This window comes from Ictidomys tridecemlineatus, chromosome 16 (assembly GCF_052094955.1).
Source record: "Ictidomys tridecemlineatus isolate mIctTri1 chromosome 16, mIctTri1.hap1, whole genome shotgun sequence".
NCBI classification, from domain to species: Eukaryota; Metazoa; Chordata; class Mammalia; order Rodentia; family Sciuridae; genus Ictidomys; species Ictidomys tridecemlineatus.
The window spans coordinates 19402462-19474550 of NC_135492.1; the positions used below are offsets into that span (position 1 = coordinate 19402462).

General features: G+C 44.4%; 1 protein-coding gene and 1 pseudogene across 1 annotated transcript; one reads left to right on the forward strand and one right to left on the reverse strand.

Annotated features, from left to right (window-relative positions):
• Positions 1–8913: 8913 nt before the first annotated feature.
• On the reverse strand, positions 8914–13619 carry LOC144371234 (nuclear receptor subfamily 1 group D member 2-like; annotated as a pseudogene).
• A 12847-nt stretch (positions 13620–26466) lies between these two features.
• LOC144371489 (ral guanine nucleotide dissociation stimulator-like) lies at positions 26467–37794 on the forward strand. Its single transcript, XM_078033792.1, has 8 exons — positions 26467–26524; positions 26685–26897; positions 28160–28307; positions 32211–32398; positions 34033–34130; positions 34296–34412; positions 35385–35499; positions 37423–37794. The coding sequence occupies exons 5-8, from the start codon at positions 34071–34073 to the stop codon at positions 37626–37628; spliced, it is 498 nt and encodes a 165-aa protein (XP_077889918.1). The 5' UTR covers positions 26467–26524; positions 26685–26897; positions 28160–28307; positions 32211–32398; positions 34033–34070; the 3' UTR covers positions 37629–37794.
• Positions 37795–72089: the final 34295 nt, after the last annotated feature.

Here is a 72089-nt window from a genome sequence, read left to right on the forward strand (position 1 = left end):
GGGTATCTGGAGCTGAAGGTGATTTTGCCTGCTGGCTGGCTGCTCCCTTGCTATACTCCCATCCTAGAGGGCAACTCTGAGTTTCAAGTGTGTCCACCAATCCCTGCATTGGGGCTACCAATGCAGTCACACTTGGTTAACACAGCAGGGGAGAGAATATGCTAGCCATCCTGGCAAGATTCTAGTTAGAAAAATAAGCCGTGTTTAAAGCACACAGACTGTTCAGTTGTTCTCTTTATGCTCTTAAAGTAAACAGAAATACACACTGACTTGCCTAAAAATTATACTGCACTTGCCCGCATGAGCTGGTTGAGTTCTGAGGCTGGGGTGACAAGGATGGGGAATTGATTATTAGCCACACCTGCTAAGTGTGACTATCAACCTGTGGCTGAGCAAGTGAAGTGCCTTTATCACTCTTGGCTCCTGTCTCCAACCTCCTGAGATCCTAAAGATCATATTCTGCCTGGCACAGTGTTGCATGCCAATAATCCCAGCAGTTGGGGAGGCTGAGTCAGATGGATTGCAAGTTCAAAACTTAGCAAGGGCCCTAAGCAACTCAGTGAGACCCTGTCTCAAAATAACAAGTAAAAAGGCTGAGAATGTGGCTCAGTGGGTTCAATCCATGGTACCAAGAAATAATATAAAAAATAAAAATAAATATCCCATTCTCTCAGTGTCTCTAAAGGAAAGCACACAGCCCCAGCTACTTTTGCAAGAATTCCAAGACAGACAAAAACCACTCTGAAAGTTCAGACTTCAGATATCAGGGTCTGAAATGGAAAAGAACCTTGTTCTAAGATGCAACCCACATCCTATATGGAGTTTAAAGTTTTAGTCATATACATTTTTAGGTCCCCTCTATACATGATAGATGAAAATAGTGTGCATCTCAAGGCTTTGCACACATTTACTTATTTTCTTGGTGAAAACAAGGTGTTTGATCTTGGGCAGGCCATGACTGCTGATCAAATGTGTATAGCATGAGTGCACCCTAGCTCTGCGTGGGGCCAGGCACTAGATTAAAACACACCAACACACGTATTCACAGACACAATGATTGACAGGCAAAGAAAGCACTGGCAGCTGCTGATGATCCAGGAATCCCCGGTGGCCAGGAACACTGGGCAACTAGTCCCCAGGAGCTCCTCTGCCAGGGGAGAGGGGCACCCAGCATGTGGATCTCCTTCTGAGAAGTCCTGTTTTTTCTTACCTTATCCCTTTGCTTCCACCTTCAAATACTCTCCCCTTCCACACCTTCTACTCCTACTGATTCCAGGGTGTGGAATCCAAACCGCTGCCCCAAGTCACTTCATGGTGGAACTTAGTGGTCAAAAAAGGTCAGGCGTATGTTTGACTCCTCTATCCAACCTTCACAGCTAACCAGATTCATGTTAAAAATGAAATTACCTTAACTTTTAAGAAGATTTTTTTTTAAAAAAAAAAGGATTGAACCTGGTAGAGAAAACATAAAAATGGGAGAGGTAGCCCATCAAAGGACATGTGGTCAGTGGTTGGTGGCCACATTAAGACGGGGATGCTGCTCCTCACTTCCACGATTACAGTCTCTTTGTGTGTCCTGTGTGTTGACTCAATAAATATTCTCAAGACAAAATCCAGGTCCCCCAGAGCCAGAGGGCTCAGGGGCCATCCAAATTAACTCCATAACCTTATGATGAAGATTAAGAGAGACTTCCTAAACTAAAAATGCACTTTGCTGCTTCAGTGAAAATTGCTATACTTATACTTTAAGAAGTTCCAAAAGAATGTGTGGTTATCTCACAGAACAGGCTCCAAGAAGATAAGACACCATGCCTGTGGATTTTCTTTTTAAGAAAAGTGCTCCATTTTATTATAGGGCCTGAAAAAGTTATTTTGGGGTAGGTCCAAAAAGATGGTTGTGGATATACATTTTGTAGGTTATTCTTGATCTTAAGAATACTGGCCACATCTGATGTGATTTTTGCATGAGGTAAACCCATACGTCTACTTAAAAAAAAAAAAAAAGGAATGGCATATCTGAAACCTCCAAAACAAGGCATGGATCTCAAGCAGCATCCTGAGCAGATGAGTGTCTTGGCCAATGACTAAGGCCTCCTGCAAGCTCTACAGCTGAGGCTTACTGGAGCCCTGAAGGCCTGCAAATGGAGCTGTAGAGACAAGGAGGTCATCAAGTAGGACACACACATTAAGCTGTGGTGTTCTGGCTTCCTTTATGTGTGTTTCTACTTTATTTAAAAAAAAGAAGAAAAGGACTAACAATAACCCTTTTACTTGCAGAAGATTGACTCTGGAGTCTTCCTTAATGAAAAGAGGAGTTTAAACAAAAATAAGCCAGTGAAAAATCCCATGCTTAAATAAAATCTCCACATCTGCATGGCCCTGGGCCCTCTCCTGGATTCTCATGTCACTGCCTGCATCCAGTCTGACAGCATAAGCCCAGACACCTTACCCTGAGACACCCAATTCAGAAAGCATGTGAAAGCAGCTCATCAACATGCAAGTGACTGATCCTGCATGAATCTAAGACTCAAATGTGTAAAATAATTCGTTGCCACATTTGGAAATCTATTAGGTGCATAGAAGGAGGAGAGTAAGGTCAACTTTTTTTTCAGAGAAATACTTAATATCTCAAGATGTACCCCTTTAATGTCTGAATATCAATTTTGCTACTGAAAACTGTCTCAGGGTATTTACTTCCAAGGCCCAAATTAAGGTAAGAAATTAGAAGTAAAAATTGAAATGAATATAGTTTACCTGAAACCTGGGTCTTAAGCCTTCTTTACAAACCCTGTGGGAGGTAGGCAGCCTACAACTGCACACGTGCAGAGATGGCAGTCTCCTTCTCATCCAGGGCAGTGCGCTTGTACTGAGCAGCACACTGAAGAGGGAGAGAGAGAGAGAGAGAGAGAGAGAACGAACCACCCAGACCCAACTCCAGACTGTGCTATCTCGCTTGCTAAGGAATTGTGGAAAATCGACTCCATTCCCAAGCCCCAGTTTTCCCACTGGTAACATAGTGGGTAAGAGGACAGACTCTAGAGCAAGACTGCTTGGGCCCAGATCCCAGCCCTGCCACATACTGCCATGAGATTCAGGCTTTTTACTAAACCTCTTGGAACTGTCGCCTTATAGGTAAAGCAGGGATAAATATACAATTACCAAGGAGTGTTGTTTTGAGGATGAAATGGCTATCTTCATATGTAAACTCCCCATACTTGCTGGCTTCAAGAACATCAAGGGTTAAATGGTCTCTGTACATACAGCCTCTGGACACTCCTGATGTGAGAATGTGGTAGCTACATGGGTCACTGACTGGGCATCTGTTCTAGACAAGCATTATCTGTCTCCTTAACCTTAGCAGTGAGAGTAGAAAAGAAAGGTGAAGGGATGAAGTGACCCACTCCGAGCTTCACAGAGGAAGTGGCAGACCTGGTTTAGAACCTACCAGGGCCTGATTGCACATCCTCACCTCCAATTCAAGTGTTTCCTTTGGTAGGTCACATTTACTGGAGGCACCCCCATTTTCAGAACTTTCTTCTCCTCTATTCTTCACCACAGAAGTCGAGGCTACAGATTGTCTTAATTTGCCTCCTAAAACACTCCTGGGGCCTTGACTCTGGGAATCTCAGGTGTATGCACTGGCCCCCACTATCCACTTGGCCTCTCCCAGAGTCTGGATGTCTGTCTGGTAACTCCACTGGCTGAGCCAGGACCCTGCCTCTGGTTAGAGAGGAAAACTGAAGTTTCTAGGATGTAACAGGCCAACACTGGGGGGGTCATTGTTAATATTAAAAGTAAAACTGGGCTCTTAATTCTTAAGTTGGGCCTCACCTTTTTTTTTGGGATGTTCTTCAACAGCTTTGGAAGGAAATCCTGGAATAAGAAAAAAAGAAAATCATTAAAGATATTCATCAATAAGAAACTGCCAGAATGATGCCAGAGATTGAGTATTCCCAGCTGCTGACAGCTCACCTGACAGTAGAGCAAGACTAGGCAACTTATTAGGTTGTACACTAAATTAATTAATTTTCCAGAGCTTCAATCCAATCATTTAGAGAGATTTGTTTTTTTTTAAACTATGATCAAGTTGAAAAATATAATGCTTGTTATTCAGACCTAACCCCTGACAGTGTATTTGGTATTTACATGCTTTCAAATGTTGCCAGAGTATTGAGCATCCTTCCTTTCTTCTCACCCACTTTCCTCTCAGGAGCTTTCTGAGTTAACCCAGTGAGCAACCTACACTTGTAGAGGCTGGAACTAATTTGCAACTCACCTGCATTGCTCCATGGAAGATAACAACAAAGATCAAATTGATAAACATGTCAATCAAGGGACAAAGATTTCCACAATTCTGAACACACAGTAAAATCCTTTGTCTCCATTCACAACCTCTTCTCATACTACACACAAATCTTCAGTCATTGGTTATCTAAGGTGCCTTTAAAATACAATCTGTTAACCTGAAGGCAAAAATGACTGTCTCTTTTGATTCATTCTTTATGGAAAATTTCACACACAATAAAAAGTAGGCAAAATAGGATAATTAACCCTCATATATATCAACCCAGAGCCAATCCTGCCCCTTCACTTTCTTGCCTCCTGTATTTAGAAGCAAATCCCAATTAGTATATAATTTTATCAATATATGTTCTACTAAATATCTCTAAAAGTTAAGAAATCTTTTAATAGTAAGACCTAAAATTTCAAATATGAATGTTTGTTTATATTTAATTTGTACCTTGTACACTGTAATCCAACTTCTCAGCCCGACTGTTTTTGAATTTGATTCAATCTTAATTGGTGTTGTTATATAAAATACAGAATGCCTACTTAAACTGGGGGCAGAAATATGCAAAAAAATTTATTGTTTATCTGAAATTAAAATTTGGCTTCATTTTTCTGTTCTGTATTTTATTTTCTGTGTGGGCAACCCTAGTGTCCACCTTTCATCCTCTGAGTGCTGAACAGATACATTTTGGATAACTATAAACATGAAACAAAGAATAATATTTAGCTTTCTTGAAAGCTGATGATATTGAACAACAAAGAAGTGTTTAATAAACAGAAAATAATTTTTTAAAAATGGGTCCTTGAAAGACAGGACCCACTATGCATATGGCAAATGAGAGTACCTCCTGACCAAAGTCCTCCCAAAAGTAGTGTCTGCAAGTACCGAGTTCACCCAGGACTCTGACTGTGAGAAAGACAATGGCACAGCTCTCCACACTACAAGACAGAAGGACCCGCAGAGGGAGAAACCTGCAGTCTGTTCTTTTTCTAATCCTGCTCTGAAGTGCAGTCATGGCTCCACTGGCACAGTCAGCCGTCCCATCCACACGAGTTCACAAGTGGTCACAGTCCATTTCTGTTAGAGGCAAGCTCTCCTTATTAAGGTACTAATAAAAGATGTATTCCTTGCAAGCTCTGTTCTCCTCCTAAGACTTTACTTTTCCATTGCTCCTTAACTGAGAATAAACAACATAAAATATTTAAAGTACTGAACATGCCAAAAAAAATAAAACAAATAGGGCATAGGAGAACTCCCCTTTAACTAATGCTGTACAAAGGCACATACCAGAAATATTTGGAGACAAATGCCAAGGGAAACTAGAGCAGGATTTAGGATGCAACAATTTGTTTTGCTCAAAGTCCTAAAAGTCATTTTTTTAATTATTTAAAGAATTATTTTGTAAAACTTCAAATTAAATGTTAATTGACAACAATCTATTAACATATTTCTCTGTAAATTCAATATATTAGAAAATTGCCTTACAGATTGGTTTTTCATTGACTTATTGGCATGATTTTTGGTTCTTTTCTTTTTTCAGTTAGAAATAATATTTATTATCCCCTCCCCCCATGTACATATTACTTCTCAGAAACATGAAGATATTATCCATGTCCTCATCAATTACAGTATGTAGAAAATAAACAACTCATATCCTGTCAACAATATATTTTCTATCTTTTTAAAACAATAGCCATTTTATTTTTATGTTAATTCAAGAATAGTTTCAAGTTTAATTTTTTGGATTAAATCAATACAGTCTTTGTTTACAATTTTCTGACAGAGCCCCTCCCCCCACCCCTAAAAATTTCTATATCCTAAGTGATAAAGTCTTATTGTACATTCAGCAAACTCTATATTGGAAAAGAAAAAGAAAAATTGAGATACGTATTTACTCTCGTGCACAGTAATAAATCTAGCTGAGCTTCTACACATTGCTGTGTGATGATGTTTGCAAAAAATAAATCACCTCATCAAATTACAATGGTAATTTCTTAAAATATACATATGAAAGCAATACACTTAATCCAATGAAATTTTCTTCTGATTTTTAAATCTGTAATTAAACTATCACCATAAGGACAAGCTTCATCCCAAGATGTTTCTCCTTACCCTCAGCTATTTCTCTCTGAATCCTGAAGTTCTCTCTCAGATCCCATAGACATATATTAAATGCACAGGGGAAAAATGTTTTAGCTTGCTGACATAATGCCCACATTTAAACTTTAAAATGTAAAATCAGAGTTAAAGCATCACTTAAATTGTACAGTACATTATTAAGCAACAGACTCAGAAGTTCCCTACATTGGTTGTCCTCTTTGCACTTAATAAGTCTGTAACATGACTCAATCAAAGAATGTGCTTGTGATCGGCTGCTGGTGTAACTTTAGAAATAGCAGTTTTATACCAGGCTATTTTCAAATATGAGAAAGGCTATGAGTGGTATATGAACTGTTAATTTTGTTTCCCATTACCTATAGGAGGAATTTATTCAAATAAAATTTTACAAAACAAAATGAGAATCTCTATGCCTACATGTGGATGCATATATGTATATATTAATCCTAACTAAAGTTTTACAAGCAATACTAGCATAGTTCTGGTTACACATTCCTAATGACTTAATGGTCTTAAAGATACATGTAATAAAGTGGCTTATGTAAAAGGCAAAATTTAAGAATGTGATCTATGAAATTTTCAATATCACTTCAAAAAGCTGTTTCTGTCCCTCATAGAAGAAAACTATGCAACTGTTTATCTTAGGAGAAAATATAAAAAGATAATGCTATTACGTAAGAATTCACAAAACTATAAATGTGTATTCTGTAACCGTCATACTACTTCAGGTAAATCACAGTTGTGGTTCGTGTTGTGTTACAGACATCACCATCACCTTTCCTCTTTTATAATGAGAGGTTTTTTCTTTTTTAAAATTATTTAATGAGTGCCACAGAAGTTCAAATCCCAGTAGCAACAAGTTAAACTATATTTAAAAATAAGGAATTCTGTTCGCATAACAGGAAAGTAACAGGCTTAGTGCAGTAAAGTGAGCTCTTAACATTTTACAATTTTATATAATCCAAATATTATAAAGAAGGCATCTCTACCAAAAAAGTCCAATTAATTTCTATTTTTCAGGGAAAAATAAAAACATGAAATTCTAAAACTTTGGCTATTTCTACCACTGCCATGAACAGAGGCTGATCTGAAGTATTTAATAAAACCATAAGACATGTGGATCAAAGTCTCTGACTACACAATTTCTAAGCCTGTAGGTCATATAGTAAATGATCTCAAATTATAGATTAAATCTAATTGACAAAGTCCCTGTAGTGTTATTTTAGGAGGGGAAAAAACACATAAACTAAGGACACACACATATGCAAACACATACAAGCACACATGCAACACAGTAAACAGTTTCCTTAATTAGTTCTCCAGAAAGAACCAAAATTCTTTATCATGTCATCAAGCTGCAGCATGTGTACGAGGGGCAGCAATGCAACCTTACAGCACAAGGTAAGAATCTGGATGAACTTCTAAAGAACTAGTACCTTGAACCAAAGATTTACCAAAGATGAACTCAAAAATACACATTTTTTAAAAAATTGGACTTGATTGCCTGCTGCACTTTTACATAAAGTGTCACTTAATAAAAATAGAGCATGAATTCAATATTCTACCAACTAAACATTTTAGAGCAATGGTTATGTTATCATCAACAAGTAAAATCAACAAGCATCTAATTCGGGTCTTTTGACACCTCTTAAATTTATTGTATGATAAAGTTCTTCATGGTTTAAAATATTGTAAAGAGATATATTTATGTATAACTATTCATATACATACTTTGTACACATATTATGTATTTGATGTATCTATAAACTCTGAATGTATGTATCAGAAGGATACCCACACATATGCAGGAACCCTAAATTGACTGGTGTGAAGTGTGAAATTTTTTCCCAGAAATGCTCAGAAATAAGAAAAGAATATTATTATGAATAACTGTAATAGAAAACATTTTACCTTTTTTATATAGTACTTGTATTCCAAGAGGTAAATATGCTTTATAGAGATTTCTTAGTATCTCTGTGAGGTTGGGCACTGAGGACACTATCAATTCTCATTTTCCACAACCAAGTACATGCCCAACTTCATATACTTTAAAAGTGGCAAAGTAAAATACAAACATTAAGCTCTCCCAGCCCCCAAAGTATTTGATAACCAGATCTAACAGTCCTGTGGTGATACCAAGATTTCCAATATTCAACACAACTTCTACCACAAAGGATTGATTTTTTACATCCTCCTGTACTTGTGATCGTGCACTATATGTATATCACAGGGAGAATAAAATGGTTTTTGGTTTTGGCAGATGAAAAAGTCTAACATTTAGTGTGATTATAATCCAGTATAACTTCTCCAGTCTAAGTGTGACACAGCTAATTGGTCCACTGGGGAGATGCAGTCAATGTCTAATCATGGCTGAAGAGTTCCTGATCCAAACAGCTACTGTATGATCACAGAGATAACCTACAATCTTGTATTGTCTTTTTTATCTCCTTATAGGGTACACACATATAAATAAGCATTTTAGCACAAAATGTGCAGTTAGCATCAGTTCATGTTCAAATAAACAAAGGCCTTAAGGATGAACTTTGAAGGCCAAGAGCTCCTCAGAGGGCATGTTGTTTAAAGATAGAAGATCTGGAAACTTTAGAAGTAGTTTTGTAAAAATAGAGCCTCGTTTGGATGGTTTTTCATTATTAAGGTCCTTAGTGCATGAATGAGGGTTTCCTGCAAAGCCTCCACATAGTTGACATTTTCTATTCCAGATTGATCTGCAGATACTAGGACAACTGTGGTAAACAAACTCATCTCTTCATCACTAAGCTGCAGGGCATTTAGCTTCTCACTAAATTCAAACAGAGAGTTTAGCAGAACCCCTGCTCCTACTGAGTGTAAATGATCCACACTATTTCTCTTTTCACTTAAGAAGGTGACAGTATGCTCTTTTGCATCAAATAATGATGCAAACTGTATCATTAAAACCTCAAAAGTCCCAGTGTTTAAAAGGTTGACCTGGTCATGCTGAGAGAGATCTCTGAATCCTGGAGTATGCTTTGCAAATTCCAACACTTCTTTCACTGCTGGAGTGAAGTTCTTGGAAAATTCTTCCCAGATTTTATGCCCTGATTTATGTGATCCATAGATGGAGACTTACTCATTGGACAAACCAGAGGCATCCTCCCTCCAGTGTTGCACAGGTAACTATTCTTGTTCTTATTCTGAGAAAATCCATCTATTGGAACTCCATCACATACTCTGAGTATAAGCATTGGAGAAGTTCATACAATGCCCATTTGCAATACAAATGGCATGCCCATTTGGGAAATGTATTATGTTCCTCCCTTTGTACTGTCCATTGAGATGCTGCTGGCTCTCACTACAAGGAGAATGGCTGTTAAGGCCATTGCCATAATGGTCATGGTTTAAATTTTACCGCTCCATGTTCTTGGGAATCCACTCTCCTCTCTGGGGCCACATGCTCTCAGCTGAGTTTTCTTGCTGCTTTTGATTACACAAAAATGTATCCTTGAGGGCTCCTGTCACCTGCCAATCATCTCTTCCTTTGCAAAATCAGAAGAGGGAAGAGGAGAGCTTTTGATGTTTTCTTTCTCCAACTGGGGGATCGGTTGCAGTTGTTCCTGGGCTGGTAAAGATGTCTGTTCATGATGTTCTACTAATTTGTCATTCTGCAAGTGACCACTGAACTGCTGTTCATCATGATCTTCATCACATTTTGCATTTCAATTAGCCTCCTCTGTTTGTTTTTTTTTACATATACATGATGGAATATTACCCAGCCATAAAGAAGAATGAAATTATGGTATTTGCTGGTAAATGGATGGAACTGAAGGTTGTCATTCTAAGTTTAATAAGGCAGTCTCCAAACACAAAAGGCTGAAAACTCTCTCTGATATGCAGATGTTGACTTACAATGGGCAGGAGTGGGGAGAGTAGGTTCACAGGAGTGGACAGGTAGAATTGGAGGAAAGGAAGGGAGGATGGGATTGGAAAAGACACTAGAATGAATGGGACATCACTTTTATATGTTAATATATTAATATACAACCAGTGTAACTCCACTTCATGTAGAACCACAGGGATGGCAAGTTGTACTCCATGTATGTGTGATACATCGAAATATATTCTACTGTCATGTAAAAAAAACTTGATTTGGGGGCTTGCACCTGTAGCTTCAGCACTCAGGAGGCTGTGTCAGGAAAATCACATGCACTCAGAAGTTTGGGCAACAGAGGAAGACCCTATCTAACATACACACATACACACAGAAAACAAAAAGAACACTTTTGAAAATAGCAAAAACTGGATCAGCAGCATCCCAACAAAGAAAATAGTACAGCCTCCTAGGATGGACTTCAAAAAGATGCCAGAAAGGATAGGAATTAGGATTCTGGTCCCCTGGCTAACTCTCTCTCTGCCCCTCTCACAGCCTTCCACTCAGCTGTGCAGCACTGAGCTGACCACATCCTGCGACTTTACCAAAAAGAAGCAGGAATAATTTCATCTTTTCTCTATTTTGACTGTGGAGGGCTGGAAATGCATGCTGGAGATAGATGAACAAAACGTGCAACACCAACATCTTGGAAGACCCTGATAAGCAGCAGAGCTCCAGGTTCCAATGCAAGCAGAGGAACAAGCATTCACCCAGACTACCCTCATTTGGAAAGGCGGCACCCTATTTGGTCATGAGAATCTTGGTCAGAGGACACTTAACACATCTGCAAGAGACTCAAAGCCAGTTCTACAACAAAAGCCAGCTAAGGCCATAGCAGAGTCTGACTCCTCCCTCCTCCATGCACAATGGCCAAGGCTCAAACTGCAGCTCAGAGAGGAAAAAAAGCAAGCCTAAGAAGAATCAGGAAAGGAAGCAAGGATCATGTTCCAATATAAATAAAAATTCATATGAAAGATCCAGGCATTGCTATCAGTGCTAAGAAGGAGCAAAAAGAAAAATTTTGCAACTGTGTAAACTAACATGTCCTGCAAAGAACAGCAAGAAGAACCAGAGGGGCCGCTCCGGGCTCCAGCATCAGCTGGCCCGGGCGAGCAGCCCGACCCAGAGACATACTTCTGCCTGCTCTGGGCTGAGAGGGGGCTGGAGAAAAGGGGAGAATGAGGAGGTGCGCCCTGGCTTTCTGGGCAGCCCAGCTCCAGCCTTGTATAGCAGTCCTCTCTGCAGTCCTGGACCAAGAAGGACAAGCACAAAGCCATCCAGGGCATGAGGCCTGCCGCCTGTGGAAAGAGGGTGTCCCCAACCCACAGCCAGCGTCTTCCCTGTGACATGAAAGTGATAATAACTGACTGCTCCCAGGGCACTGGGCAGGGACTGGGCCAGGAGGCACAGAGCCGAGGAGCTCTACAGTGGGCCCTGCCAGCACAGGTGTGCAGCGGGGTCTGTGTGGAGGGGTGTGTTCCTCAGCTCCTCAAACTACACTGCAGGAAGCCAGCACCTGCCTCCTGGTGAAAGTTCCCAGGCGCCCCAGAGAGGAGGAATGGGGCCGGCACGAGGCGCTTCTCTTAGGACATGGAGTAGCCAGGCCCCTGTCCACCCCAACTCCCACACTCTCCCACCAGGCAGCACTCCTTGCTCAGACAAGGACCTCTGCTGCCCTCAGGACACAGGCTGGTCCTCATCCAGAGTGCCTGAGACCCAGGAGCATGGAGAGGGACTTCCAGTGCTCCGGCTCCTCTGGGAATCTTGGTGTGAAGATGACACAGGCCCAATACCATTCCTTCCCACCCTCTTAGCTGATGACCTCCCCTGTCAGTCTCCCCAGGCCTGGGGGCCAGGGCAGGATGCCCAGGGTGGAGTGCAAAATGCGGGTGAGTCCCTACCCGCAGGTGGATCCCAGGGCAGGCCAAGATCCTCCCACCAGGAGCTGGTCCTGGGCCTTCAGCAGCACCATGAAGACCTCACCCCAGGGCTTGCTGTCCCGTGCCTCCCACTGACATCCATGGCCTGAAGAAGAGCCCAGAGGGAGTGGTCCTGGACAGGGCCTGCCAGCAGAGGCTGAACCGAGCATACTTCTCCAAGAAGCTGCCACACTCTGGTGAGCAGAGGTCATCTCATCCCAAGGCCAGACCCAGACCCCGTCCTCAACCAGCATTTGAAGCTACCATCTCCCATATTCCCAGTGTTCCATGAGGCTCTCAGCCCCACCCCACCTAGGAGGAGCGGCTCGTGTTGACTGAAGTGACCTCCGGTCCTAAATGCCAGGTCAGTGAAGCCACCGACCTTCTGGCCATCACCTTGTTTCCACACACAGTCAACAAACTTGCAAGAGGCCTCTGAGGCCACTGTCCCCAAGCCTCCTTTTGCTTGCTTGAGGCTTTTGCCACCCCCCAGAGCCTGGGCTCCTCAGAGCCCTCCCCAGGCTGGGCTCCCACAGTCTCCATGCCCCTCCCAGAGTCCTCCCAGCTCCCCGAGTTCAGTCCTGCTGGCCCCTGACCACAGGGAGCCTCAGTTCCAGAGCCTCCTACCTGTGCCTTTGCAGAGTTGCTGGGCTCTTAATGGGGTTCTGTATGTGAAATAAAAGTGGACAATGCTGTCTGACAGGCATCAATCATCGAAAACTAAACATGGAAAAACCACCTTTAAAAACAAAAAAAAGTGAAATGTTCTTCCAGTGACTTAGAAAGGTATATATTCTAGGATCTGCTGGGTCACAAGAGACTAATTATCTTTTTTATCAGCAAACATCAAAACAACTATAACCTAGAGAATTCAGCTTAGGAGATTTTTTCTTACAATACGTACTCATATATAAAGTCAGCAGCCTTGAACATGTGTTTCTCCCAACATAAAGACCCCTGACCCGTGCTTACAGCTGGAAGGCATGGTGGGGAAGTTCAGGAGGGCTGCCTGCTTCTTATAGCCAGCCCCCAGAAGACACTACCACCCTCAAGGGATGGGGCCCACTGAGATGCCTACCTTGTGTGGTCAGTACTCAAGGAGCAGGGCTCAGGTCATGTTACACAGGTGTCACGGGTGCTGGAGGGATGCCCACAGGCCTTCTGGTCACCCTGCAGAGCAACCCTACAGGAGCTGGGATGTGATGCTCCCAGAGACAGTAGGAGGTCCCAAGACAAGGGGAGAAGCGTCGGCCACAAAACCTGCTCCAGGTGACTCCAAGCAGGCATAACAGACAGCCATCCTGACCACAGGGGACATGCTATCCACCAGGAGGAATTCTCAACAAGACGTACCTCTGGGCGGCTGAGTCCTCTGGCCTGCCATCCTGATGTGCCACAGAACAAAGTGTGCTTCACACGACTGCAGGCAGCAGGAGGCCCTGCCAGGCCAGGGGTGGACACCCTCCAAACAGCCAGAAATGTTAATGTAACTAATGCCTTTGACGTGATCGTTCATTCCTTAAGGCCAGAATAGAAGAGGCAAAACTTGTTATTCTAAAAGCAATTCATGGAAATATGTGAAGCCACACAAGGCACTTGCTCATTTACCTTATCAGAGGAGGTAGTGGACCAATTTGATCAGCCACTAAAGTGACCCAAAAAACACAGAATGCCCAGCACTGAGCTCCTCGGGGAGGGTATGCCAGACCCCTGACACTGAGCACCTGACAGAAGGGTGGGGAATCCCTCAGCCCCGAGCACCGTGCAGCCAGCTTGTGGTTGTAGGAGTCCTGGAAGTGGGAAGGAGGCAGCGGAGCCAGTCAGATCGAGCCAGGGACCTGGGACAACAGGAACTTGGTATCAGAAAGCCCAGGTGACAGACTGTCCCAAAGCTGCCATGAGTTGTGCACTCTCCAGGGCACATACACATACATATATACTCATTGCACACAGATGCACACAGATGCACACAGCTGCATTACACAAAGATGCTTGTACCTATGCTTGACATACTTCTAAATGCACACACACCAACCTGCACTCACAAAGCAGCTCTGGTGCACAACTGGCCTGTCATGGACTCCGCGACATCTAAACCGGTGGAGCAAGCTGCCCTCCTGTGGGCTTCAGTCCCAGGAGCCTCTTGTTTGCAGGAGACCAGTGAGGACAAGTTAGGGGGCTCTGGCCTGTATGGGCACCCACCAGGAGGAGGAGGGTCTGTGGAGTCCATACAGGCAGTGGTGAGGCTCGGAGGCCCAGAGGTTGGTGGTTCAGGAGTCACTGAGAGTGTGCCACACTTGAGGGCACGGGGGCCACACTCCTGTCTGCAGAGCTTCAGTGGAGTGCTGGAGTCTGTAGCTTCTGTGGAATAAGAAGAGACAGAGGGGATCCTGGGGTTGGTAGAGAGGAAATCAAGAAGGAGGTGGAGCCAGGGGCCTGAACACTGCAGGAATGGGGATACAGCTGTCCCCACTGCCACCCCTTTCTGCAGGGACAAGGCATGGTCAAGGAAGGGAGAGCTGGCCCACTACTGCTTGGCCTCAGTGTGCTGACTCTTACTTACACAAAGACCCGGGAGCTTTCTCCACCGCACATGGGCCCGGGACCCCAACCCCAGAGCCCGTTGCCAGCGGAGAAGCTACGGGAGCACTCTAGCTCATCTGACTGCAGTGGGCATTCAAAATGTCTCAACAGGAGCGAGTAGGAATGACCAAGGTCAGGACCTTTCTCGCTCGGATGTAGAGGTCCCAATAACTGCTGTCAGCTAAATGTGCCCTAAGGAGCCCCTCCACACTCCCAAACCCGTCAGTCTGTACCCTAAATGGTAAAGGGCTGCACAGAGGGAATGAAGAACCTCGAGGTGGGAAACTGTCCTCCACCTACCACAGTAACAGACGTCCTCACGAGTGGGTGTGGAGGTAGGTCAGAGAGAAGGTCGAGTGACCAGGTGCAGGAGGCTGAGGGCAGAGGGACTGCCGGGCAGAGGGCGCTGGGACGGGGTTCTCCCTAGAGTCCTGGGGAACCAGCTCTGTGGCACTCTGATTTCGGCTCAGTGCCTTTGGACTCCCTCTGTCCTCCAGAACTGTAAGATGACACATGTGTGTTGGTCTGAGTCACTAAGTTTGAGGTGATTTGTTTTAGCATCAACAGGAAATATACAGATACTTTATTGCTCTCCTGCACCAAGCATTTTCAAAATCCCAAATGATCTTCTTTGGTTTACACCCAACCTTTGTGCCCTAATGTTTCCCATAAGATTTTATCTTTTCAGGTCCTAACACCCCGGCCCTTACTGGGAGTTAGCATCTGCATATCAGAGAAGACATTTGGCCTTTGGTTTTGGGGGACTGGCTTATTTCACTTAGCATGATATTCACCAGCTCCATCCATTTACCAGCAAATGCCATGATGTCATTCTGAATGAGTAATATTCCATTGTGCATATATGACATATTTTCTTTATCCATTCATCTGATGAGGGCTACCTAGGTTGGTTCCATTGGGCCTTAATCACAAGAAAGCATTGAACTGACCTGGGGAAAGAGAATTCCTTAGGAGAACCATAGCACCCTGAAAAGACACTTTAGCGGATCTAACAAGTAGCCTGAACTGAGTTCCCAACTCTGCTAGTTTCTACCTATGTATGTGGAAATCCTCATTTTTTTCATCTTTAAATATTATGGTTTTTCTTTTCAATTCTATTTTAACTTTCCTGACCTGTTTGTGATAATAGAAAGTGACAACATGTGTGAACCTGAAAGTTTTCATAAAAAAACAGAAATTTACTTTTGTGATCATTATTTTGTTATCCTGTCAACAAAAAGGCTACCTGACTAAGAAGCCAGACAGGCTGGGGAGTCCAAGGGCTTGGAGTGTGGGTGATGTGGTCCACAGAGCATAGTACAAGTTGGGGAGTCAACTGGAAATTGGGGACCAAAGCTCGGCTCTGCAAATTTAGGGATTTTAGTCAAAGCTCCCTAAGAGGCTTGTTGGGGGAGTTAAATAAGATATTTCAAGAAAAGTGCTGAGTGTTTAATAAATATTAGCCATTATCATTCTTAGCATTTTTTAAACATTATTTGGACCCTTACTGAAAGAATCAGGAGGGACCAGGAAAGTGTGAAGAGACAGCATCTAAGACAAAATGTGTCAATGTTGCCCAGAACTGACTGTCCCCCCACCCACACTCCAAGGTTCCTGGACAATTCAAAAAATTGAATCTGAAAAACAAAGAGATTATTTCAAATAATTTTCTATGGAGTATTGATATGAGCAGGCACAGGAAGATTTACTTAAGGAATCTTGTAGATGATGTTTGCAATTTATTTTCAGCTAAGATAAGGGAGCTAGCTAAGCAGCAAAAGGACCACAAGCATCAAGTGTTTGAATAATTGTCCCTGGCAGGGTGGGAGGACACGTGACACACAGTGGATTTGTATCCTGAGCTCTTCAATTGAGCTGAATAATGCATTGCCTGCATAATGTACATGTGGAGCAAAAAGAGTGATGGGCTGGGGGTTTGTACCCCTCAAATCCAGGCATTTGAAGTGCAGGTGAACACAAGCCTTTTAGGGAATAGCTGGTGTGACCCAGAAGCAAAGTCACTGTCTTGGCAGTTGTGAGAGTTGACAGGAGACAAGGAGGCTCAGATGTAGACTGCAAGATTTACTCAGACCTAAACTTGTTAGCATAAGAAATACAGAAAAAAAAATACACAGTTCCAACATTTTTGATTAGCATCTCCCCAGACATAAAAGAAAACAGAAAAATTAAAAAAATCTGTCTCATCAGTTAACTGAGTTTAAGGAACTCAGTTAGAACATTCTCTTTTCCTCTCTCTCTTACTATTGTATAAGGGGTTAGCAAACTATGGCCCATGAGCCAAATCCTGTATCCACCTATTTTCATAAATGAAGTGTTTTGGGGGAAACATACCTGTGCTCATTCATTTAGATCTAATCCATAGACCCTTCCTGCCTCAATGGCGGCATTAACTAGCTGTGCAAGGACCCTGCGGCCCACAAAAACCTTAAATACTTTCTTCCTTCACAAAGAAAAAGACTTGCAAACTTGACCATGTCAGCATCATGTCAGATACTTTATTTAGTGTTTGATTTGAAGATCTATAGATGGTGAGAGAGGTGTGTTGAAGTCCATTATTGTGTTATGATCTATTTGACATTTTATACTGCTTAAGAGAACTATACATCAACAAGACATAACAATCATAAATATTTAGGCCCCAAACCATGGACCATCTACATACATAAAATGAACCCTTCAAGATGAGCTGTGGAAGATGCTATCAGCTTGACTTCCTGAGTGTTGTCTTTGGGATCTGTGCAATGGGTTGCTACAAGTGAAGCTCCCAGGGGTGGGAATTTGATCTGCTATTTTCCCAGGTATTTTTTTTATGGTGAGGGGGTTCAGGCATTAAAGAGTCAATGATATTTCAGGACTTTATTCCAGTACCCTGTACAGGGAACCGCCCGTGGTAGGAGAAAGTTGATCCTTCACTGGTGCTGTTTATCAGGGATACTGAGGGTTGGTTGTGTGTTTGTTTTTGGCTTCTCATGTGGGGTGGTTTAGAGCACTGAACTCAGTCACTCCTCCTCATTCAGTTTCTTCCTGCTACTGGTTCTGTGCACTGTTGGCTGCAGGTTCAATGGAGGGGGAAAAGGGTCACAGGCTTTCTCTGACCTCTGGGTTCTATATTATTTCCAGGCAAAGCTGTTTCTGAGCACTGAGCTCTGTCTCTTTGCCCTACCTGGTTTCTCCCTGCTGCTGGTCCTGGTTGCTGATGATTCAGTGGAGTCAGGGAGAGGGGCATGGGATTTCTCTGGACTCTCTGATCTATATTGCCCCCAGGCAAGGTTTTTCCCCATTTTCTCCATGTCAGAAAATCTCTATACTAGAGATTCTCCTTTTTTGCTCTCACTTTAGATCTTGCAGACGGCACCTGTCAGATTCACGTGTGATTTCAGCTTGGTTTCATGGAGGTATTTAAGTCTATGTTCCCTGTGTATGGCTGAAAGACTGATTTTTATGTACCAGTTTATTGGGCTGAGTAGCGTCTGGGCTTACCCAGGGTGGGCTCCCTCTCTAATCCTGGGGTTCCCCACACCAACATGTATCAGCACTTATAGATCTTTTCAGACTTTGTATTTTTTTCCCTACCCCCAGAGCCCATCTGGAGCTCAGCTTCAATTCTGTTCCTTAGCCTTGTCTGATGTAACCCAACTCTTCCAGTGTTCAGTGTCAGTGGAGTGTTTTTTCCCTCTCACTCACCTCCTGGAGAAAGAGATTCCTCACTGTTTGAGTCTCAACTCATGGAGATGTGAAAACCACAAATTTCCACTAATCCACCATCTTTCTTCTCCATGGTATCTTTCTAATCTGCTCTTTTTAAATAAGTGATTTCTTCAAAATATTCATGAAAATAGTGTTAGACCATGACACAAGACAAGACCACTGACTCCAATTAAAATTAAATTAAAGCAAACTTATTATGACCGGCTGGGCTGCCTCTCCCACCCAAAACCGCTGGAACAAGACAGCCACTGCATCTTTCCTGCAGCCCAGCTTTATAGCTTAGAAAGTTACACAAAGGGGGGTTACAGATAACAAAACTCTGAGGAGCATAACACTAATGGTAGTTTACATTTTTGCTGGCCCCAACATCAGAATTTATGAAGGTCATTTGAGCCTCAGAGAGGGTCGTTGCCTGGTCAGGGAAGGATAAGATTTATGAAGCATCACTAAAGTTTCAGAAAGGGCTGCTATCTGGTCAGAGAGCCAGGCATGGGTGAGTTCAAGGCTTGGGCAGGCATTCCAAGCAGGTTCAGAATTGCAGTAATTTATAGTAAAGCTGAAATTATCTTTTAATGGCTTTGTGGCGAGATGGCTCCCAATTTTAAGAAAAGATCAGGTTGGGTCTATCAATAGGAATCTATCCTAAGGGTCTCATATATCAGGAAGCAATTTGTTATGGCATTAAAGGAAAGCAATTTGGGTTGAGAAACAGAATATTCATGGTGTTATTTGCATGATGACCATGATGATAGTTTTGTCCTACTTTTCTATTTATGAGTAAAATAATATGATGCCTTGCACTTATTTCTAAATAATATGGAAACCCAGGGCATTAGTAAATGTAACTAAAAACAAAATGAACTTACCCACATGTTGTCAATTACTGAGAACAGATGATGAATATACATGGATGTGCATATGTCTGTGATAGAGAAGAGAGATGGATGGATGGAGTGACAGATACATGGATATATAGGTTAATAAAAGTTAAACTAACTCCTTGGACATGTTATCATAGTACAGCAAACCTAAATAAAGAAGAACACAACCTTTGGGACATTCTTCAAAGACACAAGTGAAATGAAAATATCACCTAAGAGTACCTAAAGCAGGAGTGGGCCACTTAAGTGAGCCAAAGGGGATATGACAAAATGAGAAGCATTTGCTGAAGTGCAGTGAACTGAGGAAAGTCTTCTCTTTACTTCCCTAGACTCGCATTTGATTTTCACACTATAGAAATAATGATGATTATCTGGCAGATTCAGAGGTTTTGTAAAGGGCAGCCACAACAAACCTACAACTAACATCCTACTCAATGGTGCTGCTGGTTGCTTGAGTCTCAATGTTACTGAAACTCAAAGAACTGTAAGCTAATAGAAAAGTCCATTTGACTGTACATCAAACGAAAAAAAAAATGAGGATGGTAATCCTCAAATATTAATTTTATAAAAGACCAAGAAAAGGAGAAACGTATTCCAAAGAAAGAAACCTGAAGAGACATGACATAAACAATACACAGATCCCACACTGGAAAGGAAAAATGATATAATATCCTTTTGATTAATAGATAGAAAAAATATCCCTGGATTTTCTTTTCTAACCCTTCTCAAAACCTGGAAAAAAAACCTGAGTAGTGATCTTCAGTTCTTGTCCTTTGATCTTTTTCTACATCAAATAATTAATAGATTCAATGAAGTATCCATGGAGTAACAGCTAAATAAAGGCAACTTACTTGTGGAGATAAGGCAGGACAAAAGTCTCTTTCCATCTAAGGCTTTGAATACAGTCTGCAAATTCATTTATCAACCCTCCTTTAACAGGATTTGTTGTTATACAAATATTAAAAATTCTGGTAGCTCTTAGGAGTTAGTTTTCTAAATAATTGTTCGATATTACTTTTCTAGTCCCATAGGGAAGTTGCTCATTTTACACATTGTATGATGTACAGCTTTATAGGCATTTTCTCAAACTGTCTCACTATGGGGCATCATTTTTGTCTAGTTGGAAAACCTTCCAAAATTTCTTGGTACACTGTTACAAGCCATATCAAATCCCAATACTAACTGGCTCAATTCCCAAAATGAATTTCACTCACTGCTCATAGATGGACCTGGACTCCATCTTCACTTCTCCATGGTGATCTTGGGCCTGCCTTTTTCCTCTTAGCAATTTTGTTTTCAGGCTGCCTTCTTCTGTAGTGGCAAATTCTGAAGGCAGCAATCAAAGGTTTAAAAAAAAATTACGATTAAACCAAAATATTAAGCAGAAGTGCCCAACCTCAGTGACTGTACATCTTACCACATCTGTTATCCTTGGACCAACCACAGCCAAGCACCAGAATGCTACACACTATAGAAGGGGAAGAGTAGAGGATAGAGAGAGCACCCTAATGTCTCCAGTAGTCATTCTCTTTTAGTTGACACTTCCTTTACCTAATACAATCAACTACCATCTCTCTGATCCATACCGTGTGCTGCCTCTTCGCATCCTTTTGGCCATTTGAAAATACAGGGAACTGAATCATCTTTCCAGGTGACCTTAGTTATGGGATTGTATGGGGAACACTGGTGGAAGGTCAGGGTGACAGCAAACTCTTCGGGACTTCAGCAGGAAGGCTGCTTGGGGAACTGGAGGGCCCATCAGGGCAAAAAAGCAGCTCTGGGGACTCCAAGGCCCATCTCATGGGGAGCCTGGGAAGCAGGGTCCTGGGCTTTCTTTCGGTTTAGTTTTTCTTAGGTGCTTAGTCCCAGTACCCTGGGAGAGCTAACCACATCGCTGATTGCACAGGGCCACCAGAGGGCAGTGCTACCCTGAGTGTCGTGCCTGCTTGAAGGAAGGTCCCACTTCCCGACCTGAGGCTGGGGGTGAGCTCACCACATTGCCCAGGAAAGCCCTCGCCCGCAGCTGGCTGTCCAGGAGGCCCTCGGAGGCGATCCCTAAAGCCAGGGGAGTGGCGGGCGCCTCCCCAGGGCCCTGTCCTCCTGGGCAGCAATCCCCTCCCCCTGGCTGAGGAAACCCGAGCATCGGGGCAGAGTCCACAGGGTCCCACGGCCACGAGGGGCAGCCGCAGGCCTCACACGAGGGGGTCTGTATCCAGGTGAGGACCCTGCGGCACCCTAGGTCCCCAGCTGGGGTGACAGCAGGGCAGGCGGCAAGGGCGCAGGGCCCCGCCCCCAGCACGCAGACCGAAGGGGAAGCGCCTCAGAGGCGTCCCCTGGAGACGGGGGCGGGGCCTGTGCAGGGCGGGAACTTTGAGCCGCGGTCACGGGGAGCTCCGAGGGGGAGGAGCCCGGAAGTAGCGCCCTGGAGGCGGGGCTGCGGGTCCCGGATGGAGGGTGCAGCTCCCGGGGTCCGTGACAGGAGGTGAGCGGCTGGGAGCGGCCCCGGTCTAGGTGCCCACACGAGGAGGGACCCGGAGGACTCTGCCGCCGCCCTGGAGCCTCGGTCCCGGCTGCCTGTCCCCTGGAGCCGCCGGCGCGGTCCCCTTAGCACCCACCGCGGACCCCGCGGTCCCGGTTCTCACCTGAGGGCTCTCCTCGGCGGAGCTGCTGGTCACAGCGGGTGGAGTTTGACCTGCAGGGTCCTGTTCAGGACGCGGTGGCCTCAGCCGTGTGGCCTGCCCCGCGGACCTCAGAGGAGAAGAGGGGGCCTGACCCGCAGGCCCCTGGAGAGGGGAGGGGAGCCCAGGTGACCTGGGGGCAGGAGGCATTTAGAAGGGAGACCCGCCCAGGTGTCAGGTGTCACTGACTCTGTGTCCTTTTGTTTTCCTGTGGCACCTGTGGATTCTGGGGTTTAAGTCCTGTTTCCTTCCTGCTCCTGGTGGACATGGGAAGAGACCCTGCGGGTTTTAAGGATTCAGCAAAGCAGTGCAGTTCCTGGAAGTGCCATGGAGAGAGCAGCGATAGGGTGGGCATCAGGGGAGGGAGTCCTGGGGCCCCAGGATCTCCACTGTGTGTGAGAGAGTCGCCTGGGGACAGCTTTTGCAGAATGTGCCCTGGGATGATTCCCAGTGACAGCGATTGATTGCTAAAATGGATTGTTTGCATGCTTGGCTTCAGACACCAGCCTAAGCCTGATTCCTCTAGGAAACTCCAGGGAAATCACGAGGTGGACAGTCCTGTTGGACCTTTCGTTTTAGAGATGAGAAAAGTGAGCTGGCAAGGTTTAGGTGATTTTCAAAAGGGTATTTTAATGAAAACCTCAGTGTTTCCTGATGCATGCTGTTGTGGGAGATATGCTTCCATTCTCAAGTGACCAGGGATTTGTATTCAGCCTGGCAGAGATGAATTGAACACCTGTAAGGAATGTGAAGTAGCACGTGTTCTGACTGCTCAGTGTCCAGTTAAGTCAGAACCTAGGACACGTGAGTCTGTAAAAGAGCACAGTGTAAGAGGTTAAGGTTGCATTTTGCCTAATACAAGTTATTGAGTTGAAGTTGCATTTGATAATTTTAAAATATTTAAGGAAGTACGGTGTTTGGTCCGTTTCAGGATTTATTCAATAGAGTTTCGGATGTTGTTTCTTTTGACGGCACTGCGGAAATGTGAGCGAGAACAAGTTGGAGATATCTTTCAGGTGGAATCATTGCCTGAGGAGGAGGTCATCAAGTTGGCCAAGAAGCCATTTTGTGAAGCCCCTGTTGACTCAAGGCTTTTGAGGAAGAATTCATGTGTGGAGACTAATTCTTCATGGGCCTTTGCATTTGGTGAGTCACAGAACATATCTGAGTAGATAATCATTTACCAACATGTCCACAATAATCTCACATATTATGTATGACAGGTCATGGCTCAGTAAATATTACCATTTCCTTTTTTGCATTTAAGAAAACTAATGATGGAATAATACTTTCTTTCTTTTTTGCCTTGAAGTACGTCAGTATCTTGACCAAGCATGATTGTTGGTAGGTAGGATAGCAAGAACTTGAACTCAGGGATTTTATTGTCATGTATCAATCTATTGTTTTTCATTTATTTCTATTAATATATCCAGGTTGGCATCCATTACATTTTTAGCTTTTGACTTTCCCACCTATGGGCACCCTGACAGCCCTCAACTCCCTGTAAGCACAGACAACTCTGTAAGGAACATGAGGATAAATTTCCTTGTGCATGTCCCCTTTTGAAACTGCTTAAGCACTATGTGGGTAATCTATAGACAGGTGGAATTTCTAGGTCAAAGTATGTATGTTTACTTCTTTGACTAAGCACTGCCAAGTGGCTCTTCTGAATAGCTCTGTATGTGGCCAGGATTGTATTATCTAACTTTCTAACTTTGCATGTTGAGTAGATACAAAGTGAGAGGACACTGTTTTTGTTGGTATTTTTCTTTTCTTTCTTTTTTTTCTTTTGAGAGAGAGAGAGAGAAAATTTTAATGTTTATATTTTAGTTTTCGGCAGACACAACATCTTTCTTTGTATGTGGTGCTGAGGATCTAACCCGGGCCGCATGCATGCCAGGTGAGCATGCTACAGCTTGAACCACATCCCCAGCCCAGTATTTTTATTGATATCTATTCTGATGCTTTTCTTTGGGGGATTTTCTCCTGTGAAAAAGGGCTTCCTCTGGATGCCTCTGCCCGTTCCTCTACTTGACCTTATTTTCTTCTTTTTTTTTTATTTTTATCAAAGTGACTTCTTAATTCCAGTTTTATTAAAGACATTGTCCCTTGTTTGCATAGTCTATATCTAAAGCACTAATCCTTGCATCAAGGCCCAGCTTGCTCTCAGCTGCCCCAGGAGGGGAACAAACTTTGTCAGTAGCCAAGAGACACCTCTACAGGGGCCACAGTACTCTGGTCCTCTGGTATCTTGCCAGCAGTTCTTCCCACGCTCAAAGAGGGTTTCAGACACTGAGTCAATGGTCCGGGTGGTCATTTGTTGCCTTCTAATCTCAAGTTGAGCTCCTCTGAGAGGTGATATAGAAATCCTTCTGTGTACCTGACCCATCATTTTAAATGATGTTCCAAGTTCACTTTTTGGTATATGTGTGGTTCTGGGGATTGAATCCAGGACCCTAAGCCTGTTAGACAAGTGATGTACCTGAGCTACACATTCAGAGACCCCTGTAAATGTCTTTCCCCTTTGCCACAGGGTCTAAATTGCAAAGGCTGACATCAAACGTTCCTCTTGCCTCCCTGGTGGCTGGCATGACAGGCGTGCACCTGGGACTGTCACACTCTAGCCTGTAATGGGAACTCTTGTGCCTCTGTCCAGGGCTGAGCATGGTTCTGCAGAGCTGTGCTCCAGGCTCCCTGCAGGGCTGTGGAGGCCTCTGCTGCCCAGCAGCCCTGGTGCCCTCTCCAGTGCTCCTCCCAGCCGAGGGCAGGCAGCTGCCCATTGCTGTAGGCTGACTTTATTTTCTTCTTATGGCACTCATACGTTCTCAAGAGTATGTTGGATTATTTGTCCATTACGAGTCTAACAGGTCCTCTAGAACGTTCAAACAATTAGTAAAATTCCTAAATAGTAAGTGAGCATGCACAGAAATTGGGCTAATGTTTTGGGAAGAACAATGTTGGATGATATATTCATGGCTTGAATATATCATCCAACATGAAGTTATATTTTATTATTTACAAAATAATAAAACAATGAAGCAATACCATGGGCTGAGCTAAAATATATCCCCAGGATCTTAGGCATTCTGATCATCTCTGGGTAGTGAAATGGAAGTAAAGGTATCAAAGCCAATGATCATCTGTTTCCAATTTTCTGTGATTTGGTTCAAGTGGTAAAGTGGTGATATTTATTAATTAATGGATCAAATAGGTTCATAATTGTTTTAGAGTATAATTAGGTGCCTTCAAACTTTTGACTGTATGTGCACATTTGAGAATGGTTCCAGCCATTCTGTCATCCTTTGGGTCATTCCCCTCCTATGTCCTGTGAGACATTTTCTATGTGAGGCTTTAAAAAGAAGAGAATATTGTGTAAAGAAACCTTGGGATCTGTGCAGTATAAAATTGAATGGGTTCATTCAGAAATCAGAAATTCTATTGAAAGATATTTGCATGAGCCAAATAAAACCTATTTTTAGGCATCCTGGTGAAGACAAGGTTTTATCTTTATGTCTCATTTTCTATGTTTTGTTGTTGTTGTTGTTGTTGTTAGAATGAAATTCATATGTTGCCAGACCATTCTATCAGATGTGTAACTAGATGTCATTTAAATTACCCACTTTTACATGGTAGACATTTTTTAATGAACACTGCCTGTCTGCACCTTTTTAAAAAACAGGACTGGGATCAGAAGCCCAAATACCAATGGTCAGCTGGAACATATTTTTCATTTGGCCTACCTGTCAGTATTCCCTGAGGTCATCTGTGCAATCAGCTTTGTTACTCCTGCTCCCTCACTGGATTTCATAGAAACCATTGCTATGTATCGATCAGGGACACAAATCCCACAATATTGCGTTCTTTGAATATCCAGAGTCCCACTTTTCACTTTGCCATGCCTGAGATCAGCAGAAATATTAATCAGCAAATGTGAGATTTTCAAAGATCCAATTCTATGTGCTCCTTTCCCAAAGAGCCTTAGGCAGGGATATAGCATACATAAATATTAAGTAAAGGCCATAGTTTTTAAATTGTCATCCATTGAATAGTTGACACATGTCTGAGATACTTTTTATTTTGGAGGAGGTATTATTTAATAGGGAATTCCAACAGCTATGTAATAGTGAAATGAGAAGTCTTGCATCCATTTAATTTTGTTTCTGATGATTTTTATGTGAAAGGATAAGATACTTCCTTGATCCCTTGCAGATGTTGCCCACTTCTGTGAATGGATGTGGGGTGTCACCTACTACTTGCATATCTGCATGTTGGGCTTGACACTGCTATCGTACTTGGTAGTTGGCAGAAAGTCAATACTGAAATTAAGTTCTTGTGTTCTAGCAGCAGAGCTGAAGATCCTTAGTGTGCCACCTTCTGCAATCCATGCTGCTTTGTTCATGTTCCTTATTGACTTCCTGGTGAGCATCATGGTCTTCTGGTCTTGAGAATGGTCAAGCATTGCACTGTGAATGTGGAAGATGGGCATGTGGAAGGCTCCAGGGAGGAGGGATCATTGATCATGTACTCTAATCCATGTGCCTGTTTAATGACCTGCTTTTTTTATTTTTGGGTTTTAAGGGAGACACTGCACTCAAACACTTCTGTGCAGCTGGGAATTCAGGCTTCTGCTTCACCTTGAAGTAAGCATTAATGATTCCTTTCCAGAAGACATGAGAAGAGAGAGTGAGCCTCTGATATCATGCAGGTTTCTTGCATTGCCCATGGGCTAGAGGAGAGAAGAGTTGCTTCATGAGATTTGATTCCCTTTTTCCTGAAGAGTTCCACACAGAGGTGAGTCCCCAGCATGTTTAGACACCATTTCAGACCCCTTTGTTGATGGAAATGAATCAGAGCCCCTGATGATGTGGATGAGCTAAAGATGGATTTGCTATGAATTTTCTATTTCGTTTCTCAGGGCCTGAGTCAAGCCAGCCTTTGTGCTGTCAGCACATGAGCTGCTGGTCAAATGTGAGGAAGTGGTCTTGCTTTATGAAAAGACCACCCTGATTCAGTGAGCCAGAGGCAATCTGCAGTACCTGTTTTCCTGTAAAGGCAGATTGCTGTGGATGGCCTCTGGCCTCATCATGCAGCCCTGCTCAGAGTAGGGGATTGAGGATCCAGGCAGATCCCTAGTTCCTTTTAACCTTTATTACCATTGGGCCACCCCAGGGTACTTGGACTGTACCTGGTCTTCTGGCCTGGGTGAGGGGATGTGAGGTTTGGAATCCCCCTCTGTGGCAGGATCCCAAGGCCCCCCAGCCTCTTGAGGGCAGGCACAGCCTTCCCTAATTGTGTTAGAGGGGGAGACTTCTCCCACCCATCCTCATCCATGCTCATCACACATTTTGTAGCTTGACACCTGAGGACCTTTATTCATTAACTTAGTGGTTAGTGGTGATGGTTGCTAAGACTAAATGACTCTTTCAAGGTTACATCACTTGTATGGTAGGGCTAGAGCATGGATCTTCCTAATTGATTTCATGGGACTCTCTCATGGAAACTGTGACTGCCTCCTAAACACACACTCTACATTTGGAGTGTCAAAATTCTTGGCACTGCCTCCTTGGCAAGTGTATCTTGTCTTCTACATGGGAATTTCACAAATATTTTCCTTTGGTTTGTGGAGGTCATGCAGAAGTGATTTTATTTGAAATAGCCCAAACAAGAAATACCAGTTGTCTTTTTTGCACATGGATGTGTGTAGTAATCACCCCTTTCTGTGTGCTTGCATGAGTTGCTCCTTTGAATTTGTTGAAGAATGGTTGGTGGGGGAGCAAGGTAACAAGAGATGGATATCAATGCTTGTCCAGTATTCTGAAGTGAAGAATGTATTGAGCATGTGAAGGCTTTTCTAGCCAGTTCCTATGGCTTACTCAGGTATCAGTCAGAGGATTCTGTCTGGTAGACTCTTTGGAGTAGATGTCAAAGTGGCCTGGTCGTACCCTGTCCAGGACTGAATGCTGAGCTTGAGTGGAAGCTTCTTGTCAGTTCAAGCATTTTCATGAGTCTGTCCTCTGTTCTCTTTGTTTGTTTGTTTGTTTTATTTTTTTCAGTTTTCAGTGGACACATCTTTATTTTATTATATGTGGTGCTGAGGATCGAACCCACTGACTCGCGCATGCCAGTCGAACACGTTACCACTTGAGCCACATCCCCAGCCCCCTCTCAGTTTCTAACAGGAAAGGAGAACAAACATTGAAAGTACGGTGATTGATTATTTATACCAATGTTATTTGAATCAACTTTGTATAATTCAAAATTAACTTTTTGCTAGTAAAATTTCATATGTTGAGGAATTAATGAAAATATTGGGGTTGGAGGATGAGGATGGGCAAATCAAATATTTTTGAGCACCAAGACCTGGTTTTTTTTTAACTTAAATAATAAACTGCCAGAGGACCACACCAAGTAGATATTTCCAGAGACAGTGGGAAGGTAGTGGCACATGAGGAAGGGAAGAGCTCTCAGGATGGGAAGAGGGGGCCGCTTCAGGACTCACCGGGCATGGCACGATGCTACTGGCCATGATACATGCCTGGGCCCACTGAGTGGGGCAGATCCATGCTCTGTGTCCCTCTACACTCCTCTGTAGCCTGTGTTGGCAGCAGATCAGGGAATTGGGGTCAGAAGTGCTCCCAGTAATATAGGCACCAGCCCCCAGAGTGTGTTTCTAGCCCTTTCCCAACCTGGCCTGACTTGGTGCTTGTGTTGATGCAGGGCTGAGACCCTACAGTCATCAGAATGTATCTGTGGTCCAGATCCATCCTGCATGGCCAACATGCTCAGACCTTCAGCTGGGTCCTAGGCCTGCTACAACCAAACTCTGTCAACTGGGTGGCCAACCACAGAGGAAGGGCCTTCCCTCAAGCTCCAGGGGCTCAACACACTAGGTGTTGGGTGGTCCCACTGCCAAAACACCTCACAGGTTCCTAGGGGACTGTCTCCCCAACTCTCCCAGCCCTTCCCCACTCTCCTATTGCTGCCCACGATCTGTGGTTCCCATATGGGCATCCCGTCCTGGCTCCAACCTCACATAGCTGGTATTCCCCAGTCTTCCTGGTATCTGGGTCCAGACTCTCCTCTTCCTACAAGAATATCAGATATTGTATTTGGTCCCAGTTGAGGCTGTGTTCCATCATGTGAGCTCTTAGCTTCATCACTGTGCAAAGACTCTTTTTCCACACAAGTTCGCACGACTTTTGGCTGGCTAAGAATTTTCAGGCGACACTTTTGTAATGAGTAAACTTTCCTTCCTTCCGATCTCTCCCCAGTGAGCATTCCTCACACCCTTGTCCTCGTTCTTTTATGGCAGTTTCCCTCCTTATGGCTGAGAGGACCCAGTGACCCCTGGATTCACACGTTCTCCTTAATCACCAACACACTGCAGAATTCTCCAAAGGGCCATATATGCTCCTGGAAGTTGGTGGTGGAAATAGTTCTCCATCCATTAATCACTACTCACTCACTAATGTCCTTGTGTCCTTGACAAAGGCTCTCCCTTTCCTGGTTTTCCTGAATAGAAATCCTCTTGCATCTTGGATGAATAGGGTTATACATTGTGCAGAGGTTGTTGGTCCACTGAGCATCTTAGAGACTGTTCTTTATGGAGCCTAATGATCCTCATTGGGGAATGAGGCCAGGGTCCTAACTGTGGTTAGTGTGAGGACACCATGGGTTCAGAAGAGGGAAAGAAGGACAAGGGAAACTCAAATGTCCCTTCATGGCCCCTGGAGTTAGAGGACTTACCTCTTTGCACCTGGGATCAGGAGACCTCATTTCCTCGAAGACATGCACACTCAGACGTAAATCTTGAGTGTGGGTTCCTTTCTGGGGTCCAGGGCTGTTGTTAGCCACCAGGAAAGACAGTGCTCTCCATGCTGAGTGGAGCCATTTTTGCAAGGAAAGGGAGCCCATGGTCACGCCTTGTGCAAAGCATCCCACGCCAGGGGCTCCCATCCCTACATTCCTGTCCTGAAAGAAAGCCACTCAGAGGCAAGGTGGGTCCAACCACCTCCCATGTGTTCACTCAGCACTGTGTTCCGGCATCACCCCAGTTAACAGTCTTGATGGGATTGGTCGTGGCTCAGAATGTCACCCTCATGAGCTCTACCCTGCTACAGCTGCAGTTCTGCAGTGGGAGAAACTCAAAACCTCGAAACACATGCACATGAAAGAAAAGAGCAAGAGCCAGAGCCCAAACAGGCCAGGTGTGGCAAAGACAGTTGGAGTGCCTAGGTTGGGACTCAGAATTATATCAGTGGGGTGGCAATGCTGCTTGCACCAGCATGATAACAGAGAGCCAGCCCTGCTCAATTTGGGGAGCAGTGTGTTGGGGAAGGCAGCAGAAATTGAGAGGCAGGATTGAGTTTGGACCTAGGAGGAGGTTGGGTAAAAGGCCAGTGTGGGTTGGAGGGCCTGGGCAGATAGAGAGAGGCCAGGGCACACCCCAAAGCCTGGGGACTGCACTTGATGTCCAGGGTTGTGAAACACTGCCTCCCCTCTTACTCACAACTGAGAGCAAGAGGCATTGATGAGTTCAGTTTGTGTGCAGCTGCATCCAAGGTGGCTTGGCTAGGTACCTCTGTTTCCTTGACTCAGGAGGCTGGGAGTCCAGGCTCCACTGAGTCTCAGCTGGGAGGATCAGAATCTGAGTTTATGCCTGTGTTCCTAGTAGGATCCATGTTGTCTGAGCCTCAGTGTTTTTGTAATGAGAGGATGGGTGTCTGTCATGTCTTTATCACAGGACATACTTGCTAAATGGATTTGTTTGCTCTGAGGAGGAAAGAGAGGGGGGAGTGGTGCTGGAGACAGGGATGCAGACAGGGGTCATGGACTTGGCATTACTCGGTCTTGGAGATGATATCCCATCCCCTGTACCCACTTCAATTTCCATGAATCAGGAGGCTGAGCCCCCTTGAGGTGAGGGGTGAACTGGTTCTGGGCAGCAGGATGCTGTGGTACCTCGGAGTCTCTGTGAGACCCCAACACTAGACACACTTGGCCCTTTTGAAATCTTAGGAGAAGCTTTGGGAAGTTGTAAGGCAGAGGGGAGCAGCCTCTGCATCTCAGTGCCCTCCAACTTGCCATGGTGTAGAGAGGGAACTGCAGCCAGGATAGGACGGACATTGGCCACGTCCCTGTGTGGGACACAGGCGTGATTGAGTTAGGGTGCATTATTTTTCTCTCTCCTTCTTCTGATTGCCCCATCTCTACATTTGTGCTTTAGCCACCTGTGAGTCCCATCTCTGGTTTCAGAAAGAATAGAGAGTGTTATGGGCCAATAGACACAGTAAACCCTAGAGATTAGATGCTACCTTATTTTCCAGAAAAGATTGGGCACACCATGAGTTGCACAATGATGGGACCAGGGTCCAAAAGCTGCTGAGAGGGAAGGACTGGTTGTGAATGCATTTTTGAAGGCTCCAAGCTGGAATTCTAGTGGTACCAAGCAGGGCAGATGCTGGTGGGGATGTTTGGGTAGTTGTTGGTGAACACATGCGCACCTGAGATGGGTAGGCATGGAGGAGAAATCAGCAGCCCATAGGGCTTTTGAAAGTGGTCTTATGTGAAAAGAGGCTCAGGTATGGGCACAGGAAATGACATCATTGCCTTGACAATGGATCAAACAGAACATGGAACCCTGGTATCCAGGCACCCACTTCACTGACCAAGCCATCCGAGCTCATTTGGTTGGAGAAACTGGAGTGAGAAGGATGTTCCCCTGTCCTTGCAAACAATGCCGAGCCTCAGGCTCCCAGGAATCTCAGGGGGGCCAACTAGCCCTTTTGTGGATACACTGGGTGAGGCTTCATCTTAGACGCCAGATCCTCTGGCGATTATCGCAGAGGAGCTCAAGAGTAACAGTGAGTAGGACAGGGCAGGTGAGCCCAGCAGGCCCTCTAGTCTGATCCCTGATGAATGGCCCAGGACTCCTATTCTGACTGTGTGTGTGTGTGTGTGTGTGTGTGTGTGTGTGTGTGTGTGTGTGTGTGTGTACTGATGGGAACTGTCCCATTGTGCTTTGACTCTAGTGTATTGGCACAAGTCATTTTTCTGTTTTTCACCATTTCCATTTTGAACCCACCATTCTTGGTCCCAACCCAGGGTGAAAATGATAGGAACACGGAGGAGCCCTTCAGCATACAAAGCCTTGAACCTTACAGGCAGGACCAGCTTAGGAATGAGCTCCTGCCTGACATTGGTGGGAGGAACCTACATTTCAGCAGCAACATGGGGTTAATCTCCTGGGATTTCATCCCCACCCAGCACGTGCTGGATCTCTTGTTCCCAAGGTAAGCACCAGACCACCAAGCCCAAGTGTGTAGCCCCCTCATGCCTGGGTCTTGGGGCTGCCATGTACCTCTCAGGGACCCAAAGGTTTGTAATACCTAATGAGATAGAGGACCACACTCATAGTGGAAAGTCAGCCCCGAATGGGACGAGTCCTGGAGGTGCCTGACACAGCCTGAGGCAGCGCAGGAGGATGCGGATTTCCAAACAGCCTCAGAAACTTAGGGAGACCCTGTACCCAAGTAAAAAGGCCTGGAAATGGTCTCAGTGCTTAGGTGCCTCTGGTTTTATCCCTGGTAAAAAATTAAGTCAATCAATAAGAAATTACCAAACTGAGAATCTACGAAGGTGATTTCAGAAACAGACTTTCAACCCAAGCATCAGTTGAGAGCAAGCTCCAGACCAGGGGAGGTTTGTGTGTAACAGACGTCAAAAGGGAGGACTACCGGGGGCCTGGAACCCACTAGGTGTGATGGCATCTATGCCTTATGGCAGGAGGGTGGCAGTGATGCTGGCCCTCTCCTAGATTTTGGAAACCTTGTTTTCATTGGGGAAGCTTTATGGAGGTGGAATCTATTTTAGCAATCCTGGTCCAGATGAGGTGCTGACTACCACAGGTAGAAGCCTATCCAGAATGTGGAGTTTGTTATCCAGTCTTTCCTGACTGTGACAATGACAAAGAAAGGAAGTCACTTGTCTTTGGTCTTGGTTTCACTCCCGCCCATTGATTGAGAACTGATTTCATCTTGGACTACTGAACAGAGGCTGCATCTGGGCAGAAGAGTGTGATAGATTTGAACTCTTCAGAGGACGCCCCACCATTTCCAGAGAAAGAAGGAGAAGGAGGAGGAGGAGAAAGAGACACTCCCGAGTGGGTAGAGGATCACACGATGAAGATCAGGAGGAAGAAGAAGAAAAAGCAGGAGGTGAAACAAAAGGAAGGGTGGAGGGAGATACACAAGAAGAAGAACAAGAAGGAATCATGTAAGAACAAGAAAAAGACCCAGAAAGAACTACAAGAAGATGCAGGACAGAAAGAAGAGCCAGAAGTAGAATAAGAACCAGAATACAAGTACCAAGCAGATAGCTCATGATGAGAAACAAGGGGAAGGAGAGCGAACCTAGAAAACAATAGAGTTCTCCAGGGCACCACCCTGCTGAAGTCCTCCCATGTCCATGCCCAACACACCTCTGATAGATACCACCTCTCCTCCGCGTATTCATCCATGAATGGATTCATCCAGGGCAAGGGGATGAATTCACCCACCATCCAACGCTTCCCTGAATGCCCATGTGTGAGCATGGCTGCCCTGGGGAGAAAGGCCTAAGCACAGGAGCCTTTGCCAATCCTGATGCACAGCCTAGCAGTGTCCCTTTGGCAGATCCAACCTGCACTGAGAAGTTCTGGGGCCCAAGGTGCTGTTTCCATTGCCAGGTGCTCTTTTGGTTTAGAATCCTGTACATCATCTTCTCCAGGGAAGAATCACTGAGGGAGTCTTTGGTGGCACTGTAGCTGGATAGGAGGGCTCTCAATTCTGGTGCAGGCTCGCCCTGGCGGAGACTCTCAGGGGGTGTGGGTGTTTTGCGGTATAATCCTTGAGTGCCACCTAACAATTCTGTCCACTTCGCTCTGCAGAAATCAAGGTCCCTGACCACTCACTCGTGTATCTGTCCATGAATCCGGGAATAAAATATTTCATCGTGAGGAAACGCCCCGAAGTCAAGGGAAAGGAGGTAAACACCTACCTTATTCAAGCTGTACTTGTACTGCCATTCCGCTCCCACCTGGGGAAATAAGAAGCCTCATCACCTAGACATATGTGCTAGGAGCCCATAGAGCCAACCGACAGGCTGGGTGGCTTTCTGTTTCTGGGTTTGCTGATGTTCCATCCCCCACAGTTCTCAGAATCAACCTGCAAGTCCTCCAGGCCACTTTCCCACAAGCAGGTGGGAGACACCTGCTTAATTCACATCCACTTAGAAACACAAAGTCCAAAGATGGCCAAGAAGGTCCTGGTAAGCCTGGGAGCAGGGGTGTCCCCTGGTGCTTACACCTGGGTGGGGAGCAGACACTGGTCCAATATCATGGAATACTCATGCCCTCTTGCATTGGAGCTTCTGGAAGATCAGGAGGATAGATGGGAATCAAGAAGGGAGAGGTCAGTGTGAAGGGCTGGAGTTGAGATGAGGGAGAGCAGCAGCTTGTCCACCGCCATGTCTGAGGGAATCTGTGTGTCGGAAGGCAGCATGAAGTCCAGAAGGGCAGAGGCGGGTATGGGTGACAGATGAGAACAGGACAGGACCTAGGTTGCAGGTTCCCCTGTATGGGATGTTGACGTCTATGGAGGAGGACAGCAGTGTGAGGTTCTGCATGTTCCTTGAACAAGGAGCTGAGAGGGTCTCTCTGCAGAGTCGATATGGATGTGGAGCAAGCACATTAAATGTCCAGGTAACCCAATGACCACCCTTGCCGGATGAGGTGCCCTCCTACACCCTAGCCAGCACTGAGCCTCTGGAGGCCAGGAGCTCTCGTTACTGTCTTTCGTCACTCCTGTGTGTGGTCATGTTTCTGGGTCTGTTTTTGTCCCTGGAATCCAGACCAAACCCTCTCGGTTTTGTGCCTAGGCCATTCCCAATGCCGCCTGCATCCTCGGGCAGACCTGGGATCTTGAAGGCTATTGTCCCATTCCTCCCAACTTTTGGGATGAGATTGCATCTGTATGCAGGTAGTGGGGTCCTTTCACTTCGAGAGGAGTGCAGCTCCACAAAGAGCAATGGCAGGTCCAGGAAGTCCTATGTACAAGGATTTGGCTAGTAACCTATGGGAAGAGCCCGCCCGATGAGCAGGAGGCCAGCTTCAGGTAGTAGGGTCATGAATGTTGCCCTTGTATTTAGAGTGGAGGTGCCTCCAGAATGCCCCTGCCCACTGTCCTTGAGTAGTCACTTCAAGGCCCATTTCCTGAAGGCCTGTCTCCCATGCTGCTCCAGGTGACCTGCCACGATAGGGCTCCTGTCATCATCCGCAGGGCCCTCGAGCTACACTTGCTTACTCAGGAGAAGCCGGAGGAATATGAGCTGGGCCAAATCATCTCTCACCGTCAGAGTAAGTGGGACAATCAGATGGCAGGGAGCAAGGGTCAGGATGTGGACTCAAGTTAACTCTTAGCACCAAAGAGTAGTCTCTGACCCCCAAGAACACTCCAACAGGGTGTGTTGGGGCTCGTGCACAAAGCCAACTACACTTCTGCTGGTGGAAGGTCTCGAGGTCCAATGGTATACCCCAGTGGATATTGTGGCTCCCCACCAGGTGCCTCCCCTGGACATGAACCAGGCATCTAAAGCTGACATCAGTGAGGAGTGAGGAGGAAAGCCTCTTTCCAGGAGCAGTATGGTTCTGTGGTCTGGGATAGGAGTGGTTTCAGAGGAACATGGGAATGCATGGGCTAAAGAGGGAACTGGCATTTTGTGGATTGAAGCAGTAGGATTGAAAGCCTTCTGTATGATCAGAAAACCACTGCCTGGGCAGAGCATTGCCAGGATTCTAGCAAGCAGGAACAGGATGAAATTGGGAAGAAAACACAGCCTGGGGGACAGCCTGAATCATCTGTGTTTGGGCAAATTCCCTGGTTGTTTGTACCTGAGTCCACCTGCCAAGGAGTGATCACAATAGCCAGGTTATGATCCCAAATTAAAGTCAGAGGAGGGCTTCCTGAGCACGTAGCCACAGAGCTCATCTGATAATAATGCCAGCGCTTTTTTGTTGGTTGATTGGTTGGTTTTTTGTGAGCCAAACACCACAGCAGCCATTATCCCAGCCTATGTATGCTGAATACCACCATCCCTATGAGTTCTAGGATCAATTTTTTCCTATATTAACCTACTGTTAGGTTAGTAGAATCTATGGAAGAGGAAGTCTGTCTGGGGCCTTGGTAGCCTTAGAAATTCATAGCAGAGATCCCCACATCCAACCCAGAAGGGATGGAGAACAGGCTCTAGGTTAGAGGAGGGCGACAGGAAACAGGTGTTCAGAGGAAGGAGAAGCTGGCTATTGTATTCCCCCACCCAGGGTCATGGCACCACTGGGCCATACACCATGTTGGAGGGAAGCATTCCCTTTGCTGGTCTTTGGAACCATTGTTCTCAATAGGGAAGCATTTGGAATGTGGCCTCCATTCTCTGAGGCTGGTCCACATGGAGGTGGGCTCCACCAACACAGAAGCATGGCTCTAATGTGGTATCTGTGCTGGGTAGCCTGTCCTCACTGTGGCCATACTTGAGGAAAATAACTCAGAAGAGGGATCCTAGGCCTTTTTCTCTGGGTTTCATAGCTTTCTCTTTGGTTGTGCACTGAGGCTGTCCATAAAGCTCTAGTGTGTGGCAGTGGAGAGCGCCTCAGCCCTTGCCACAAAGGCATAGAGTGGGAGAGAGGGAACGAGGCTGGCAGAGAGGGAGAGAGAGAAATATGGAGAGGAGAAGGAGGACCTCTACATGGAGAATGAGGATTCAGTGGAGCCAATAGGAACAAGGTATTTTTTTCCCAGGGCACAACCCTGTTTAGGTCTTCCTCCAACCATGCTCAACCTTTCTTCCAGTCCCTCCCACCTCCCAGTAGAGTATTCATCTTGAATAAGAATTTCATGTTGACATCAGAGCACTCACCATCCAATGCTTCCCTCCAAACCCACCTGTGAAGATGGCTCATGTGGGGTCTGAATCTTCGGCACAGGAGCCTTTTGTAGGAGATTTCAGATGTAAATCTAGTGGTGTGCTTTGGCAGATGCAAGAGGACCTGGGATGTTCTGGAGTCCAAAGCCTTTGGTAGGAACAGACATTAGGTCTGTTGAAGTGCTCTGCCTAGTTCTTCCTCAGGGAGGACTGTGGAGGTGGTCTTTGTTGGTATTGGTGCTGAATTGGAGAGCTCCCAGGTGTGTGGCTCTGGCCTTTTCTGGCACAGGCTCTCAGATGTTGGGGTGTCCTAGGGAGCACCTCCTGAGCCACCTTATTTTGTACACCCCTCTCTCCCCAGAGCTGAGGATTCCAGCGCAGGCCAACGTATTTTATGCAAAGAACCCTCACACAGAATCCAACTTTGTGCTGAGGAAAAGGAGCCTCTCCCAAAAGAATGATGAGTGGATCCAGCCTCAACCTCCCTCTCATCCTACAAAGAAGGCTGCAGCCCTCCTGAGGATGCTTGCAAAACCATTCTGCTGCTGTGTGCCTGGGCGGGACTGAGGCAGCCCAGGAATATTTACATTGATTACTATTTGCTTCAAAGTTTGAATCTATAGTTTGCCATTGTCCTTGACCTTGTTTAGTAACACAGTTGTTAATCTATCCTGTATTTGTTGTTTCTATTAATATATTATTATTTTAAAATATATATGTTTTTGTTACCTGATCTACAGTGATGATTTGAGTATACTAAATGTAGCAGTGATTCCTAAAGGACACATCCAAACCAACAGGAAGGAATGTTTCCTTGCATCAGCAAGAAGTTTGTGTTTTAGGAGTTTGGCAGATGGCATTATCTGAGTCAGTTTTTCCAATGGGGGCAATGAAGTATCGGCTATCATGGTACAAACAGAAACAAAGACACACAAACACACACTAGAGAACACACACACACAAACACTAGAGCACACACACACACACACACACACACACACACACACTAGAGCACACACACACACAATGAGAGATAGATAAACTGTTGGAGTTGGTCTCTTCTGAAATACTTTGGAGACATGGTTCTGATTTCTCCCATTTTGGAGTATTTTCAATTGCATAAGGTGTCCTGCAAATGAATCCCATGTCTGAAGAAGACATGCATGTGTACTTCCCATGCCACTTTCCACATAACCAGAAGGTCATGTCATGTAATATTTTTCATGGAGCTGTGTTTTGACTGTGAACCATCCCTTGAAGTCAGCTGTGGAATTTTCCACTGGTAGCATCACAATGGGGATCCACTCTTTGGATTTGGGGATATTTCTGATTTTTTGATTCAGATTGGAAAGATATATATATATATATATATATATATATATATATATATATATATATATATGATTTTTGATCAAAATTGTGCATTTGATGATAATGAATGCCATGCATCTAGGAATCTGTAGACTCTAGACAATGAATGAATGTCTACTGTTGCCTGGACTATTCTGCAAAATCCTGTAGCATTTGATCTTGTGTGAGGGCTTCATAGGGCTTGCAAAAAGTCCAGGTCAGATGGTCCTGCATGAAGTTTAGCTCCTAGTGGTCTCCTCCACAGCATAAATGCCAAGGAGAAACCCACTTCTACACAGAAGATGGGAAGCTACCTTATGAAGGTGATCGTAGGTGTTGGACCCTCTTGCTAGGACTCTTTTTCTATTGGGCCAGAACTGTGCTCTGGATGTGCTTGCTGAGAAGAGCTTGGAATTTCCTGACTGAAGCAGTTCATGCAAGCTGCTTCCACTTGCAGGAACAAAGTGTGTTCTTGTTGAGCACTTTGGGCTGTCCCTGGTTGAACTAGAGTGTCAGAAGCACTTGTAATGATTGACATTCATGGTTTCACATTGAAGCCTCTGTGCCATCTGTCAACCACTGATGGCTGCAAGTGGGGCCCTGCCTTTCAATGAGTTTTCTGAAAAAGTAGGAGTTTTGAAGAACTGATCTTCTCAGCATTCCCCTTGCCTCCCCAAGTTGGGTGATGTCAATTATACAGACTTCCTTGGGAGCATACATTTTATATTGGGCTGGAATTGGACTCTGGATGTGATTGCTGAAAATAGCTGGGGAATGGGAGAAAGAAAGCTGTTTGCTGCAAGAAATTTCAATTTGCTTTGTTGATTAACTTTGTTGTAAGTGAGCACATGCTATTTGTTTTCTGTGTGACCTAGAAGATATCAAAAGTGCTTCTTACAGGTGACAGGCATGCTTTCACATTGAATCCTCTGTGCCATTGATCAAAAACAGTTCACTCATGTGGGTACCTGCACTTCAAGTGAATGTTGTAAACAAGTGTGACAAATAGATGTCAGTGAGACTTTGAAGAACTGATCTTCTCAGCTCGTCCTCTTTTTCCCTGCAAGTTGATGATGCTAGATTAAAGAGAACTCTTTCTGGCACCCTTCGTGTTTCATGCCTGAACTGTGCTCTGAAAGTTCTTGAGGAGAACAGCTTAGAAGTGCAGAAGTGAAGCTGTTTGTGGAAGCAGCTTCAAGTGGCACAAGCTAACTTGTTCTCAGTAAGCACATGGGGATTTTTTCCCTGGTTGAAGCAGTGTGAATAAGAACGGCTTCTCAGAGCTGATAGGCATATTTGCATTTGGCAAACTTTGCCATCTGTCACCCAGAGTTCCTTGCATGAAACCTGCATTTCCAGTGTTTTCAGAAAAGTCTGATGAGTGAGTTTCCATGGAATTTTGTGGAATTGTTCTTTTCAGCAGTCCTCATTGCCTTCTCAAAATTGGTGACCCTGGTGAAAGGACTCTCTTGTCAGCCCACATTGTATTTTGGGCCTGACCTCAGCTCTGAATGTACTTGCTGTACTTCCCATCTTTCCTCTCTCTGGTCCACTCCTCAGATCCCATCCTCCTTTCAATAGGGCCTCTTCCAGGAAGCCTGCCCATGTGCCTCCCACTTGAATTAAACTTCTCCAGTGCACTTGTTTTCAAAGCAGGGACTCCAAGGACAGAGGGCTCTCCATTCTGCACACTGAAATTTCGCAGCAGGGAGGACTCCTCCATGCTTGGATGGCAGGGCTGTGATCACCTGGAAGGTGGAAATAGGAGGCTTCCAGGGGTCTTGTGGTGTTCGTAGCCAGGGTACTGGTGACTGCAGTGCTTTTAATCTATGGGCCTCAAGGAGCCTTATGCTGCAGGTTTGTGTACTTCTGCATGTGTATGCACACAGTTCTTCATGTGGGAGAAAAAGCAATGTCTCCAAAGTTTGCTTTATATTATACTCAACTGGTAATTTACAAACCCCAGTGTCCCATCTTAGCCCAGAGCCATTCCATCAGCCCAGGGCCAGTGGGTGGTCCAGCGGTCAGTACTATGTACAGCTCCCAGGTGGCTCCAGTGTGCAGCTGAATTTGAGAGCCAATGTACCGTAGGATTTTCCCTTGAGGTTAGAATTCATTGACTTCCTCTTATGTCATTTCACTGGTTCAGGATATTCCTCGTCTCATGAACTATTCTGTAAAATCTTCAAGTTAGCCATCTCTGGTCATTTCTTCCCTCTGATGGCACCTGGTTCAACAGCTTGTTGTTGGGTGGGGTCGGTCATGGGAAGTCCTGGGTCACAGAGAGGGACAGAAAGACCATAATGTGGAATGGTGGTGTAGAGAGTAAGGGTGGGGCCAGAGCCCACACTGTGGTTAGGGTAGGGAAGGGATCTGAAGAGACTACCTTGAAAGCGAGCTCTGGCTGCGTTAACCAGAATCAGGGCCTGGAATTGGAAGCCATGACAGGGCTTCTGACTAGAAAGGACACATCCTTCTGGGCTGAGTTGGAGGTCCATCCAGGCAGAGGAAAAGAGAGAGGATGCAGGAGAGGTGGAGGGTCTAGATTACAGAGGAGCTCCATCATCATATCATAGAGTGTGAATTTGTTTCTTCCAGTTGTTGGTAAATGCTAATTCATTCACGTGTTACATTCACATCCACCTCGTCCATTGGAAAGGCCGCTCAACCACCACAGGCAGTGATATCTTGGTGGATGTGTGCATTCTAAAAGGAGGTGAAGTTGGCGCCAATAGTGTGTAGGCACTCAGGCATTGGCAAGCTTGCTATGGAGAGTGAATCCTCTAAATGTTATTGGGCTGCTTTTGAAAGCTCGTGTGGTTTGGCTAGATGTAGAATGCTTCCACACAATTTAGCATGGTGTATATTTTAGAGAGCATGATCACTTAGGGGCAGGTTGCTGGTGTGAAGCCGTGAGCATTAATATCAAGTTTCTCACCTAGAGTTGACTACCTACAACTGGTGACAGTGTTTTGCTACTGCTGAGCAATACTGAACAAGTCTCTGGGCCAGTAATTTATTGCTGAACTACATCACCAACAAAAAGACACTGAGTGTAGGTGAGGACCAGAAGAGCCCAGGAACCACCTGACAGCAGCCCTGAAGTCCTGAGCTCTGGTACATCATATACCAACTCAACTGGGTATCAACCTTGTCTTCCAGGGCTCATTAGAACTGTGTGCTTCAACTTTCAGAAGCAAATGCAGAATGATAGAATCTTCTCTGAGGACACTTTTCTAAGTCTTGTTTGCAGCACATCTTCTAAGTCTTATTTGCAGCATGTCTTCACTGGAATGAGTAGTCATTTGACATTCTGTTGTACTTAAAATTTCATGAGATTCTACCCTTCTTGGTAGGTTCTGTGAAAGTGACTCGGCCTGAATGCATTTTACGTGCCAAAATATGGCTTGTCTTTTCTCCTAAACCTATCAGGGCAGTCAGAGCAGCCAAGGAGTACTATAAATTCAGGCATAAAATGGCCAGATAGACTGGGATCACTGTACATCTTTCTAGAACCTTCTTTCATGCTCTGGCTTCCCTGAGGTAAAGTGTGGAGACTCTGTGATCTAGATTTGTTAGCAAGTAGTTTTCTTGGGAGGTTATGCTAGAAAACTCCAGGTGGGAACAGGAAGTGATTAGGAACTGCCAGTTGTTGTCACTAAGTGACTAAGCACAGTCCTGCTAAGGAGTGCTGGGTGTCCATGTAGATAATGCTGCTAATAGAAGCCCTCTTACAGGGTGAGAGAGCTGGGAGTTCTCCACCCCCTCCTGCCAGCCATGACGGGAAGCTGCTGCTGGCCTTCACTGTAGGCAAATGGGCTATGGTGCTGGGGGCTGGAGGTCAGCTGGGGTGTGAAGAAATGGCATAGTGCTGGACAATGTCATCCAGCTTTGAATCCCCAGACTGGGATCTTTAGCAGGGCAAGGACAGAGACTGTACTCAATGCAGCGTCTACTTCTCAGCATAGTGCCAGGCACACAGCAGACCTTCATCAATACCCGTGGAATGCGCTGGCTCGCCCCAACCCTGCTCCAGGCCTCTCTCAGCTGGGCTCTCTGCTGGTCCTGTCTGTTCTAGTGTATTCAGCTCTTGCTTCTTCGTATTTCGCTTTCCTGAATTGTGTTCTCTTTCTCCACACTCCTGTGGTCACTCTTTCTTCACACTCCTGTGGTCCCAAATGGCTGTCTGGTGGGGCTGTGGCAGAGAGATCTCATTACTACCAGAGATGGAGTTTTTAAACCAAATAAGACACGTGCTCTGCTACTAAGGATGGTCTTCAGCATAACGTGAGGTAGAAGGTTTGAAATTAGGATTGTCCTCCCAATCTTAAGGCATGTAATCCCTGTGTGCAGACCAGGAAGTGCCCTGGGAAGAAAGGCAGGTATGGGTTTGGAATCAGAGACCAGCATGAGAAGAACACTTTCACTGCTTACTGGATAATGATTTTGGGGATGTTCTGTAACCTCTTGGGGCCTCAGTGTTTCCATATCTGAAATGGGGATAGTTGTATGACTGACTTCAGGAGGTGGGTAGAGAGAATCCTAGAAGTAGAAGAAGAAAACCCACAGCATCTGTGAATTCACAATAGCAAGACTGTGGAACCAACCTAGATGCCCTTCAATAGACGAATGGATAAAAAAAAATGTGGCATTTATACCCAATGGAGTATTACTCTGCATTAAAAAATGACAAAATCATAGAATTTGCAGGGAAATGGATGGCATTAGAACAGATTATGCTAAGTGAAGCTAGCCAATCCCTAAAAAACAAATGCCAAATGTTTTCTTTGAAAGTAACTAAGAACAGAGTTGGGAGGAAGAGCATGAGAGGAAGATTAACATTAAACAGGGGTGAGAGGTGGGAGGGAAAAGGAAAGAGAAGGGAAATTGCATGGAAATGGAAGGAGACCCTCATGGTTATACAAAATTACATACAAGAGGAAGTGAGAGGGAAAGGGGAAAAAAACAAGAGGGAGAAATGAATGATAGTAGATGGGTTAGAGAGAGAAGATGGGAGGGGAGGGGATGGGGTATAGTAGAGGATAGGAAAGGCAGCAGAATACAACAGTCACTAGTATAGCAATTTGTAAAACAGTGGATGTGTAACCAATGAGATGCTGCAATCTGTATAAGGGGTAAAAATGGGAGTTCATAACCCACTTGAATCAAAGTGTGAAATATGATATGTCAAGAACTATGTCATGTTTTGAACAACCAACAATAAAAATTAAAGAGAAAAAATATTGATTCATTTTACAAATTCAGCAGCATATTCTGAAATTCCTTTGTATACATATAATTTTACCCATTTTTCACAATTATTTGATAGGTGTCATGGATGTTTTAATTGTTAGAATTTGTGTGTGTTGTGTGTGTGTGTGTGTGTGTGTGTGTGTGTGGTTTGGAAACTTGACATAAATTTGGCATTCTTCATGGGCCATGTTAGTATACACAACTGCTAACACATGCTTAGCAGTAATTATAAGTCACATTTCCTTCCTTTAATCTTTCCCTGAAAATGTGCCTTTCATGTGTAAAGACAAGTGTTTTCAAAATTGACTCTCTTGACAGATCTTTGGGCTCAGGTGTCAGTGTTCCAAACTGTGCCAGAAAACACCAAATCTGATTTCATAGGCTGGGCTGTCCTTAGCTCTGGCCTCCAAATTTATTCCCCTTCCTGGATGTACAACCCATGAGACTTGCCAGAAAGGAAGAGCCATGGAAGACTTTAAGGAGGACAGCCACAGGATCCTCTTTGCTCCTAGCCTCTTGAGAAAATAATAAAAACAATAACATCAAGCAAACACATGGTCTAGAACCTTCTTCTGTAAATAATTAGTATTTACCATATTGATATGTGTGCTGTGGTCCAAATTTTATTTCATTGAGAGAGAGAGAGATAGTGTGTGCGTTTGTGTATGTGTGTGTGTGTGTGTGTGTGTGTGTGTGTGTGTGTGTGTGTTTCATTTTGAAGAATCAAAGCCAGAGAACAGAGAAAATTCTATTAGCTGCATCTGGACAGCATTTGGCCTCCTTTCCTAGTAGGGAAGGATCTGAAGTCAATGGCAGAGCTTGTTTGTGGTGTAGCCAAGTGTCTCTGCAGCATTTTCGATGCTAGAGGCAGCTGCAGGTGAATGTGAGGAAGTATTCTGCTGGGGATGTGGCTCAAGCGGTATCGCGCTCACCTGGCATGTGCTGTGTTTGATCCTCAGCACCACATAAAATAAAATAAAGATGTTGTGTCCACCAAAAACTGAAAAATAAATATTAAAAAATTCTCTCTTCTCTCTCTCTCTCTCTTAAAAAAAAGTGAGGAAGTGGTCTTGCTTTATGAAAACACCACCCTGATTCAGTGAGCCAGAGGCAGCCTGCAGTCCCTGTTTTCCTGTAAAGGCAGATTGCTGTGGATGGCCTCTGGCCTCATCATGCAGCCCTGCTCAGAGTAGAGGATTGAGGGTCCAGGCAGATCCCTAGTTCCTTTTGACCTTTATTACCATTGGGCCACCCCAGGGTCCTTGGACTCTACCTGGTCTTCTCGCCTGTGTTCAGAGGTTGTGAGATTTGGAATCCCCCTCTGTGGCAGGATCCCAGGCCCCCCAGCCTCTTGAGGGCAGGCACAGCCTTCCCTAATTGTGTTAGAGGGGGAGACTTCTCCCTCTAATCCTCATCCATGCTCATCCCACATTTTGTAGCTTGACACCTGAGGACCTTTATTCATTGACTTAGTGGTTAGTGGTGATGGTTGCTAAGACTAAGTGACTCTTTCAAGGTCACATCACTTGTATGGTAGGGCTAGAGCATGGATCTTCCTAATTGATTTCATGGGACTCTCTTATGGAAACTGTGACTGCCTCCTAAACACACACTCTACATTTGGAGTGTCAAAATTCTTGGCACTGCCTCCTTGGCAAGTGAATCTTGTCTTCTACATGGGAATTTCACAAATATTTTTATTTGGTTTGTGGAAGTAATGTGGGGGAGATTTCATTTATACCTAGCATAAAGAAGAAATACCAGCTGTATTTTTTACACATAGATATTTAAAATTAACCTTACTCTGGATGTGCTTATATGAGTTGCTCCTTTGAATTTGTTAAAGAATTGTTGGCTGTGGAGCAAGGTAATGAGAAATGGATTTGATTCATTCTCAAGCCTGAAGTGATGAATGTATTCAGGATATGAAGGTTTTTCTAGTCAGTTCGTTTGGCTCAGTCAGTGATGTCAAAAGAATGTGTCTGGTAGACTCTTTGGAGTAGATGTCAAAGTGGCCTTGTCGTACCCTGTCCAGGACTGAATGCTGAGCTTGAGTGGGAGCTTCTTGTCATTTCAAGCATTTCCATGAGTCTGTCCTCTGTTCTCTTGTAGAAAAGTGGTTTCTAAAAGGAAAGGAGAACAAACATTGAAGGTTTGGTGATTTGTTATTTATACCAATGTGATTTCAATGAATTTTCTATAATACAAAATTAAGTTCATACTGGTAAAATCTCATATGTTGAATAAAAAATTAAAATATTGGGGGTAGGGGATGAGGATTTGCACATCAAATATTATCGAACACCAAAACCTGTTTGTTTGTTTATTTGTTTGTCTTTTAATATAAATAATGAAGTGCCAGAAGTCCACACCTGGCATTCTGCCTCAGCCACCTCTGTTTCCTGCCTCCAGGTGGCCCGTTTGATCTGGGTGTTTGAAACACACTTTCCTGGGCTCACAGGCTTCCTGTGCATTCAATAGAGAGCAGCACCCAGGCATGTTGCCATCACACTGAGTAGATATTGCCAGAGGCAATGGGGAGGTAGTGGTAGGTGAGGAAGGGAAGAGCTCTCAGGATGGGAAAATGACACAAGGCTCCTGGCCATGGTGTTTGTCTGCGCATCCTGAGTGGGGCAGATCCGTGCTCTGTGTCCCTGTACCCTCCTCTGTAGTCTGTGTTGGCAGCAGATCAGGGAAAAAGGTCAGAAGTGATCCAGTAACACAGGCACCAGCCCCCACAGTGTGTTCCTAGCCCTTTCCCCACCTGGCCTGGCTTGGCGCCTGTATTGCCTCAGGGGTGAGACCATGTAGTCATCAGAGTGTGTCTGTGTCCCAGATCCGACCTGCATGGCCCACAAGCTCAGACTTTCAGGCGGGTCTTGGGCTGCTGCAACCAAATCCTGCCATCTGGGTGGCCTACAGTGGAGGAAGGGGCTTTTCTCTGGCTTCAGAGGCGCAACACAACACGTGTTATGCTATCCTAATGCCACACTCCCTCACAGGTTTCAAGCGGAGTGCCCCCCCCAACTCTCCCAGCCCTTGATCACTCTCCTACTGCTGCCCACAATCTGTGGTTCCTCTGTGGGGCATCAAGTCTCTGCCTCAAAAATGACACAGTCTGTTTCCCCCAGTCTCACTGGTCTCTGGGTCCAAGCGCCCCTCTTTCTACAAGAATATCACATATTGGATTTGGGCCCAGTTGATGCTGTGTTCCATCATGTGAGCTCTTTATAGCTTCATCACTGTGCAAAGACTCTCTTTCAAACAAGGTCTCACCTAGTTTTGTGTGGACAAGAATTTTTGAAGGACACTATTCTGCTAGTACACTTGCCTTTTTTCAAGTCTCCCCCCAGTGAGGCTTCCTGGCACCTCTTGTCCTAAGTTTTGTCCTGGAAGATTTTCTCCTTTTGTGTGTGCTCTTATAACTGAGTCTGTTTTGTGTAGTGGCAGTCAGTACCAAATTTTCCAATGTATCTGCCTAGTCCACCCACAAAATCAGGCTGCATCCCAGATCAAACCTGGCATACAGGCCACTGGCCCATTGCTCCCATCTCAGTGAGATGAGAGTGTGTCTATGCACAGATAGTTGGGTCCTTTGACCCTAACTGGATTGTGGCTCCATGGGGGTCGGGTGGTTTGGGAGATGGCAGATACAGGCAGACATTTATTTATACCAGGATTGGTCTGGCAGCACCATGCAAGAACCCAGGGAATTATAAAGAGGACATGCTCAGGTAAAAAGATAACCAGATGATGCCCTTGTATACATAGCTAAGGTGTCCCCTGAATGTCCTTGAGCACCTTCTTCTGGTTAGCTGTCATCATTCTCTGATGACATTTCTCCTCCCCTGATCCAGATGACCTGCCAGGGGGTGGGTACGAGCATCATCCACAGGGCCTTGACCACCATTTTCTCAACAACAAGAATTCATAAGACTTGGGCTGCTCAATGTGGTTTCTGAGCATGAGAGTACATGGGACATTCAGTGGGGAGGAATGATCCACAGGGGCTCAGGGTAACCCACAGTCCAAAAAAGTGGGCCTTGGCCCAAAAAACAGCCAGAAATTGGGCCTTGTGCACAACAGAAACTGCAGTGACGGGTGAGTCATATCTGCAGGTTCTCAGTGAGGCCCCAGAGGCTACTGGATCTTCCTAAATGTGTTCTCCCTGGGCCTGGTCAGATGTGGCAAAGCTAATATCCATGAGGGTCAAAGAAGAGAGGCTGGTTGAATTGGCAGTTTGGTTTATGACTCACTCATAAGGATGTCTTCTAATAAGCATAAGGAAAAAGCAAGGCCCAAGTGGGATCAGCACTGACGTAGACTGATGCAGCACCATGGCCAGGATGTCAGAAAGGAAGAATGTCAGGATTGCAGCAACTGGGAACAGGACTCAGTGAAGAATAAGTCAAGGCCAGGGGACAGCATGGTTGGGTAGTTTTTTGAAATAATTTCAAGTCCTCTGTTTCTGGGTGCCCATCTCATAAAAATATCAGAATAGCCAAGTTCTTATTGCTTCCAGCATCAAAGAGGGGCATCAGAAGCAGAGAAGCCACAATGCTGATCTGTCAACAGTGCCAGTGCTCTTTCCTTTCCTGTGAGCCAGCCACTCCTAGCCTCCACGATGTCAGCCTGTCCACAATGGAACTCACCAATGTTAGGGCATGTATGATCAGTTCTCCAATTTTCATACACCAAGTTGTTTGGGTTGGCTGTGTCTCACATAGAAGGAAGGCTGAGCTCAAGATAGATCAAGGAAATGGGCAATGTGGAAGTGGCTGTGAATCTCAGTGGCTTTGGAGGCTGTGCAGGAGGGTCAGAAGTTCAAAGAGCCTCAGAAACTTATGGAGACCCTCTACCCAAGTAAAAAGGCCTGGGAATGTGTCTCAGTGCTTAAGTGCCTCTGGTTTTAATCCGTGGTACAAAAATAAGTCATTCAATAAGGAATTATAAAACTGAGAGTCTATGAAGGTGATTTCAGAAGCAGCCAGTTTCAACCCAAGCATCAACTGAGAGTGGGCTCAAGACCAGTGGAGGTTTGTGTATAACAAAAGTCAAAAAGAAGAACTAGCTGGGTGCCTGGAACACCTAGGTGTGACAGCATGTTTGCATTATGGCAGGAGAATGTCAGTGATGCTGGCTGTCTCCTAGATTTTGAAAACTTTGTTTTCATTATCAGATGTGGCATCTATTTTTGAATGCCTAGTCCAGATAAGGTGTTGACTAGCACAGGCAGAAGCATGACCAAAATGGTATGTGTCTGTTAGGCAGTCTTTCATGACTGTGACAGTTACAAAGAAAGGGGAGTAAGTTCTCTTTTGTCTTGGTTTCTCTACTTGCCATTCATTGAGAATTGATTTCATCTTGGGGTCCTGATCAGAGGCTGCATTTGGGCAGATAGTGTGATAGATTTCAGAGAAAGAAGGAGAAGGTGGAGGAGGAGACAGAGGACAAACTGGAGGGGGAAGAGGATAAAGACATAAAGAGGAGGAAGAAAAGGAAGGAAAAGTAGAAGGAGGATGTGGAAGAGGAGGAGAAGCAGGAGGAGGAGCACGAAGATGAGAAGTGGTAAATGGGCAAGAAAGAAATCTTGAAATATTAATATAGGAACAAGAAAAAGACCCAGAAATAGGACAAGAACGTGCAGGACAAAAAGAACCAGAAGTAGAACAAGAACCAGAATAAAAATCTAAAACAGAGAGATCATAATGAGAAACGAGAAAGGAGAGCTCATCTAGAAAACAATATCATTCTTCAGGGCATAGTCTTGCTGAGGTCATCTTATCTTTTCGCTCAGTGTACCTCTAATTTTACACCACCTCCCATTAGTATATTCACCTATGGCTGGATTAATCCATTGGTGATGTGCAGCCACCCACCATCCAACGCTTCCCTGAATGCCCATGTGTGAGCATGGCTGCCCTGGGCAGAAAGGCCTAAGCACAGGAGCCTTTGCGGGGGCCAATCCTGATGCAAAGCCTAGCAGTGTCTCTTTGGCAGATCCAACCTGCACTGAGAAGTTCTGGGGCCCAAGGTGCTGTTTCCATTGCCAGGTGCTCTTTTGGTTTAGATCCTGTGCATCATCTTCCTCCAGGGAAGAATCACTGAGGGAGTCTTTGGTGGCACTGTAGCTGGATTGGAGGGCTCTCAAGTCTGTGGCGCAGGCCTGCCCTGGCAAAGACTCTCAGGGGTTGGGGGTGTTTTGTGGAATAATTCTTGAGTGTCACCTACCAATCATCTCCACCTCTCTCTGCAGAAGTCAAGGTCCCTGACCACGCAGTCATGTATCTGTCCATGAATCCGGGAATGAAGTATCATTTTATCCTGAGAAAACGCCCCACCATGAAGACAGCCTGGTTCAAGGGGAAGGAGGAAAACACCTACTTTATTCAAACTGAATTTCTGCTGATTGTCCCCTGGTGCTTACACCTAGGTGGGGAACAGACACTAGTCCAATACAATGGACTACTTATGCCCTCTTGAATTGGAGCTTTTGGGTGTTCAGGAAGGATAGATGGGAATAAAGAAGAAAGTGGTCAATGTAAAGGGGTTGATCTGAGATGAGGAGAGCAACAGCATGTCTGCTGCCATGTCTGAGGGGGTCTGTGTCAGGTGGCAGTGTGCAGGCCAAAAGTGCAGGGACAGGTATTTTGGGAGATGAGAATAGGACAGGATCTAGGTTGCAGTTTCCACTCTATGGGATCGAGGATATTGTTACACATGGGGGAGGACAGCAACAGGAGATTTTTCATGTTTCTTGAACAAGGAGCTGAGAGGATGTCTCTGCAGAATCGATATGGATGTGGAGCAAGCACACCAAATGTCCAGGTAACTGCAGGACAGGAACCCTTTCCAATGACCACCCTTGCTTGATGAGGTGCCCTACTACACCCCAGCAGCTCTGAGCCTCTAGGGCCAGGAGCTCTCGTGGCTGTCTTTCAGCACTCCTGTGTGTGGTATTCTTCCTGAGTCTGTTTTTGGCCCTGGCAATCAGGACCAAGCCTCTAGGTTTTGTGTCTGGGCCACACCAGATGCAGCCTGCTTCCTCAAGCAGACGTGGGATCTTGGGGGGAACTGTCCCATTCCTCCCATCTTGATGGGATGAGATTGTGTTTGTATACAGGTTGTGTGCTCCTTTTACCATGAGTGGAATATGGCTCCACAAAGGGTAATGGTAGGTCCAGGCAGATCACTGTACAGGGATTGGGCTAGTGGCCCATAGGAAGAGCCCACAGGACTACCAGGAGGTCTTCCTTGGGTAGTAGTGTCTTAAGATGGTGCCTTGATATTTAGAACTGAGTGTACCTGTCCTCTTGAGTGTACCTGTCCACAGTCCTTGAATAGCCACTTCAAGGCCCATTTCCTGAAGACCTGTCTCCCATGCTGCTCCAGGTGACCTGTCAATACAGGGCTCATCATCATCCACAGGGCCTTCAAGCTACACTTCCTAAATGAAGAAGTGTCAGAGTAAGTGGGGGATTCATATGGTGGGGAACAAGGTTAGGAAGTGGACTCAGTCAACTCATAGCACCAAAGAGTGCTCTTTGACCCAGAAGAACATTCAAACAGGGTGTGTTGGGGCTCATGCATAAAGAAAACTACGTTAATGCTGGTGTGATGTTTCCAGGTGTGACTCTAGTGTGACGCCAGGTATCCTCTCCTGGTCCTGAGTAGGCTTCCAGTGCTGACATCAGTGAGGAGCAAAGAGGAAGGCTTCCTTCCAGGGCCACTGTGGCCCAGGTCTCTCTGATAGGAAGATGGGGATGCATGGGCTAAGGATGGAACTTACAGTTTTGTGCACTGAAGCAGGGCTATTGAAAGCCTTATGTAGGACCAGGAAACCACTGCCTGGGCAGAGCATTGCCAGGATTCTAGCAAGCAGAAATGGGACTAAATTGGAAGGAAATTACAGGCTGGGAGACAGCCTGAATAGTCTGACTTTGGATTCTCTAGTTGTCTCTACCTGAGTTCACCAGAAGTGATCACAATAACCAGGTTATTATTCCTAACTAAAGTCAGATGAGGGCTTTCTCAGCACATCTGACACAAAGCTGATCTGTTCATAATGCTAGTGTTTTTTATATTTTCTATTTTTGTGAGCCAAATACCCACAGCAACTGTGATCCCACAGCAATCTGTCCACACTGAAAACCACCATCTCTACACATTCTAGATTAAATTCTCTCATACCTTAACCTACTAAGTCTGTTCGGTTAGTAGTGTCTTATGGAAGAGAAATTCTGCGGCCTTCGTAGGCTAAGAAACTCATAGCAGAGACACATCTACCCAGAAGGGATAGAGAACAGGCTCTAGGCTAGAAGAGGGCTTCAGGAAACAGGTGTTCATAGGTAGGTGTAGCTGGCTGTTTGAACCCCATGGGGGTCATGGCATCCCTGGACCAAAGCACCATGTTGGAGGGAAGCAGTCCCTCTGCTTGTCTTTGGAGCAATGTTCCTCAGTAGAACAGCATTTGAGATGTGGCCTCCATTCTAGGAAGCCTGGTCCACGTGGAAGTGGGCACCGACAATGGCAGAAGCATGGCTCCAATGTGGCATCTGTAACTGGTCAGCCTGTCCTCACTGTGGCTATATTTGAGGAAAATGAATTAGAGTGGAATCCTATGTTTTTCCTTCAGATTTCATAGCTTTCCATTTGGTTCTGCTCTGAGGCTGTCCATAAAGTCTTAGTGTGTGGCAGTGGGGCTCTACTCAGCTCTTGCCAAATGGGCATAGAATGGGAGACAGAGGATGAGCCTTGGGGTGAGGGAGAGAGAGAGAGATAGGAGGAGGAGAAATTCTACTTGGAGAATGAGGATTCAGTGGAGCCAACAGGGACAAGGTACTGTTGCCTAGGACACCACCCTGTTCAGGAATATGAACCATGCCCAGCCTTTCTTCCAGATCCTACCACCTCCCAGTAGTGTATTTATCTTGAATGAGAATTTCATGTTGACATCAGAGCACTCACCATCCAATGCTTCCCTCCAAACCCACCTATGAAGATGGCTCATGTGGGGACTGAATCTTTGGCACAGGAGCCTTTTGTGGGAGATTTCAGATGTAAATCCAGTGGTGTGCTTTGGCAGATGCAAAAGGACCTGGGATGTTCTGGAGTCCAAAGCCTTTGGTAGGAACCGACATTAGGTCTGTGGAAGTGCTCTGCCTAGTTCTTCCTCAGGGAGGACTGTGGAGGCTGTCTTGTTGGTATTGGTGCTGAATTGTAGAGCTTTCAGGTTTGTGGCTCTGGCCTTTCCAGGCTGAGGCTCTCAGATGTTGGGGTGTCCTATGAGACACCTCTTGAGTGCCACCTTCTTTTCATATACCCCTCTCTTCCCAGAGCTAGAGATTCCTCACCTTGCCAATGTTTTCTATGTAATGAACCCCCACATTCAATACAGCTTTGTACTGAGGAAGAGGACCACCCCAAATGAGAAGGATAAGTAGATCCAGCCCAAACCTCCCCTTTCTGAGCATAGGAGGCTCAAGATCTCCACAGGATCCTTCTAAGAACACTGCCCAGGCACTGTGTGGCTGGGCAGCACTGAAGCATCTTTTACATTTATTAATATTTGCTTCAAAATTTTGAAGTTCTAATCTGTAGTTTGACATTAGATATTTTTTATTTATTCCTTTTAGTAAACACATTCATTACTATATCATGTGTTTGTTGTTTAAACCAAGTACTTTTTAAAATATATATATTTTTTTTCTTGTCTGATACTTTGATGATTTGAGTATATTAATTATAGCAGTGATTCTTAAAGCACACATCCAAAGCAACAGGGAGGAATGTTTCATTCGATCACAAAGAAATTTTGTTTTTAGGAATATGGCAGATGGCATTATCTGAGTCAATTTTTCAATGGGAGAAATGAAATATCAAATGCCATGACACAGAAAAATACAAGGACACAAACACACACACACACACACACACACACACACACAATGGCTCACACACTCATTGAGAGATAGATAGTTTGAGTTGGTCTATGCTGAAATATTTTGGAGAAATTGTTCACATTACTCCAATTTTGGAATATTTTCAATTGCATAACTTGTCTTGCAGATGAAACCCAAGTCTAAAAAGGACATGCCTGTGTGCTGCTGATGCGATATTACACATAATCTGAAGGTCATGTCATGCAACATATTTTGTGCACCTGTGTTTTGACTGTGAACCATTCCCTGAGGTTGTGTGTGGAATTTTCTACTTGTATCATAACAATGGGGATCCATTGTTTTGATTTTGGAACATTTCTGATTTTAGTTTTTCAAATTCCAATGTTATGTAATATATATATTTATATTTAATATATATTTAATTTTTTTTACATTGTATTTAGCAATAACATGAAATCATAAATTTATTGTGTTAAACTTTCCCCTTCTTACACACAGTAAATTAAAATACTATTAACCTATTCATGCTTATACCACTTAAAGTTACCTTTAATATGACTCTTAAGACTGCAAAATTTTGGAAATGATAGAGTAAGGACTAGTAAACCTTTTTCTGTAAAGTATCAAATAGTCAATATCTTAGGCTTTGTAGACCAAAAAGCATAAATCAAGGATATTGTGTGGGTATTTATATGCCACGAGTAAAAACACATTTCAACATTTTCTCCTTATCTCTTCACAATAAAATAGCCAGGGTCACAGGTCTTATAAAAAACAGCTGGTAGGTTGAATAGGGCTCAGGGGCCGTAGTCTCTGATTTAAATCACAAAACCAATGTGTTTTTGAGCCTTCTCTGAAATTTCTTAAAACAGCCAGTGAACATGATAAGAACACTCACAGGAGGGATAGGAGGAGAGGAGAGTTGTTTGGTGGCCTGCACCCCACCTGGCCCCAGTCGGCGTTCACTGGATCCATCACCAGCATCCTTACCACCTTTTCTTTCCAGGGTCTGGCAGTCCTGAGCACTCTGCCTGACACACAGTAGGCTTGCAAAAATGGGAGACAGTGTTTTTTCCTCACGTGCTCAAAGGAGGACATGCCAGCTTTCCAAACACTTGGATTCCACTGTAGGATCACTCTTTAACAGGCTGAGTTTTCATTCTCTGGAAACTCTGATTCCAAAAGTTGTCCAAGGAATAAGCTGAGCATTAGTGATTTTTTTTTTAAAGTTCTTGAGGAAAATCTGATGATTCCAACCAAAAACCTGTGGCTCAGAGAGAGCATCATCTCATAATTACAGAATCAACTCCAAACCCCAGATTGGATGTTTTCATGCCCTGATTTATGGTCACAGGTGGTTCTTGCCCTCTTTGTGAGTCTTGGATTCCATATGTCAGCCAGTTGTCAACCAGTGTTCATTGAGGAGCTATTAAATGGCACACTAAGTGCTAGCAATGCATGAGGAGGCAGAGGTCCTCCAACACTACAGCCTCTCTTCCTTACCTCCCTCCCTTTACCACCCCTTAGTTTTCCTCAGCCCTGTTCACCACCTGGTATCTAAAATGTGTTCTAGTTTCCCCATGAGAGCCAGAGCCTGGTAGCAGCTGGCCCACTGGTATTCCCAAGGCCTGGAACAGTGCAGGGCAGCCAGACAGTGTGCTCAGCCAAGACCTGTGCTAACAGGGGCCGGAAGTAGGGAGCAATCTAGCTGTGGGGGCCAACTTGCCAGCCCACCCAGGGCAGGGCCTGAGTCCCAGCCTCCTCTGTCTTGGAAGCAGCAATCAAGAATGCAGCCTGGTTTTCCTCCCAGATATTTGGTCTGAAACCGTGGATTTCAGCCTCAGTTCATTCATTTATAAAACTTAGAAAACACTGTAAGGATTAAACAGGATGAAGTCCCATGTGCAGCAGAAGCTCCCAAAGTAGTAGGTCTATGTGTTGGTTTCTCTTATTACCTGGAATTTTATAAACAGACCACAGTTGTAGAAGTTCTCTGAACATGTCCAAAGAGAAACTGAGTAGCCAGCAGTGTGCTTGTGACATCCTAATGACAAGGTCTGACAACTTGCATCTGCTTTCTGAAATATATTTATTGAGATTCTGTCACATACTGGACACTGTGCTAGGGTCTTGGGACTTGGGGTAATAAGCCAGACTCAGCTTTTGCCCTCATGAAACTTACATTCTGTGTGGAACTGGTGACAGATGAGAATCACCAGAGCCAAGAATCCTACAGCACAGCCCTGAACACATGAAGGCAGTGAGGTCTATGTGGCCTTCAGGTCTGTGTCAGAGTCAGAGGTGAACTTGACGTGGAATCTAAGGAGTCAGAGGATGGTTCCCTGAGCAAGTGCCACTGGAGCCCAGATTTGGACCATGTGAAGGCATTCATTAGAAGAGAAGGAGGCTGGAGCTGGACATGGAATGAGAACAGGATGAAGGCCAAGGCCAGCTCAGAAACTTGGAGATTTCACCTCAGAAGGTGGCAGAGCCAAGCAGTCAGGGGCTGAGTCTGGTCCTTCTCCAATTTTTGTATGTCACAGGTCCCTTGGACATCTTGCTAAAATGCAGATTCTTGTTCCAGGTCTGGGTGGGCCTGAGAATTTGAATTTCTAATAAGTTCCCAGGTGCAAGTCTGCTGGTCCATGAACTGAGTTTGGGGGAGGAAGGTTTTTAGGCCATGTCTTTGTCTTTGTACTAAGAGACAAAAGGGATTTTCCGAAGACCCCTCTGGATGTTATGAACCTGTCTTACCATTATCATGAAGCAAAAATCCTCTGCCTAGAACTTGTGAATTCTTGGGAAATCTCTCTCTCTCTCTCTCTCTCTCTCTCTCTCTCTCTCTCTCTCTCTCTCTCTCTCTCTCTCTCTCTCTCTCACGCACACACACGCACACACAGACACATATGAAGGAAGGAAGGAAAGACTGGGGGGGGACGGGGGGGGAGAGAGAAAGAGTTGACATCCTTGCTCCTTCCTGGTTGCTGCTGTTGATTTTTTGCCAACATTCAACTCAGCCCCAATCATAGTTGACACTGCCTTGAACAGTGCCTTTTCCCAGTGGGAACTCCGTTGCCTGCGGGTTGCAACTTAGAAATTCTGGAAGGCAGTGGAGAGACAGCCCTGTGCACCCACACTTGCTTCTTTTTAAAAAAAAAATCTTAGGCTTGCTAAAAAGAAAACACACACACACACACACACACACACACACACACACAGGTTCAGGTAATCTTTGGAAAGCAAAGATAACCACACATGAGATTGAAATGAAATCTTACAAACACTAATGCATCTCAGAGTCAGTCCTTAGAGGATTAAGGAACTGGTTGACCTTGGCTGTTGATGTCTAAGCTGAGACCCAGGTCAGAAATCTCAGCACTGAAGTCCCCCCAGGGAGGCTGGTCATGGTGGGGTTGAGATATCCGGGAGGTTACTGGGAAAAGCCAGTGGGTGGGCACAGAGGAATGCAGGTCCAGGGGTCAGGGTGATGAAAGTGGATTTGATCTGTCCTCTGGTGACATTTAGAAGGACAGGTGAGAAAGAGAGCTGCTGACACACAGCCTCCACGGCACGCCTGCCAGGTACACAAGGCCTTCTAAGACCACCTGGGAGAAAAAGATGGGCCCACAGAACACTGCCCTGTGAGCAGTCCCAGAGGCTCTTGTTGAGTGTCCCCAAGCACAGGTTGAACCCCCTGCTCACTACTCCATTTAAATAAGCACTTCCATAACTTTAAATCCAAGGTGGCTCCTGTTCAGCATGAGCACCTTTCCTGGCAGCTTGTGCAGCACAGTGAGTGAGCAGCTGCTCACCAGGAGCAGTTTGGACAGGGCATTGCACATGCTTCAGCCCAAGGCAGCAGCAGCCAGGGCACAGGGCTTCCGAGACACACGGAGTTCAGCCACGAGCATATGCATGTTGCAGGGAGCGTCACTCCAAATGAGCACATCACTTCCTCATGGGCATGAGGAGCCTGGGAAAATCACCATCCAGAACAAACTTCCAGAAAACTGGCTTCTCATGCCTCAAGAGCACAGGTGTGCCGCTGAGCGTGTCGGTCCAAAAGAGCAAACTGCGTCTGACCGGTTAGTCTTTGAACAATCCCAGGTCCACAGAGAGCAAGCAGGCGACCCCCAACCTTCTCACCAGCTTCCCCCCACCCAGCTGACTCTGACACCCTCATTTCTCTTCTGCATCCTTCACTCCTGACACTTGAAAAATTTTTTTCAAATCCTGAGCATCTTTATCATTTTAGGGTTTTCATTTCCCATTTTGCCTAATAAATAAATGTATCAAAACCTGAAAGGAAATGAAAGTTGTAAAGAACTTTTGGCCCTAAGGGGGGAAAAAGAAGATGGTAAGCTGGACTTGGAATGTGGTTCTTTCGATCCTGTTGACTTATTTAGGGAATTATATTTTCCACTCCCCATAAGCTTCTTTATTAATCTTATGCACAAAAATATACCAAAGATCTCAAAAGAATGCATCTCCTTCTCAAGACATCACACACTGTTGTTCTAGGAGTCCTTAGGCTGGTTTTGACCCTCACCATCATAAACACCCCATTAGCATTTATTGAGCACTTATTATGCACCGGGTACACATACAGCATGCCCTAGATATAACCTGTATAAAACACATGGTGATCTCATAACAGAGTGGGGGGGGATATTTGAGTTAAGACACTAGTGCTGAGAAGTTTAAACAGCTTTTCTAAAAGGAGACAAAAAGGAAATAACAATGTGATTTTGAACCCCAGTCTGACTGACTTCAAGGCCTGGATGCTAACCCTACAGAGCAGGCAGTATAAAGCCCAGTATCCATCCCCTTGTGCTGCAAATGCCAGCTTGATTTTGCTTTGGCCGTCAACACGGCTGCCTCCTGAGGTCCTGGACATATTCTTGGCAGAGGTTGGTGGCTCAGAGGCCAGTCACTAATTATGGGGGTTGTGCAGAAACATGTGGGTTCATGGAACCTCCATATCATGTGCCAGGGTTCATGGAAGAAGGCCACTAAGCCACACGGACAATGCTGCTAGGTGGACATTGCAACCAGCATGTGCAGAGATTCTGAAGGAAAGAGTCAAGGAGAGAGCCCTGGTGCCAGCCCATCCCACGGCTCTCTTCCCAGCTGCTGAGCCAGGGCTGCACTGAGTCACCAGAAGATGCATGGTGTATGGGGTGCTACCACAGGGCTCTCCCAGGCTTCTAAAGGTGCCGGGGTTGTGTACTAAGTGTGGCTTTGGAGTCAAACACACTTGGCCTCCAATGTGCACCTCATCCCTGTTTACTGTATTAGCACATTACTTAGGAGACCTCAGCCTTGTTTCTTTCTTATCTGGAATATCAGATCATTGTGTGTCCACTCCCTATTGAGAGGAAGACCAAAGGAGGTCAGGTGCACCAAGGCATTTGGGACAATGCCTGGCACAGAGTGGGTTTTCTGGAAATGTCAGCACGTCTCATGAGGACAGTTTCTGAGAGGGAAGGAGAGGGAAGGAAGGCACAGAAACACAGAGGCCCCATTAGTACCCTCAGTGAGGAGTAAAAAAGGCCAACTGAAAATGAAGAGAGCTTCACAGCACATTACTGCTCACCATTGTTGACACAGGAAATCAACACTTAGATCAGGAAACAAACATACACAATGAGCCCCAGTTCCTGGACAGCCGTGGATCATCTTCACTCACCCATTGATTCTTTCACCCTTCATTTTAGCCAGGCATCATCCATCCAGCCTGCCATCTACCCATCCTTTCATCCAGCCAGCCTCCCACATAGTCATCCATCCACCACCCACCCACCCACCCATCCTTCCATCCTGCCCTCCATGCTGCCATATATCCTTCCATCCATCCATCCACCTACACATCCTGCCATATATCCATTCGTCCATTCACCTTCCCTGGGAGGCTGGTCCTACAACAGCTCCTACACATACCCAGGTTCATTGCACCTTAGGAATGCAGGCAAATATTCCAGTAATATCCCCACCAGACTGCATTGCTCTTCTGCTGGAACCACTCTGTGGAATCCCACCACACTTAGAATGGAATCTAGAAGGCTGTCCTCGCTCTGCCCCTGTCTCATCCTTAACACTCTCTCCCATCTTCACCCATTCAGTTCCAGTGGTCTCAGACAAGCGAGTCCATTCTGGACTCAGGTCCTTGGTATCTACTGCTCTCTCTGCCCTAGATGCTTCTACCAGCTCGGTGGATTGCTAGACTCTCACTTTTTCAGTCCTGACAATCACCACTGGAGAAATTCCACTCTTGACTACTCTATTTAAAAGAAAATCTTCCCAGCTCTCTCTCTCTCTCTAAAACCCAATAATTCTGGTTTACTTTTGTGAAATGCAATTAGCACTTTTCAATAAATATATTTAGTCATTGTTGAACTTTTTTATGCATTAGATTTTTTTAGACTAGCAAGAATATTAGCTGTGCCAGGGAAGGGATATTGTTTCTTCTCCCCTCCCCAATGCTATATCCTCAGCATTGAGAATGATGCCTGGTTCCTAGTAGGTGCACCATCACTGTTTGCTGGATGAAGGAATGAATGCATGAATACATGTTTACATACATGAAAAAACATCAAAGAAATAAACTTTGTGCATTCATGACAGTAGTTGGTCTGAAAGGTCCATATCCCTCACCCCCTGCACAGGTGTAGACATCACAATGGATGCAAAAAAGGGTCCTTCCTGGTAAGTTGCCATGGCCAGTCTAGATAAGGAATCAGAACAGATGAGAAACTTGGGCCTTGGAAAGAGGGAGTGCTGAGTTTCAAACCCAGCTTGATTAAAATGAGTTGTCTCTCATGTTATCCACACCCCTGTCAGCAAAACAGGGATTATATCTGCATGTGTGCATAGGAAGGTATAAGGACCAAGACCCAGTGAGGTCTCCCCACCAATGAGAGGTCCCCCCTGACTGCCCACACTTATGTTGTCCCAATTTATGCTCTCATAATTTTGTTTATATGAAATGATTGTTATCATGATGTATTTTTCTATATGAAAATTACCTTTTTCTTTATACCATTACATGGATATTCTCCTGCCTCCTCAACGGAAAGGCAAGTCTGCCAGGATCAGAGCCATACTGTCCACTCCCAGGCCCCAGCTATTAGAATAGGACCTGGCACAGAGTAGGAACTCAAGAAGTAATAGCTATTTAAATGAGTGAAGTCAATGTTAAAGCAGTTGGGACAGTGCTGGTATATCACGAGAACTGTTGTCTCAGCAGGTGTCATTATTTCTATTTTTTAGACTGTTGGGAGCACTGTAATTCCTGTTCCTGAAGAAAGTTTTCCTGAGCTGCTGCAGGGCTCCAGACAGCCCAGCATAAGCCTGTCCCAGTCCAGAGGCTCCCAAATCTCTCAGCCATTGTATTGCTAATTTTAAAACCCCCAGTGCACCCATGCCTGATTTCCTTCAGTTCCCTAGACTCCTGGGTCTATGATAATTGCTGTGTAGCTCATTTCCCATCTGGTATGAAATTTCCAAGGTCTGGCTATTTAGAGTAAAAATGCACTTTCCCTCCTATCCACATGGGATCAACTAGGTTCTGAGTACTTTCTCAGACCCAGTCTCATACAACCCTTTCAACAAACCTGGGACATAAAAAAAACTACCACTGGCCCAGTTTTATAGATTAAAAGGTAGAGGTAGAGATTTGAGTTGGCTGACTGAGCTGACCCAGCCAATGAGGAGACAGAACCTAGAGATCTGACTTGGACCAGCCTGACTTGTGTTCCTCATGGCTCTCCTGTGAGGCTCATCTTCAGAGCTTGCTTGGGGCTACCTTCCAGCATGATGCAAAGTTGCAACGAGAACCTCAGTCACTTCCTCTTATTCAACTTTCCAACCACAATCTAAAAGTTAATCCCAAGGAGGAAACAGGAAGACACGCAAAGCAGTGTACCCAACTTTCCAATAAAGGAAAATACCTGAGGGCAATTTTGATATAAAGCTCACTTTGTGCTTTTCATTTGGACATTTCTTCTATACCAAATGGGAACAAACACATGGACCAGATTTAGCTCTACAGCATCATCTAGCCCAGAAGCTACATTCATATCTCCCAGGGGTATAAGAGAAAGCCCCCTAAATACACAGAAAATTCCAAAGATCTGATCAATGGAAGTGATTTAAAGTAAGCCCCATGCTTACTTTATATAGAATTATTTATATGCTGCTGTTCTTGTTTACACAATGTTTTTTACCCTATAGATAACCTTGACCCTTGTCTCATTTTTGTGTGTCCCATATCACGGATTTTTCATGATCCAGTCAAGGAATATGAAAGTTCCTTGCAAACTCATTACAGGCAGAATGGCTGCTGCCAACTCTATTTTTATCTCTTGTTTCCCTTTGTAACTATTTTCATTATAAACAATAACTGTGTTCTGCCATCTTAATATCTAAATTATATTATTTCCATAGAAATGCCTTAGATGGGCTTTAAGAAGAAAGTTCAGGTATGAGTTCAGTGAATTCATTCAGTTCTGAAAGCACAACTAATTCAGCTCAGTGATCTGAGTTTTTTGGTAACAGAAGCTGCAGAATGCTGTCCCTCTCCTCCCTCTTTTTAACCCACTTTAGTGTCTTGTAGCTTTGCGTAAACATGAGACCTTTCCTTTAGCATAAATGGACATTATATACCTTTTCAATTAGCATAGTCTTTGAAAAGAGATGCAGAAGACCTAAAAACTCCTTAAAAATCTTTTCTGCTTCTGTGCGAATTATTTGCCAAGAGGAAATGTGTTGTTAAAATGCAATGTTATTTTCTCCTTATGCTGCTGATATAACGTTTTTGATGTTGGACCCTAAGATAGCTCCTGCAGCTTCTGGATGGTTTCCTTTGGGTTCATATGCCCACTTTCATTATCTAAAATTAAATTTAAAGGTTATACATTATAATCTTTGTGGATCCAGAAAGAGCTTATTAGATTCAATTTCAGGCTGAGGGAGAAGATACAGGGCATTTAATTATTATTATTTATAAAATAAACAGATGGCAAGGGTATTCTTATTTAGGTGAGAAAAATCCAAGACAAATGCTTTTAGAAGTGATCCACGTATTTTTTTTTTTTGTGTAATTTCTCTAAGCTCTTAGCTCTAAAACTTTTGCATTATATGTTTTTCTGTTGTTAGGCATTCAAAATATTATTGATGTATCATTAGTAGGATTATCCAGCTGTGCCTGTTGTTAATTTTACTTTCTAAAATTTCAAATATTTTTAGGCATTACTTTGGTGTCTGAGAATATTTGAGGATACCTAGGGGACATCTTTTTTTTTTTATAAAGATAATGCAAAAGATTGAGAGAGGCAACAATTGGAGATTCCAGATGGCCATTTTAATGACTTTCAAATAGCTTCAAATTATTTCATCATCTCATTCATGGAGTTTGCTTTGGAAACATATCAGCAGTTCCCACTTGGATTTTTCATTGTTTTCTGCATGCTTGTGTGAATACAAAATGTTCCCAGAACAGACCTGAGTTGGATGTCCTCAAGATCATTTCTAGAACAAAAATGAACCAGTGAACACAGGCACTGGCTCCTGACTCTCACTCCCTAAATAGTCATTAAAGCGGACAGGATCCACAGATGTGCCTTCCAAGTAGTTTGCAGACAGAGTCCAGCAAGGACAGTGGGCTCTGAAATATCTGATTTTTATTACCATTTCTTAAAAACCTGGTGTGCCTTAAAAGCCATTTGAATGACATATCTATTATTTCTCCTGAAAACAAAGGTTCTAAAACAAGTGAGTAGGAAAAAAATAAGAAATTATAAATCTAATAAAAAGTGTCATGAGATAGGAGTCTGTGAATATGTGGTGTTTTTATTCATAGAATATCCAGGTAATCAAGCCAGCTCTCTTGGGGAGGTGATTTTTTTTTAAGTGGATGAAATGATGAGCCCCTTCATAATGAAGAGCTGCTTGCCAGAGCTCACCCAATGGAACATGAGAATCCACCACTGTAAATGGAACTTGTGAAACTTAAACATTTTTTTAAAAATTACTGAAAAGTGGTTATAAAACCCTCTTCTAGGGTGAGCAGAATCCATGAAGGTAGAACTTGTGCTTTCTCTGATTAGAGACTGCTGTTAAAGACATTCTGCATTTATAACATTAGAAAATAAAAAAAAAATCTGGAAGAAGTAAAAAATATTAAAAAACAGTGTTCTCAACTTGCAATGCAATAAAATTATTTGTGTGCCAAGCTTCTTTTAGTACTGCTGTGATTTTTTTTCCTGAAAGTTTTTCAATTTGATGGTAATTAAATATGCAATGAAAAAATGCTGCTTCAGGGAATCCCCTTGCAAGATTCTGTGTTAATGTAATGTTTTTGCAATTGACTTGGCATCGAACAAAAATGATACTGTGTGCATGCCTCGTCTTCATCTAAAATTTGTTAGGCAAAAGGGGACTTGTGTAATGAAGGCCTTGTCTTTTCATTAGTCCCTGAGTTTTCCCAAACTACGGCCTTGCTACAGAAAAAGGAGCACAAACAGTGTGATGGACAGGAAACTCGACTCTGGACGTTGACCTGTTCAGCTAATTGCAGAGCCAGCATAAACAGGAACAGGGCCTCACTTTTGTTCTTGGCTCCTTTTCCTAATCTAAACTGCAGGGATGAGCAGAAGTTCATAATTTCCTTGGCCTTAAGTAATGTCTGTTCTCTTTAAAACCTGCTAACTTGAGAGCACAATTCCCAAACCTCTGGGAGGAGAATTAAACCAATCCAGGTATTAGCAAGCTGTAGAGATGGCCTCCAGTGAATGGGAAGTCAGCAGGCATGAAACAAGAACCTAAGACTTTTGGTGGAGAGTGTAACACAGGTCGAGATGCTTCAGATATCCTGAAGATGCAAAGGAGATCTCTGTGTGAAGCTTCCCCAGGTGTAGCAATAAGAAATGAGGTGACCAGAAGAGAAATAGAAACATAAAATGGCAGGAAAAGAATAAGTCTCTGAAGTCTCTTCTACCCTCCTGAAAAAGAGCATCCAATATCTAACCCTCCAGCCTCAGAGACTGCACTATCCAGAAGTTTCCCAGAGCCCTCTCCCTTACCTAGTGTCCACAAGAACTCCCTGTCACTTGCGATCTGCTGGGAGGGCTAATGTATTATGTCCTGATATGGCAGATTAAAAATGAGATCAATAAATGCCTAAAGCAGATGGGCTTTTGAGATGTCCCATTCAATCTGGGTCTAAAGGGTAAGGTGAGGGGTTGGAGAAGGCAGTCAGGAAGGCAGGGGCAAAAGGCCACTTAAACAGTTGATCTCAATCCAAAACACTGCACCGTAAGAGCCTTCTAGGTACCTGTCCTTCCTTTTCCAGGGTTCCCCCTTAAATGACAAGTACAGCCAAAATAGTTTGTGTTGTGGGTGCTTTATTATGTCTGTGTGAGTGTGTTTTTATTTTCCCCTCAATTTATCTTAAAATCATACTGTTTGGATAAGCATGAGACATTTAAATGTTCAAACTATGAATTTGTCTCTCTAAAGGAGGTTTAGACAAAGCGAGAGCATCAGGGTAGGGATACTTCCTGGATTCCTCTTCTCTTGAATCCTGCCCCACCAGTGAATTAAAGGTCAACTGTACCCGAGCTGCCAGTCCCCTCCTCTCCCAGTTGGTTGAGGTTTCTGGGGCCTCTCCCATGAATCCAGAGTCTTTTCCCTCCGAAGATGGAAGGAGGCCTGACTGGTAATAGTTTCCATCCCACTAATCAACTCACAAAGTTTGCAACTCTGTCTAAGGGAAGAAAATACTGAAAGGCGTTAATTTCTATGGTTTTTATTAAAATAAGGGAGAGGTTTATTAGATTTCCAGAAGGGGATCCTTTTAGAAACAATACTTCATCTATTTCCTGAGATGCTTTATCCACCTTGGTTGTCAAGCTGAACTCCAGTGGCCTGCCCCACAGACAGCCTGCTGCCCAGGTTTGGGCATGCCTCACACTTCAGCACCCCAAGGCCCACTGGACTCTGTCCCTGGAGGCCAGAAGCCACAGGCACTGAGCAAGCAGTGGAATGCAGGGTGGAGCAGGCATCTCCCTACTCTGCACCCCAAATCCTCAATCCAACTTTGCTCCAGAGGCAAGAAACAGACTGGGAGAAAAGTTAGGAGTGCAGTAGAGGGTGAAGGAAAAAAAAATGTAAGGAGAGAAGCCTTGGTGGAACAGCTCCCCCACCCAACTGGAGCCTCCAAGCCAGAGGACCAGAGAGATGTGAGAAGGAGGGAGAAGATGGGGTCTTTAGAGGGGCACCTGGAGCCTCCCTGGAAGGCTGCAGGAGTGTGCCCTGGGCCCTGCAGAGCCAGGAGGGCTGGCAAGGAGCTTGGGCAGGAGGCCACGGGGCCAGCTCTGGAGCAGAGCTGTCCTCTCACCTGCCGCCCACTGATGTCTGCAGCTTCCTCCTTGGCAGGTCGCTGCACTTGGTTCCAGTCCCACTGCTGGCGCCCCAGCCTCAAGCCACACGGGGAAGCTGTCTCTCTTGCCTCTCTGGGTCTCTTCTTCCTCTTGCCCGGTGGCTTCTAGGATGTCACTTTTACTCTGTCCCCCTGATGATGCCCAATGTAACTCCTCTGCCAAGGGCCAAAGACCCACCTCTCTGGGTGGCAGACACAGTGGCTTTTGCAGCTGGTTTGAAGTGGACATTGGCTCTGACTCTTGTTTAGTTTTCTTTTTCCCTCTTTGGTTCTGATTTTGGATTCTTCTTCTTCTTTGTTCTTCTCCTTCTTTCTCTTCTTCTTTTCCCTCTCCTCCTCTTCCTCCTCCTCCTTTTTGTGACTGGGAGACACTTGATTTCTTTATTAAGCATCCAAGACCACCCAGCCCTTTTTGTTTTTGGTTTTTGATGCAGGGTCTTGCTAAGTTGCTTAGGGCCTCACTACGTTGCTGAGGCTAGTTTTGATCTCACAATTCTGCCTCAGCCTCCTGAGCCACTGGGATTACAGGTGTGCACCACCAAACCTAAAAGACCTTATTTTGATTTTAGAAATATTATCTTCTCTATATTTCACATCCTATCAACTGGCTATTAGCTTCTGGTTTTAGAATATGTTAGCTTAACACATCTATATAAGATTTATTTAATGAATGTTTCCTTACAATCATAAAAGTAACACAGATTTATGGAAGAATATCTATATTTTATTAGGAAAAATATCAAAAAGATAATAAAAATCACCTTGAACATGTTATGGAAACAAAACATAGGGCCAGTGAATGTGCAATAATATGTACTGAGGTACTGAGCACATTGTTTTGAGAGATGGAGACTGCTCTATGTTAACAAACAGTCCCCCCAAAATATAATATTATAAAAAATGTAAATTGAGGAAATTATGAAGCCCTAGATAGGTACAGATATCAGCGTGGTATGTATGGTCCATCATCTCCAGCAGAGGTTTATTAGAATGCACCTGTTACTTAGGGAGGGTCCAGGAAGATGCCTGATCTTTATTTGTTGTGAATATGGTAGTAAATTTTATATAGAAAACTGAATCCTTGGCTCTCTATAAAGGTATAGCTTTAGTTACAACTCTTAATGTAAGCATGAATAAAGCCCAGTGTGCATGAATTGATGTGGCTTAGCCACATTATATATTTTAAATGTTTTTGATAAACATAATGCTTAGAATAGAAGTGAATCGAGTTTGGTTTATCTGGGCCAACCTCTGGACCTTTATACCTCATAAGAAACTGAAACCAGAATTTAAGGTACTTGCTAAAGTCCGAAATGGCCAGTGACAGAGACAGTACCAGAACTAAGGACTTCTGACTCTCAAAACAGTCCTTTCGTTTCCATGACCAAAAAAATTTAAAAAAAATTAGCTTTCTGGTATTTTTCTCTAGAGTAACATGAACATGCTATAGCCAGTCAGCATTATATTTTAGTTTATTGAGTAAAATTTTATAACAATTTTGAACACAAATGTCTATGATTCTCAGATGTTCATAGTGGTCAATTCTGTTTTCCTCTTTAAGTTGTGATGGGCTTCTCTGTGTTTACTGTGTCAAGTTATAGGTTTATTAGTTTTCTAGGGCTTCTGTAATAAAACACCACAGAATGGATGGCGTAGACCAAAGACATGCGTTGTCTCGCAATTATAGGGACCAAAAGTCCAAAAGAATTTGCAGACTGGGTTGTCTCAGAGGCTGTGAGGGAAGGATCTGTTCTTGGCCTGTAAAAGGTGATCTTTCCCTTGGCATATTTCTATGGCCAAACTTCTCCCTTTTTTCTCCCTCTATATGGGATAAGGGTCTACCCTAATGACTGAATATGGTAATTTGGTGTTTTAGTGAGCTTTTTTCTCTGCTGTGACTTGAAACTCACAAATGGAAGATCTTTCTTCCTACTCCATAATCCACCATTTTACTAAGTCCTTCAGACTTAAAAGAAAATTTGTAAAAACAGTAAAGAATTTTTATATGCCTTTCATCCAAATGCCCAATTTACTAATTTGCTTTATCATCCTCTCTTGGTGTTTGCCATGTTCTTTTCTGTAGTATGAAGAGTAATTTACAGACATGCTCATTGATCCCTAATACTTCACTATATTTCCTCAAAAAAGACATTAACTTACATATTCACAATGCCAGCTGTCCTTTGTGTAGCCTGAGATCAACATTGACCTTAGGAGTATATAATCTACAAACTTTAGTGAAATGCCATTCACTATCCCACCAAAATCCTTCATCAAAATCCTTCTATTTAGTATTTCAATGCTGCTTTACTCCCTGCACTTTGTGCTTTACTGGTTCGCAAAAATTTAAGCCTCAGTCCTTATCAAGAAATAGAATTTCACATTATTACTCATGTGCACACACGGGTGTACTTACAAATATGAAAAACAAAAAAATCCAAAGCAATGCTTAACACTGTTGTGTTTCCTTGATGTTTTCCAGGACACAAAACAGATCATTAGGATAAAGTAGTTCTGCATGTTTTGGTTTTTGGTTATATCTTCAGTGCCTAGGAGAGTGCTTTGCATGAAATAGAATTCAATAAATATGTTGACTAGACTGTCATGGAGAGAAAAAGCAGCAGGCTTAAGTAGCTTAGTAAAAAGTGCTTAGTACTGTAAAATGAGGCCGTGACTGTATCAAAAGCTCTCTTCATAGAAAGGAACTGCTCAGCTGGTGAGTACCGACAGGAGCTGGGAACTCGTGTGTCTGGAGTGTGGCTACCGTGAGAGCCAGGGACCCACAGGATTAAGAAGCAGTGTGGAAACAAATGGTAATTTCACAAGACTTTTTTCTTAGTCATTTTTACTCTTTTTAAACACTGAAGCTTGTCTCAGCTGGGATCAGTAGGTGCAAAGGAGGAGTTTTGGTAGGTAGCTGAGCCAGTGTTGTGAAGGGAAGGAGCACGTTCATGGGATCACTGTGGTTGGGGCAGTGGGAAACAGAATGAGGGGTCCTTTTGGCAAAGTGGGACTCAGGCAGAGAAGACTGGGGCTCTTGGTCAATTTTTTTTTTCATTTCTTGAGATTCTCACTGTAGGCCTAACATACATGATACCGCATTTATTTGTATTTTAAATTCTGTTCCTGTTACATGTTTCTTTGGCTTTCAGCATTTATAACGTTTCATAGTTTCATAGATTGAAAATCTCTCTTTGAATGATGCATCCAGCTGAACACAGTACTCTAGATTTGATCTGAGCACTAAGAAGGATAGACAATAATTTCTCTTGTTCTAGACTGCCCTATTGCTTGTGACTAATATATTCAGGGGTCACTCCAGGGTTTTTTGTTGTTGTTGTTTTGAGGTGTGTGTGTGTGTGTGCATAGAGTGTCACAATTCACAGATTAAGTTTTACGTTTAACTAATTATTGTTAGGATATTCAGTGAATAAAGAAACACAATCTCTTCCCCCAGAAATAACCACATGAGACTGAAATACCTTTTTTTGGGGGGGATACTCTGATGGCTCCTCTGACCTTAAGGGTCCAGAGGGGGAGAGAGAGAGAGAGCGCCCACACATGCTGTCCCCTTTTATTGAGGAGAAGATATTTAAATGAGGCAAGGGGTCAGGTTTAGGGGGGCTGAGTCTAGCTTCATGATGTCTGCTGTCAGCAGGTTGAATGACCTCTAGGAAGGCCACACCCAAGGGCAGAGTAAGAGAAGGAGACACACAAAGGATGTTTCCATGGAATATTCTGTCCCAAACAGGAGAAGGGTTAATATCACAAAGGAATAGGTGAGTGTAGTTTGACCCACGGGGCTGTAGGAAGGCACGCCCATGCAGGAAGACCCAATCACCCACACCCTAAAGATCAGGGCTGTTGTCTGGGTACCTAGGCAACCAGATCACAGAGTGATCTATGATGCTGCATCAATCAGCAGGGGAGACAGACAGGGTCACATGCTAGTTTGGCCTCCCACACTAGACCTCACTCACGCATGCGATAAGCCAATATATTTTGAGGTCTTACTAGGTGCCAGATGCTGTTCAACATTCTGATATATAAAATAGACATGATCCTTCACTTTTCAGAGGTAATCGGCCAGCTGTGTTTTGTGTAGTCTGAGATTAAGGTTTTTTTGTTGTTGTTTTGAGATGTGTGTGTGTGCATAGAGTGCTACAATTCACAGATTAAGTTTTACATTTAACTAATTATTGTTAGGATATTCAGAGAATAAAGAAACACAGTCTCTTCCCCCAGAGTAAAAGATAGGAGCTAGGGTACATATCAAATTTTACTAATTTTATAGGTTACTTTCTTTACACTGCTGTGATACAATTTTCTGTGGATCTCTAAGGTTCTACCCTCTTACAAGAAGTCTGCATTTGTCCTGGACTTTAGAACACAAGTCTGGATTTGTTCTGGCTTTAGAAGACAATGTCTCTTTCTTAAGAAAGACAGACTTACTGATCATTACTAAAAATTAGAGGCTGGTAAGCTCATAGTCCTTTATTCTAATGCAGTACACTGCTAAGAATTAGTCTTTTCATTTTCCATGGGAATCGACTTTTAGGAAAATGCTCTTCTACTTACTACTGCTCCTTTTATGTGTAAAATGTTCTTTGTCTCTGACCCCAGAGTCTGGTGCCTTCTGCCAGCATCCCTTAAACTATGGCAGGATTAACTGCAAATAGGACAAAAATCTTAAGCCTCAATTCTTGACACATGTCACTCAAAACCCTTTTGCCTCACTTTTCCTTGGTCCCTAGTGTGGTGCCCAGTATCAAGCAGACCTCAGCTCTCTCTTCATAGCATGTTGCCAGGAGGTGGTTTCCATACTTCTTACTTCTTGTCCTAGAGCTTCTCCAAAATCCCCTTGCATCAAGAACCTGCTCAGTATGCATGTGTGCACAGCAGGGACATGTTGAAAACAGTACTCATGGAACAGTCACTGGCCCATGTAATAGGATCAGCAAAAGCTGGAGGAAGAGCAGGACTAGGGAAGAGGGCTTTGCCTTGTGGATAGTTAACTGTCGGGTTACTCTCTTCCCCCAAGGAATAAGAAGGGCAGTAGAACCCATTCAGAAAATTGGTGATTATATAGGACATTGCATATGTACCCCTTAAATACAAATGGAGAGGCCAAGAAAGCAGTTGAGTATGTGTCTCAAGTTTAGGGGCTATCTAGACTCCTTCTAGAAAATAGGTGATGGGTATTTGTAGTGTTTTGATTTCAATAAAATGGGAGCAAGGTCATCTCCTTAGAATAAGTTTGATTCTCATAGTAAGTGGAAAACGCCTGAAACAGCTATTGTGAGAAGTTTGGAGAGTTGATAAATGGGGGCTACACAGGGTCAGCAAGTTTCCAAATGAGGATAGATAGACGACAGTTCTGAAATGAACAGCATAATTTTAAACAAATCTTAACAACTCAAAGACAGGAGGGGATGCTGTGCAATTTTATAGTCAGAGAGCAGGCATAGAAAATGATTTTAAAAGTGAGTTTTCAGTATGTTGATTGAGGCACCTATGGAAAGTCAAATGATAAAGCCCAGGTTTGTAAGAAAGCAGCTGTAGGTGAGGTCAGAGAAAGAAGGAGAAATGGACACAATCAATACTAGTAAACTCTGGTAAGAGTTTGAGGGAGGAAAAATAAATGTGTCTTTTTTAAATGACTTTTTTGTGTACTGAGAATTGAACCTAGGGGAACTCTACCACAAAGTTATATCACAATCCTTTTTACTTTTTGTTTTGACACAGAATCTCACTAAATTGCCCAGGTTGGCCTGGAGCTTGCAACCCTCAGTCTCCTGAGTCACTGGAATTACAGTCATGTGCCACTGTGCCCTGTGAATGACAACTTCTGAGTAATTGATGCTTTCTAGGCATTTGAGTCTATGCTTATTATTTCATTCCATTTATTTATTATAAAAGATAAGCATATATTATTGATATATTCCTTTTACAAAAGGGGACACTTTAATTTAGAGAGACTGTGGAACATGCTTAAGATCATGAAGCTTACAAACAGAAAAGCTAGAAATAAAATCCAGCCCAACTCCAGAAACTGCATTGATATTTTAAGTGTTGTATAATTAT

What these genes read in the sequence shown, in the direction of transcription:
- LOC144371489 (XM_078033792.1), top strand. Translation starts at nt 34,071, where the DNA reads ATGAATCCGGGAATAAAATATTTCATCGTGAGGAAACGCCCCGAAGTC. An exon ending in AGATGGCCAAGAAGGTCCTG is followed by an intron (nt 34,413 to 35,384) that starts GTAAGCCTGGGA and finishes ATGCTGCTCCAG; the next exon opens with GTGACCTGCCACGATAGGGC. An exon ending in AATCATCTCTCACCGTCAGA is followed by an intron (nt 35,500 to 37,422) that starts GTAAGTGGGACA and finishes CTCTCTCCCCAG; the next exon opens with AGCTGAGGATTCCAGCGCAG.